The 72,089-nt window shown below is 32.4% G+C and overlaps 1 long non-coding RNA gene across 1 annotated transcript; it reads right to left on the bottom strand.

The window, feature by feature from the left end:
- Positions 1-31,995: 31,995 nt before the first annotated feature.
- LOC127700629 (uncharacterized) lies at positions 31,996-49,549 on the bottom strand. The gene is made up of 3 exons (XR_007981670.1): positions 49,483-49,549; positions 36,268-37,014; positions 31,996-34,201 (listed from the first exon to the last, which is right to left on the bottom strand). It is a non-coding gene; the product is annotated as an uncharacterized LOC127700629 (long non-coding RNA).
- Positions 49,550-72,089: the final 22,540 nt, after the last annotated feature.

The raw sequence follows: 72,089 nt of genomic DNA on the forward strand, positions 1-72,089 counted from the left end.
AGAAAGATAAGAAGTTAGCAATATCCTTTAATGTTACATTCCGCTATATAGATGATGTTCTCTCACTAAATAATACAAAATTTGGTGACTATGTTGAAGGAATCTATCACATCGAACTAGAGATAAAGGATACTACAGACACAGTTAAGTCTGCCTCATATCTTGACTTACATCTAGAAATTGACAATGAGGGTCGGTTGAAAACAAAATTTTACGACAAAAGAGATGATTTCAGCTTCCCAATTGTGAACTTTCCATTTCTATGTAGCAACATTCCAGCAGCGCCTGCATACGGAGTATATATCTCCCAATTGATACGATATTCCCGGGCTTGTATTTCCTATCATGATTTCCTTGATAGAGGATTGCTGCTCACAAGGAAGCTATTAAACCAAGAGTTCCAAATGGTGAAGTTGAAATCATCCCTTCGTAAATTTTACGGACGCCATCACAAGTTGGTTGACCGTTATGGAATAACCATTTCACAGATGATATCGGATATGTTCCTTATGTCGTAACTACAATACCCTTCCCTTTTCACGAATGTGACCTACCGAATTAGACTATTTACCAGATTTTTAATAACATAAGCAACATGACGGGTGCCACATGTGGAGCAGGATCTGCTTACCCTTCTGGGGCACCTGAGATCACCCCCAGTTTTTGGTGGGGTTCGTGTTGCTAAGTCTTTAGTTTTCTATGTTGGGTCATCTGTACTATTATTTGTCTGTTTGTCTTTTTATTTTTGGCCATGGCATTGTCAGTTTGTTTTCGATCTGTGAGTTTGACTGTCCCTCTGGTATCTTTGGTCCCTCTTTTGTAGGAGTTATGACTCTTTGAACTTAGGAATCTGGTAAGAATTTGTTTGCGCAGTGACAATGTGGGGAAGAGGGGTATGTGAGCTTGCTCACAAAGGTCCTTTAATTTTGGATCTTTTATCCATTGTTAAAAAACCGCAATAATATATATATGTAAAAATTTCCGAAAATATAGTAATGTGATATTATAAATGATCACTCTGGTAATCAGACGTACAAAAAAGTAACCCTTGATAAGGATGATGTGTTTTGCTCATTGTTGAAGGCTGTACAGTGACCTATAGTTGTTAATTTCTATGTCATTTAGTCTCTTGTGGAGAGTTGTCTCATTGACAAGCATACCACATCTTCTTTTTTATGCCCCGCGACAAAATGTCGGGGGGGCATATTAATTTACCCCTGTCCGTCCGTCGGTCCGTCTGGATTAGGATACTTGTTTGTCCGGCTATCTCCTCCTACAGTTTTGGAGGTACAACTTTAATATTTTGTAGGATGTTCATTCACATAATGAAGGTGTGCATGGCCACAGGATTTTGATTTCTTTTAAATATTCTGAAAATGACAGGTAGTTCGACTTAGTCATTTTTTTGGTACTAGCTGCATAAAGAGATCATGGTTTGTCCAGCCATCTCCTCCTAAAGTTACATCATCATACATAGTGTTAAATTTATAATTTCCTATGGTCAGGTGGTGGCATCATTTGTGTCTTACAGACAGCGTTACAATTTCAAGTTGTATGCCAACAAAACAATTTGTCAAATCTTAAATATGTGGAACTATACTCATGCATATGGCAGAGCAGGAAAGGGGGGGCATTGTCCATATCTAGTTTTATATATGATATCTTGGCAAACAACATGTCCTTCATGACGTCATTGAATATTTAAATGAGTAACAAATCTGAGGACTTACCTTGTTTGTATTGGATACCTAAACTTCACAAAGCTCTGTTCAAACAACGGTACATTGCTGGCTCATCTGCATGTTCTAAGGAATTGTTTGTTAGATTTTAGTTTTGTCCGCAGTGAAAGAGGGATTACAGAAATACTGTGACACTTTACTTGCATAGTGGCATTAACAAGATGTGGATTCTTAAAAACTCAAAAGAACTTCTGGAAAATTTAAAATCTCAGTCATTCTCTGAAATAAGTTTGATCAAAACCATTTGATTTTCCCACCCTTTACACCACCATACTACATGAAAAATTAAAAACCAGTCTTAAGAAATAATCGACAATGCTTTCCTTCATAAAAATGGTACCATATGCTACAAATTTATTGTTTTGGGATATAATTCTACAAATTTTGTTAAAAATTATTCCGAAAAAATAACACATGCTACACCGATGAACAAGTGATCAGTATGCTAGAGTTTCTCATTGTCGACATATTTTTTAAATTTGGAGGCAGAATTTTCTAGCAGGTTGGTTGCATTCCTATAGGAACCAACTGTGCACCACTCCTGGCCAACCTTTTTTTTATTTTCATACGAGACCAATTTCCTGCAGATACTTGTAAAAAACAAAAAAATTAAAGAAGCCAGATTATTTAATTTCACTTACAGGTATATTGATGATGTTCTTTCCATCTACAATCCAAATTTTTCTGATTGGGTCCTATTAATATATCCTCCTGCACTAGAGATTGAGGAAACCACATATACAGCTTCCTCCTCCTCATTTCTTAACATTTACTTCAGCTTGACAACAGCGGTCATCTCAGTACCAGATTCTATGACAAACAAGACAATTTCAATTTGAAATTATAACTTTTCCTCACCTAAGCAGCAATTTACCAACTTCACAGGCGTATGGAGTATACATTTCTCAACTCATACAATATACAAACGTCACCATTGAATGTATGAGCAAAAAATTAATGAGCCAGGGTTTTGTCAAAGAACATCTAGTTCTTTTCCTCAAAAACTTCATAGGGAAGTACCAAGACTTAATAGATAAATATTCAGTGTCTACTACAAAAATAGTACAATATGGTCTTGAGTTATAGATTCTGAAGTTGTGTATCAAAGGTGACTTTACAGTTGTCCCTTTATTTGTCCTTGTGCTATTATGTTTCTTTTGGTCTTATGACTTTTGACGTGACTGTATTAATGCATCCCGCTATCAGGTTTTTGACTGGATATTCCTGGTGCAGTTGGGTCCTGAGGAGCGATTTGGACACAAGAGGTTTTTTTTACAGTGTTGTTTCCATTTTGTTTTTCCTTGATTTATATTTAACTTAATTTGCACTCTATTGAGAAGGTGTGTGCTATATATGGTATGTACTATCAACTACAAACACTTTTATTGGTGCCTTTGTTAATATACCATCAACTACAAAAACTGTTTTGTTGGTGTCTTTGTCAAATTTACCGCAACACATTTTTTGTTGGCGTCTTTGTTAGATTTATTTGTATGAATTTTTTAGTCAGTTGTGATGTATGTTTTGGCTGCTGGATCGCAAAATAGCTAGCTATAAAACCAGGTTTAACCCATAATTTGTTTTAGACTGTACCAAGTCAGGAATATGACAGTTGATTTTCACTTGTTCCTTTGATTGATAACGTTTGATGTTGTCAGTTTTTATAGACTTCCCCTTGTTGAATTTACCTTGGAGTTCTGTATTTTCGTTATACTTTTTGAGAAGTTAATTAAAAGGGGTGTGTGATTCGCAGATATTCTGATTTCCCATCTTCACAGCATATTCCAACAGGACAAAAATGAATACTGGGTATATTTCTTGATTGATATCACCGACACCAGTGAAGGGGAGGAGTTCAAACAAGGCACAAACATCAAATAACTGTAGAACTATTTAATAACTCTGTCTTTTGTGAACAATTTATACCAGACACATTGGAACCTATCAGTGTATCCACAGAAAATGAATTAAAATATAAGTGAAATTTATTGCATATTCTAGAACGAAAAACAATTGCACAGAAAAAATGGGGAAAAAAATGCTTTCCATGTTTTGATGAGGGCTGGTTATGAGTAGACTAAGAAAATTTCTTCCATTACTGTAGAATGACAATCGAACACAAGTACATTTTCTTAATTTTCATGTTCTATCTACAGTCAAACTGGAAATGTGTTGCATTCAATACTGAACTGAGCAAATTAATTAACCTGTTAGAACTGGAAACTTCCTATCACATTAATGATTTAAAAGTTGGGCTTTCTGTGAAAATATCCATCGTTTAATACTCTGTGTACCATGCTTTCACGATAAAGGCAGACAACATTGTTTCGTTTTTACAGCTTTTGATTTTTTGAATTTGAATAAAACTGCTGTTGAGCAAACTCCTCTTTTTCATATTAAGATATTGACCATTTCATAAGCAAGTGAGGGCTGGGATGTTTTTGAGGAAAAAAACCTCTTATCTTTGGGAAATAATATTTAAACTGAAAGCAACAATTGAAAAACAAAATTATTGATAGTTTTACTTAAAGCAAAGTAAGAGTGTTTTCCTCAAAGCATATTGGATACTTGTATGACAGGTCTTAAATGTACAAGAAATGTCAGGAAAGATGTGATTTAGTCTTTTGTGAAAACGTTTAAATCTTCCGGTGAAAAAACCGACAAACCCAAATCTATAAGGGGTATTGGGTCTGTTCGCCTTGATTAAATGTTCGCCAAGGGTCCGTTCGCCCTGGGTTTGTTCACCCAACTTTAAAAAAAATTTAATATAGTGGTATTAAGGTTTAATAAACATATTCAGATATTTATATGATCAATATTAAAAGAAAATATATATTCTCGAAATTGATGAAAAAACATGGGAATATTTAAAAATTAATGGCTTGTTTTTGAGCATTAATGGACTTCATTCTTGCATTTGTTTTTATTTAGAATTAATTTGAATGACTGTTGATTGTAATTTAGAATTCTGATTAGGTATAATTATGATGTCTTTGAGCTCACTTATTTTTGTATCTATTGTCTTTGTTGGATAAAGTAACATTTTTTTAAAAAATAAATTAGTCAGCTTGGAAGGAGTGAAAACAATATACGAATTGTAAGATTTTTTTTTCACACACAGCTTGGCTTCTTTGATCTCAAGTTCGTTTTGACACCTTTCCTATATATGTGCTCCTTAAAATAATAGTGTCAAAAATTAAGGACATAACTGGAGTAAAAAGTAAAATAACAAAAATACCGAACTCCAAGGAAAATTCAAAACGGGAAGTCCCTTATCCAATAGCAAGATCAAAAGCTAAAACACATCAAACGAATGAAAAACAACTGTCATATTCCTGACTTGGTATAGGCAATTCCTTATGTAGAAAAATGGTGGATTAAACCTGGTTTTATAGCTAGCTAGGTGTGTGATGCGAAGAACGGACCCAGATTCCCTATAAAGGGTGATCTGTCTATGGCTACAGAAATATGTATAAATCTGGTCTCATATGTCTTACATTTGTCATATGATGTATAGATGTATGTGTGTATCATTCATACACTCATAGTTGCACCTAAATATTAAAAAAAAATCCATATTAAAATACAGCATAGGTAAAGGCTTGTAAGTAAAACTCATACTATAGTCTGAACTCTGAAAGATGACCATACCTGTCAACTGACCCGTGAATTTACCAGCTTACCCGATTTTTAATACCCGTTCTGGTCATCAAATACCCTGGGATTTCATTGCATGACTCCGTTTTCACCCGTATTCTAGTGCCATAGAATTCCTATGTCTAAAATGCTAAGTTTTCCTCTGTAAAAACGGCAAATTCAAAATTCTTCATGGACAGGAATGTCGATAATTTGCACTCAATTGAATGATTTACAGTTATGAAAACGTAATTATGACACTTTTGATTGAAAGGTGATAACAATTTGCTAATTATCTCGTTAATTGTACCCTAGAAGGTTGAATCCAGGCAAGCTTGACTTAAATTTTATGTCCCCATGTATAAAATTTGCGTTTTAAATATCAGTTATCCTATTAAAATCATTTTAAAACAATTTTAACCTCTTTATACATATCTTTCACAGGCGCTTTGGTACAGGATTTCGATATTTTGTTTTCATTGTTGCATTGAATATTCAATTTTCTATTTTTATACCACATACTTTAAGACTGCTAAGATTGTCTTACCTTATTTTGGATGATTTTATCCACTTTGTTAAATCCTAATTTAACTATCCATATTTGAAAACAACGTTGTTTAGTTATCTAATTCATGGTGTTCATTTTTATTGAAAGAAGAAAGTGGATGGTGTGAAGAAAACTATTAATTTCATAGCAAGTAAAATTTAGACAAACCTTTTCACATATTTCAGTAAATCAAAACAATTGCAATTTCATTTTTGCAAATTGCCCAGACTGAAGCATAAAGCCATACCTATAGGTGAAAGGCTAGATGATGGAGATAAATGTAATGCAATTTTGCTAGAAGGAACAAAGTTTTGTGCATCGTGCAGGACACCTGTTTTACAAAGTAGTAAGATTAAAAAGTTTTAATTTTGATACATCCATCAAGACTGATATATTATTGTATACTATTGTCCTTTAGTCTGCATGTTGTATGATAATAGATTCGTCATAGATACCAGGATTGAAATTAAGTACGCCAGACGCGCGTTTCGTCTACAATAGACTCATCAGATAACTTAGTTTACATGAAGCTATTTACCTTTAGGGTTTGACAATTTTCACCATAAATATACATTTAGTGATCAGATCTGATTTTCACTTTAGTTTTAACAGAGTTATGGGGCTTTATATATAAATAAACAATAAAACCCATTTTAATGTATGGCAGTGAAATTACAGGTATGTTTAAAACTAGCTCTGCAGCATGCCAGAAAGAAAGTGAATATGTATTACAGCACATTTATATGAATGATTTTTTTTTTTAGATAAATCCAATTTAAGATATATGAAGTATATTTTAGGTGTAAACAAAAAGTCTTCTAACCTAGCTGTGCTAGGAGAGCTTGGTAGATTCCCTTTATATTTTTCAGTTGTATTATCAATGATGAAATATTGGTTTAGAATAAAAAATATGAAAGATGGTTTACTGTACGATACCTATTTGTGTAACAGAAACATGTTTACTAATAATATTGAATGCTGGTATTCATCCATACATTACATTTTTAAAAAGCTGAATATTCATTATTTGGAGGTAAAGCTTAACTTTTTTATCAGGTCAGTTAAGCAAAAACTTTGTAATAGTTTTGTAAAATTTTGGAACACAAAAAGAACAGATACAACGAGTAGTAAATTAGATACTTATTTCAAGCTAAAAACTTGTTTTCCTAAAGAAATGTATCTATCTTTAAACAATTTTCAATTGAGAAGTGCCATGTGTAAAATCAGAATCAGTGCCCATGATCTCAAAATAGAAAGAGACAGGTATAAAACTTTATATATAGAAAGAGACCAAAGGCTTTGTAAGAAATGTACTCTAAATCTGGTTGAAGATGAACAACATTTTATTACTAGTTGTCCAGCATACAAAGATGATAGGGAGATATTTTTCAAGGAGATAAACAGTATTTTTCCTAATTTTTCAAATCTCTCAAATGAGGCAAAATTTGTTTGGTTATTTACTAATGAAAATTTGTCTGTACTTAAATATTTAGGGAACTATATTATTACATGTCTAGTTGTTAGACGAAATGTAAATTAATGTATGTAATAACAATGATAATTGTAATGATTTTATGGTTCTGGTCCTGCCTAGAATTAAATGTATGTGATTTATATAGAATGGAGATAATAACATGTCTGAACTTTTTAATGTTTCATTTCAATGTATATAAAAAAATGTTTTTCTGTTACTAATCATGATGTATTGTTTTATGTGTACATGTCATGCTGCCCATCAAGGGCCCTTGATTGGAATAATAAATATTCTTATTCTTATTCTTATTCTTATTCTTATATATATATATATAGATATTTTATAAACAAGTCTAAATTGAAAACAACGTTCAAACCTATGATTGCGTTGGATAAAAACCGCAATTTTTAACATTTTCCTGTTACAGGCATTTTCTTAATTTAGGCATTTTGTAAAATGACTGAAATATTTAGGCATTTTCTAAAATGCCTGTAAGATTTAGGCAATTTATATATTGACTAATATTTTCAGGCATTTTACATAATGCATAGAAAAAATTGAAAGGAATTTTACAAAATGCCTGAATTATTTTATAGAATGAAATGTACACAAAAACTGAGCCATTGAAAGTATAGAACAACACAACAGTTTTATCTATGATAATAACTGAATTTTAAGGCTTGCATTTAAAGAGATTTTATTTTCAAAAATAAATTCAACTGAATTAATTCAAATTTCCCACAAGTACAGAACTCGACAATTATTTGATATTTAAAAATAAAAAAAAATAAAATTGGATGGCAGGTTATGTTGCATATTTGTCCTGATTTTTTGGCAAGTATATCATATGGAGTTAAATCTAGTCTTAGCACTAACCACAATTAATGAAATTCGGACCATGACTTTTTCAGCTCTGTCAACATTTAAACGTTTGAAAAACATGGGGTTTCGCAAACTGCACACACATGGATATTTTCTTTTCGTGTGTTATAAAAAAGTTCGAAGTATTATTAGCGTGATTAGGTTGACCTACATCATATGGGTTATCAGAGCATTCACCAGACTGAATGTGGGTGCTGCGTGTATAGCAGAAGACGCTTACCCTTTGGACGCACCTTGATTTGTCTTTTCTCGGTTCATTGTTTTTTTTCTAGCATCAGTACACTAATGTCGCCTTAATTCGTCAGATTATAAAGACCTAAGAATATCCTTGAGGCAGTGACGATGAAGATACTCATATCTTTACTTTACAAACAAACACAACCTTGTATGGTGAAACCAATGCTTTAGAGGGAAATTTGTTTTAATAAAAGTTCCTATCCAACATACTTTCTTTTCAAGCGGCAGTCAAATTTCTTGTCCTTTATCCGATAAATCCATTGCAGATCTTACCTATTTGATTTATTATCAATTTCTTCTCCTCCTAAATAAGCATAAAATATTTGCCACTGAACGCAAACAAACAATAATCAGTCAATCAAACAACATCCTTCTTTTTCTCTTCTTCAAATTTCAGACTATTGTTTGGAATCTATCTGAAATATAAAGTAACGGTACAAACTTAAAGTAGTTTCATTAAAAAAAACCCTATGACATACATACAAACTTTCCCAGTTGGTATTTGGAGAATAAACTTAATTTTACTGTACCATTAGGTATTTTCCTTGCAAGATATTGTGTTTTTATACCACCGCATTAAATACCCCCGCTTTTTAAAGCGGGGGTACACTTTTTTTTACCTCTGTCTGTCCATCCGTCAGTCCGTCTGTCCGTCCCATGAATATTTTTCGTCGCATCTTTCTCAGGAACTACATTACAAGGATTTCTGAAATTCGGTTTCAGGGTTTATATTGGTCAGCTATACCGTGTGATGCGTTTTTAGATTCATCACTCAACAACTTCCTGTTTACCTTATACTTTTAGCGGGGTGGGGGTATCATTAGTGAGCAGTAGCACACATATTCACTTGTTGGTCATATTTCAATGGTTCTCTTTTTCTACAAATAACCTGAAACTGAATAGGCAATTTCTTGAATTTTGTTTAAAAATTCCAGTCATTTTAAAAAATGGCTAGGTATTTTTAGTCATTTTATATAATGCCTGTGATGGTTAGACATTTTGTAAATGGCCTGAAAATTCAGTCATTTTACAAAATGCCTAAATTAAGAAAATGCCTTTAAAATTTCTGACTAACTCAAGTTTGCTTTGACTGATTTGCTTTACATTTATAAAAATTGTTAGGATGTATGGAAATGAGCTCCGTAACAATTTTTGTCTCAGCTGCAACTATTCTCTGAAGTTGAGCACACAATTTCTGCCGACAGGAAGTTGTTAGGTTAGCCCAAATGTTATAATCTTGAATTACTATATAAAATCTTCATATTAATTCATTACAACCTGAACAAGAGCTTCTGTATGGTCAAAATACTGTACCTTCACGAATAAAAAATGAAATTGATGTTCAAAATTTTTCGTTTTGACAGACAATGTGAACTTATTTTGTTTACAATTCTACATGTACATGGTTTATTGTGGAATATACAGAATTCTAAATATCCTGTGACAAATTTTCTACTAGGTGAAACTTGCCACACCCCTAAGACTTTTATCTGAGTCTGAGGATGAAGAATGCACAAAACAAAATAAGAAGCAAAAGGAAATTGGAAATCCAGGGTGAGGGAAATGAAGATCTCACAAAAAAAACCTGAAAATCTCACTATGCAGGTGATCTATGATCAGGAATCTGAAAATAAAAAAACTACAAGAAATCCAGAGCTTGTCACAATCCAAGAAATTCAGATCAAGGGATCTGAAGATGTCCCTTAAATGATAATACTGGATATACCGAGTGGTCACGAGTAAAGGTGTCAGACTTCAAGGAAAAAAGAATGAGTTTTAAGAAGTTGTCACAATCCAAGAAATCCTGACTGAGAGCTATATAGAACTTTCAGAACTTTCAAAACGTCGTGATGATCAGTCTGAAGAGACAACACATGATGAAAGTAATAATATCAATAAAGATACATTTAAAGGTGTAAAACAACAATGACACTTAAAGAAGCCGAAGAAAAAAGATCTATTTGGTATTTGTGTATCAGGGGAAGCATATCCAGCAAAGGATATAACATTTTCTATACATTTTTCAAATCTATATTGAGTTGAGATTTTCAAATGTGACTGGATGTTTGAAAATTAGCAAACTTAGATTAAAAATCTAGTTGAACATCCTGCATCACAATATACAACAAAATTATAAAATATTCATTAACTACTGCAGGATCCTGAATCACAAAATAAAAAAGATTAAAAAACAAGAAATTTAAGTAAAAAAAAATGTATTAGGGAAGAGACCCTCTTAGATAATCAGCTTAAAAACGGCATGTCGTCACATGATAATAATAAACACAAAGAAAATTTTGATGAGGCTGTTCAAGAACTCATAAAAGCAATATAAAATTTTGTAGATTGCATTTTAGATTTTGAGCTTAGCAGAAGAGTTAACGAATGTCAAATTGTTTCACTAAATGAAAAGTTCTTTGTATATATAAATGGATTTCGGGAGGCATCACCAGCTTTTCAATGTGGAGGAAAAATAGGACCGACGTAGATAAAACCAAGAAATTTTATATTTAATGATTTTATCGTATGTATATACTGTGATTGATTATCTGCACTCTCATATCAATAAACTTTAAAACAATACATTTTGGAACACCAAACTGGAAACGATTGCTCAGTCTTTAGTTTTCGATGTTGGTTTTTGTGTACTATTGTTTGTCTGTTGGTCCTTTTCTTTTAGTCAGTTAATTTTCGACTTATGAGTTTGAATTTCCCTTTGGTATCTTTCGCTTCTCTTTAAGCAGAAAATCAATGTCAGTGCTGTCAAATCTTAAAAAAAAAAATAAAAAAATGTTCGGGTGATGCTATGGTTTTTTTGTTAACCATTTCCCAGTTGTCATTGTACACAACAAATTAGAAAACAACAATACCAAAGCTTTTGAGTTTCAGAAATTGAAAGTTGTTTAATGGGCACAACTGATAGATACACTGGAATGACCTTCATAAGAAATAAAATTCAGACAGAAATGACAATTGCTTGCAATCACTTTTTATGTCCCACCTATGGGCATTATGTTTTTCGGTTTGTGCGTCCGTTCGTTCGTTCGTTCGTCTGTCCGTCTGTCCAGCTTCAGGTTAAAGTTTTTGGTCAAGGTAGTACACATGTTCCCTATGATATGATCTTTCTAATTTTAATGCCAAATTAGACCCCAATTTCTTGGTCCACTGAACATAGAAAATGATAGTGCGAATGGGGCATCCGTGTACTATGGACACATTCTTGTTCCATCTGCTTTGAAATATTGTACGAAAAAAGACAGACCCTTACCGAAATTAATATTTGCTCAGCTTACATCTTAAAACCATTTTAGCAAATGGTTTTTGGAAGTGTAATTACTTAAAAAAGTTTAACTCGAAATATAAACAGCATTATTCAAAAGTATCTTTACAATCATTGCAAGAATGGAATGCTGATAATGAGAAAATCAAGTCAAAATCTACTATCAATAGACTTTTGGGTTCTGGGAGATTACTTTTATCTGAAAATTACCCAGATTGAACAAATCTGATGTTGAGAACATTTGAGAAGAACTGGAAATTTTATACTATATTATGTCTAGAGAAGAAGGCTTATAGTCTCCCCAACGACTTTTTTGTCAAACTTTTTATTGCCATAATAATAACGACTATATTAACATACCGCATGTATAAGTATCCCTCAAGAAGTCTATAATATAGATGTATGCCAGTGCTAAAAACCATGCAAGCAAAAAAAAAATTCCCTTATTGTTTAATCCAAGGTTCATGTGGGTTTGAATATGTTTATGGATTTCTTTTCCTTTTTTTTCTGTCGGTCTCAGTTGACGCATGAAGAAATTTATTTATCGGGAAAATATGGAATCCTTGGCGCAGTTTCTTATATGCCCGCTCAGATATATTTTGAAGTATTCTGGCTGACGGATCTGTTGCTTGCGTACTATAACAATAAATATCATATTTTACGGTGAATGTCATTCCATTTTTATCCCCCCTGCCATAGCGGAGGGGTCATTAAGTGTTATTCTTGACCGTCTGTATGTATGTCCGTCCCAAAATTAGTTTCCGTTCTCTAACTTTCGTTTGCCTCAAACGAATGTTATGAAACTTATACACAATGCCTATTACCACAAAAACAGATCAAGTTCCGAATTTGGGTTACGTCACTTTTACAATTCTTGAGTTATGTCCCTTTATAGCGTTATATACAAGCAAGGCATCATCTGTGTCCCATGGACACATTCTCCATTTATTTAATTTAAATTTTGTTCCTTTTTGATACCAGGTACCGCAGTTTGGTCTTCCAAATTTAGGTTTTGTTAATATTTTTAAAGGTTTTTTAAATTGTCGTTTATTCTTTATTACTGTAATATTTTTAGCTCACCTTTCCTAAAAGGAAAAGTGAGCTTTTGTCATCACTTGGCGTCCGTCGTCGTCGTCGCTCGTCCGGTGTAAACTATTTCAAAGATCTTCTCCTTTGAAACTACAGAATCAATTCCAGCCAAACTTAAGCTGGATTCTAAGGGTATCTAGAATAAAGCTTGTGATTTATTTTCTGTTACGTCAAAAATATGGCCGCCATGGCTAAAAATAGAACATAGGGGTAAAATGCAGTTTTTGGCTTATATCTCAAAAACCAAAGCATTTAGAGCAAATCTGACATGGGTAAAAATGTTCATTAGGTCAAGTTCTATCAGCCCTGAAATGTTCAGATGATTTTAACAACCCATTGTTGGGTTGCTGCCACTATAGGTTGCAATTCTGTAAATATAGACAATGCAATTTCCCATAGGAACTCCCTTTGCGGCTGAAACTGTGACACTTTTACTATGAAGTTTCGTGAAAAATAATATCCCAGAACGGAAAGTTTATATGCAGTACTATCTTATTCAAAGGTCAAAATTTAGGGCAGTGCGGCATATTTTCAACATTTATATGCCCTGAACTTCTAAGAGTTTAAACTTGTACTAAAATTCTATACTACCCTTACCTCTATATTTGGACCTCCTAAGAATTAAAATTTAGGCGCTACCATGTTTTTCTATACTGGTTACATTCCCAAGTGATGTCTCTATGAGATGAAACACAGAGATCATAAATGGGAACCAGTACGTTAACAAATTAACATATCTATGAATATTATATATCTCCCCAAAAGAGGCGTGGTTTGAGAAACAGCTGTATTTACAAAGTGCAACCTATACAAACATTTATTCAAATAGAAAACTCTCTAAAAACACTTTTTCTCACAACAATACTTATTTATCAGAATTATAGCCTTAAAGAAATCAGTGCATATACTCTAAGTTTACTTTTACAGTACATTTTATACCCCTACCCCTGTTTCAATTTTTTAAAGAATTTGAAAACAAGACTTCAATTATTGTCAGCTTACCCTATGTGCATGTTTTCTGACATGAACTGTCTAAAACCTGTTTGAAACTATTCTGATAACAAATTGAAAGCATTTTGTAATACTATAAGTGTATTGTTTAGTAGTTACTCATTCCAACTTTCAAGATTATACAAAGTATCCAATCCTGCCGGTGTCTCCAGTCCACATCTTATTGAATGCCTATTTGTCAATGAAAGTTCATAATTTCTGTCTCAAATGGTCAGTTAAGAATTCTTGTCTCAACAGTATCATCCCTAACTATATATCTAACATAAGTTAGTTAATATATGAACTAAAAGTGTCTAAACAAAGCCATATTTGCAAAAGTTGTATTTAAGAAGATATCAGTCTGGTGCATAAATTCAATAAAAGTTTGATAGAAATGACTGCTTACATCTTATTTTTGCATAACTTCCCAGCACAGTTATTGTTTTCTTTACAAAAGACCTTGAAAATAATAAAATCATAGCAATTACAAGTTAAATTATCTGTTTTATGACCCAGGGGTAGGCATTTTTTTCTGTTTTTTGTCCCTGGGGCCTCACATTTTCTAAATATTTACCCTGTTTCTAGCAATTTGGAATATTTAGTATATATTTAGGATAGAACACACTATTGTAAGTTTTATTGAGATCTTTTTGTAATTTTAGCTTGTACTTTTTAATGTCGTGGTCGCAAAAAAGCACATTTAGGTGTTACGGCTTACTTTTGGGTTATCGACAGGACAAAAACACCCCAACAAAAATATTTAGGAATGATCAATGAGTTGCAATGACTGGGAAGAGTAAATATAAGCACTTCTAAACAATTTGAATTACAAATAGGCATATATTATGAATTTATTTTGAATTCAGGGCTCTAAGTAAACCATGCATACTGTAAACTGTGAAATTATGCTGAGTCATCATAGTTAAGGCTCAGGATTTTCTCAATCTTCATGAAATATTTATAAAACTTCATATTTGAGTTAAATTCTTTAAAATCTCTGAGATAAACCAGATTTTGTGAAAATCTGTATGTTCTATTTTTTTAACCCTATATAGGTTGCAATTCTGTAAATATAGACAATGCAATTTCCCATAGGAACTCCCTTTGCGGCTGAAACTGTGACACTTTTACTATGAAGTTTCGTGAAAAATAATATCCCAGAACGGAAAGTTTATATGCAGTACTATCTTATTCAAAGGTCAATATATAGGGCTGTGCGGCATATTTTCAACATTTATATGCCCTGAACTTCTAAGAGTTTAAACTTGTACTAAAATTCTATACTACCCTTACCTCCATATTTGGACCTCCTAAGAATTAAAATTTAGGCGCTACCATGTTTTTCTATACTGGTTACATTCCCAAGTGATGTCTCTATGAGATGAAACACAGAGATCATAAATGGGAACCAGTACGTTAACAAATTAACATATCTATGAATATTATATATCTCCCCAAAAGAGGCGTGGTTTGAGAAACAGCTGTATTTACAAAGTGAAACCTATAGTGGTAATTTTAAGGAAATTTTTCATTTTTTGGTTATTATCTTGAATATTATTATAGATAAAGATAAAATGTAAACGGCAAAAATGTTCAGCAAAGTAAAATTTACAAATAATTTGAATGATCAAAACTGTCAATTGACCCCTTAAGGATTTATTGCCCTTTAAAGACAATTTTTCACAATTTGTTCATCTAGTTTGCTTACTTTGAAAAATCTTCTCCTTTGAAACTACTGAATCGATTTCAGCCAAACTTGAGCTGAATGAGTTTCAGAGTATTTGTATAAATTTTGTATTTTATTTCCTTGTACATCAAGAAACATGGCCACCATGGCTAAAATGGAACATAGGGATAAAACGCTTTGAAGAAAATATGACAGATACAAAGAACATTTAAATGTCATTTTTAAGCAACTCATTAATAAATAATCATTGATGAAAGATTTAAGCAAAATATTAAAGGTGAGCGATTCAGGCTCTTGAGAGCCTCTTGTTTAGTAAAGTGTTAATCTTGTAATTGTCTGAAGTATCGGTGAAATGTTCCGAATAAGTCCAAACAATTCCTGGGTTCTTTGGATTAAACGATAAACGACAAAAGATGATATATATGGTATTACACTGGTCTTATGTTTTTCTTTCTTTGTTTTCTCATTTCATGTCTTTCAATTGATCTTGCATTCTCTATTACTCTGCTAATTAATTTTTCGGGATAATGATGGCTTAAAATGAAACATTTCAGTTTGATTAAACGCACCTGTAAAGTCGTTTCATTCGATACAGGCGTGCATATTCTTCTGGCTAAATTGAAAGGTATACTGTTTTTGGTGTGCCGTAAATGGCATGATTTATACATTAAATGTTGTTTTGTGTCCGTATGATTGTAATATATATACCTGTTGATATTTCCCTGAATTGCAAAATTACTAGTACGTTTAAAAATGTAAGTTCTGTCTTTCTTTGAACTACAGTGAAACTTTTGTCTATGTGTAAGTTATTTAAGATGGAGTGAAACTTTTATAGTTCGTCATTGTTTTTATTTATCATTACGAAATATTTTCCAATTACTGTGGATTCATTCATTTTCGTGGGTACCAATTTTCATGGATTAAGAAAACTTACATGTTCGTGGATATTTGATTTCGTGGTTTTGCCGCAGTCTGCATACAAGCCTATAGAAAATTTGTTATTCGTTGAACATCTAATTTCGTGGTTCACCTGTACCCACGAAATCCACGAAAATTGGTATCCAACGAATAATAATGAATCCACAGTATCCCCTATGTTTTTTTAATCAGATCCGAATTCGTCTGATTATTTTCTATGTTTTTTTTTAAATCAGATCAAATTATTTTCTATGTATTTTCTGAAATTAAATTCGTCTGATTATCCTTTATGTATTTTTTTATTAGATCAAACCCGAATTCGTCTAATTATCCTTTTTATTTAAATCAGATCCAATTATCATTTACATGCATATATTTTTTTTTAAACAGATCCAGTTATCCTCTTTACACTTTTTAAAAATCAGATCCAATTATTCTCTATATATTTTTTAAAAACCGATCCGAATTTGTTTGATAATCCGCTGCGTTTTTTTCACATCAAATCTGATAATCCTCGTCTGTATTTTCTGAAATCAGATCCGAATTCGTCTGATTATCCCTTATGCATTTTGTTTTTAAATCAGACCAGAATTCATGTAATGATTCCCTATGTATTTATTTCAATCAGATCTAACTATCCTATGTGCATTTTTTTTAATCAGATCTAATTAATCTTTGTATTTTTTTAATCAGATGCGAATTCGTCTTATTATTCTCTATGTTTTTTTTTCAAATCAGAGCTAATTATCCTCTTATGTATTTTCTGTAATCAGATCCGAATTCGTCTGATTATCCCCTATGTATTTTTCATTAAATCAGACCCGAATTCTGATCCAATTATTCTATATGTATGATTTGAAATTAGATCCGAATTCGTCTGATTATCTACTATGTATTTTTTTTTATCAGATCCGAATTCGTCTGATTATGCTCTATGTTTTTTTTATAATCAGATCCAATTATCCTCTGTGTATTTTCTGAAATTAGATCCGAATTCGTCTGATTATCCTTTATGTTTGTTTTTATTAAATCAGACCCGAATTCGTCTGATTATCCTTTTAATTTATTTATCTAAATCAGATCCAATTATCATCTACATGTATGTATTATTTTTTAAATCAGATCCAGTTATCCTCTATGTACTTTTTAAAAATCATAACCAACTACTCTCTAAGTATTTTTTTAAAATCAGATCCGAATAAGTTTGATTATCTTCTTTGTGTTTTTTTTCCACATCAAATCTGATTATCCTCGTATGTATTTTCTGAAATCAGATCCGAATTCGTCTGATTATCCCTTTTGTATTTTGGGGAGATATATAATATTCATAGATATGTTAATTTGTTAACGTACTGGTTCCCAGATATGATCTCTGTGTTTCATCTCATAGAGACATAACTTGGGAATGTTACCAGTATAGAAAAACATGGTAGCGCCTAAAATTTAATTCTTAGGTCAAAAATTGAGGTAGGGCTAGTATAGAATTTTAGTATACGTTTAAACTCTTAGAAATTCAGGGCATATAAATGTTGAAAAAATGCCGCACAGCCCTATATATTGACCTTTGAATAAAACAGTAGTGCATATCAACTTTCCGTTCTGGGATATAACTTTTCACGAAACTTCACAGTGAAAGTGGCACAGTTTTAGCCGCAAAGGGAGTTCCTATGGGAAATTGCATTGTCTATATTTACAGAATTGCAACCTATATAGGGTGAAAAAAGAGAACATAGAATTTCACCAAATCTGGTTTATCTCAGAGATTTAAATGAAATTAACTCAACTACAAAGTTTTATGAATATTTCATGAAGATTTTGAAAATCCTGGGCCTTAACTATGATGACGCAGCATAAATTCACAGATTACAGTATGCATAGTTTACTTAAAGGCCTGAATTCAAAATAAATTCTTAATGTATGCATATTTGTAATTTGAATTGTTTAGAAGTGCTTATATTTACTCTTCGCAGTAACTGAAACTCATAGATCCTTCCTGAATATTGTTTTTGGGGTGTTTTTGTTCTGTCCATAACTCAAAAGTAAGCCGTAACACCTGAATGTGCTTTTTTGTGACCGCGGCATAAAAAAAATACAAGCTAGAAATACAAAAATACCTCAATAAAACTATCAATAGTGTGTTCTATCCTAAATATATATGTACTTAATATTCCATATTCACAGAAAAAGCAGAATAATTTAGCAAATGTGAGGCCCTATTGGCAAAAAAACCCCTAGAAAAATGCCTACCCCCCTAGGTCACAAAACAGATAATTTAACCTGTAAATGCTATGATTTTATTATTTTAAAGTCTTTAGTATAGAAAACAATAACTGTGCTTTGAAATTATGCAAAAAACAGATGTTAGCAGTCAGTTCTATAAAATTTTTAGTGAAGTCATACATTAGACTGGTTACTTCATACATACAACTTTTGAAAATATGGCTTTATTTAAAAACATCTAGTTCATATATTAGCTTAATTTTGTTAGATATATGGTTAGAGATGATATTGTTGTGACAATATTTCTACACTGACCATTTGAGGTAGAAATTGTTAACTTTAATTGACAAATAGGCATACAGTAAGATGTGGACTGGAGACTAAGTCAGGATTGGATACTTTATATAATCTTGAATGTTGGAATGATTAACTACTAAACTTTACATTTATAGTATTCTGAAATGCTTTTAATTTATTATAAGAATAGTTTCAAACAAGTTCTAGACATTTCATGTCAGATCAAACATGCACATAGGGTAAGTTGACAATAATTAAAGTCTTGTTTTCAAATTCTTTAAAAATATGAAACAGAGGTGGGGGTATAAAATGTACTGTAAAAGAAAAGTTAGAGTATATGCAGTGATTTCTTTAAGGCTAAAATTCTGATAAATAAGTATTGTTGTGAGAAAAAGTGTTTTTCAAGAGTTTTCTATTTGAATAAATGTTTGTATAGGTTGCACTTTGTAAATACAGCTGTTTCACAAGCCACGCCTCTTTTGGGGAGATATATAATATTCATAGATATGTTAATTTGTTAACGTACTGGTTCCCAGATATGATCTCTGTGTTTCATCTCATAGAGACATAACTTGGGAATGTTACCAGTATAGAAAAACATGGTACATGTAGCGCCAAAAATTTAATTCTTAGGAGGTCCAAAAATGGAGGTAGGGCTAGTATTGAATTTTAGTATAAGTTTAAACTCTTAGAAGTTCAGGGCATATAAATGATGAAAATATGAAGCACAGCCCTATATTTTGACATTTGAATAAAATAGTAGTGCATATTAACTTTCCGTTCTGGGATATAATTTTTCACGAAACTTCACAGTAAAAGTGGCACAGTTTTAGCCGCAAAAGGAGTTCCTATGGGAAATTGCATTGTCTATACTTACAGAATTGCAACCTTAACTATCCTTTGTGTATTTTTTTTTAAATCAGATCCAATTATTTCCTTTGTATGTTTTTAAATCAGATCGAATCATCCTTTGTATTCTTTTTTTAATAAGATGCGAATACGTCCGATTATTTTCTTTTTTTTTTTTAAATCAGATCATATTATCCTCTTAAGTATTTTCTGTAATCAGATCCGAATTCGTCTGATTATCCTCTTTGTAATAATTTAAATCAGATCCAATTATCCTCTTTGTATTTGAAAAAAAACAGATCCAATTATCCTCTTTGTATTTAAAAAAAAACAGATCCAATTATCCTCTATGTATATATATGCTCAGGCAGATGTTAACTACTAGATTGAAGGAGCGATTGGAAACAAAACAAAATTATTAGAGAAGGAGAATGCCTGAGATATCGTTTTTTCTATAGTGTAACGAAGTGAATATATTATTTTGGTAATTTCACCAATAAATCTATCTGTATAAATCCTGTGTGGTCATCATTGATTAGAGTTAAAAGAACAGTTTTATTCTCTCTGTAACTTAACTGCGTAACTGGATGCATATAAACAGTGTTTTAAAGACATCAATATTTCATGTATAGCTTTGGTTTGTCTTATTGAAGATTGCAAGTAATAATACCTAGTTTTGTGTAATAGACATTTCATCTTGATTATAATCAGAGTCTATAGATCTATGAAGAACATTACCTTTATCTATCCCCCATAAAACAAATAAGAAATCATGTGTGTAGCCATCATAGCCTGGGCTTTTCTTTTAATTGCATTCTTTTGATGTGTTTGTGCTTTTGATTTTGCCATTTGATTAGGGACTTTCCGTTTTGAATTTTCCTCGGAGTTCAGTATTTTTGTGATTTTACTTTTTGCATCAGTCAATTCTAGGAATGTAATTTCTCCATCTATGGACTTTCTCTTACTATTTGATAGTTTAAGTGTATAACTGTAGGGTATACATTTATTCAAATTGATACATTTTGTTGGATCAGTTTTTGGAATCTTGATTTTTATAGTCATTGTTTGCCTCGTTTAGAATTTGTTTGTGATTTTCAATAATAATTTCTTAAATGTCAACTAATTTATTTATACTTTTTCGTCTCTAAATTCATACAAAATTCCGATAGTTTCTCCCCTTCCTCTACCCATTGTGATTTAGACCTGATATACTGAACTCTCAATTCATTTTTTCGATCTGTTCCGCAATTTCATCTGTTTTTGATATTTGTTCTAATTCATTGATATCATTTTTACCAGGTATGCCTTTTACTCTCGAAATATTATTCTCTAAGGCATCAATTAAATTTCAAAATTTCTTTTAAATCTAGAAATTTTGATTATTAATAGTTATGTGTTTGAAAATATCAATGGGTTGGATTTGTACTAAATTATCAAACTTGTCAATTGCTTCACGAACCTTGTCATAAAATTCATAGATATCTCGTGTGGACCACACTATGTAATCAAAGTCACATTGATATCTTCAATTTGAATTTCTAATCCAATGAATTTCCTAATTTGATTCTGTTGACATTGTAAAATTTTATATTTGAAATAATTAATTAAAAAAAAGAATGGCTACCTCTGTTTGGTTCGAGGATAAAAAAAATAAAGACACATTTTCAGCACCATTAATATGTGATAAATTTTCCGTCTATTGTGTGTATCTTGAGGATAGTATATGTTACAATTACTCATCATAGATACCAGGCTTAAAATTTTGTACGCCAGACGTTCGTTTCGTCTACAAAAGACTCATTTAGTGTTAGTTAGGTTAGTATATTGTGTTCTTTTGTTTGTCTTTTTAAACTATTACCTTTATTGTTTAGTCCATTTTTGGTAATATCCCTTTGGCGTGGCTCGGTACCTATACATCCCGCCATTGTGTTATTATGCTATGGTCAATTTTTGTATTCTTGTCATTTTTGCTTATGTGCTTTGTCTGTTTTTTGTATTTTGTTTTTCTTTGTTGACATATTTGTTTGTTTTTATAATGATTAAGATTATAACACAATATGGTTCATTCCTCCTATTCCCACTTTTTATAAATCTGGTAAGAAAAGTTAAAATTTCATGTTGGAATAGGGGGAAAACTTGTGCAAACAAAGGATTATACTGTTAAAACATTGTTTAATCAACTTTTAATTGACAAGTGTTTTTTAGGACAGGTAATATGTTATTTTTGTATGTGTATGAATTCTGTGTTTTTAATTAAGATAAATATGAAAGAAATGGAAACAGATATGAGTAAATTATTTTATTTCTTTTATAACACAAATTCAACAGAAGATTCAAGCAAGCATTATAATATAAAGCAAACAATACAACAGCATTAAAACAAATCACACATTGTAGCACACACATTAGAAATTCACTGTATATAAGTCTATTAAAGTTTATTAATTTATTCAACGTGAAGAAGGTGACTGCATCACAAAACTGTACTGTTGTGACTTCCTGGTTGCGGTGTCTAACCTTAAGCTCTTCTAATCTGTTGTTGATTTCGACATACTTTCGATTTTGGGCCACTCTCTTCCCACCGGCTGCATACTGGATCATGGTCAGGGCGTTGAAAGCTTCCCCATGTTTCAGTAATTTTATGAGTTTAAAGATGTTTGGATGTGGGTACTGGACATGGTTCTTCAGCTTGCTGTGCCATCCCTCCAGATGATTTGTAGTCCTCGGTCCCTGTGTAGTGTAATGGTTCCAAAGGTGACTGTTCTGTTCGACCCAGTATGTTGTTACATAGTCTGTTAAGGGAGTGCAGTTGATGTTAGTATCAATCTGATCTATGTCTGTTAGGGCATTAAACCACACATCTTCGACTTTAAAAGTTGTTTTTGCACGCGACATTAAAGATTCAGAGTAAAGATTTATCTGTCCGGGTAGGAAAACATGTTTTCCTGGCGGCTGTTACCTTTTTATCCTGCACGTTAACAGTACGGCTCAACGTGTCAATCTTGTACAAAGCACGAAGCATATCCATACCGATTTATCATGTTCCCGTCCAGAATTTGCATCACAAAAAAAGAATAAATAAACATAACCATTTTTTTTTATTTAATCACACACTAATTGAGTCATTCAGAAAAATAGATAATCATTTCAACATTGTTAGAAGAATAATGATTCACGAATAGTATACGTTCTTTATCTTTGTACTTTGTTTGGTCTTAAAACATTCTTCATTCGAGCGACACTGATGTGTCTTTTGTAGCAAAACACGCGTTAGGCTACAAAATTATAAGCCTCGTATATTTAATGAGTTTGTCTTTCCCAAATACTTTTTGTCTTCTGTTTCTCATCTACGTCATTGAGTCCATTTAGTTCAAGAATACGTAGCTGGAGCATAAAAAATCTCAATCTCTTTCTATTTTCTGCCTTATGTATTCCAATTTTTGAATATCTTCCATAATGTTTCAACTCCCTCAGGCAAATTTTACCTTTAAAGGGCAAAAACTTCAATAAGGGGTCATCAGACGATTCCAACCATGTTGACTTATTTGTAGAACTTACCTTACTGATCATTTTTGCTATTAAAGTTTCTCTCTATCTAATATAATTTTCAAGATAATAGGCAAAACATTTAAAGTTGGTAAAATTTGTTATTTTAGGGCAATAACTCAATTTTTTAATGTCCTTTTTGGTAATATAGCTCTTCAACAGTTTCGGTTTTTGTACATCCTCGGCTTTTAAATATTCGTCTATGACCGTTCCTGATGACGTCAAACCCATAAAAACGCTTCGGAGGCATGAAATTTATAACGTGTTGTTTTCATTTTCTATAATTTGAAGGTGAGATTTTCAAAAGATGCCCCCTTTTAAGAAGTTTCTTGTGATTTGTTCATGAGTATAAAATGACCGCTGATGGATGTCAAATTTTGTTTCTGTTTTCAGGTTTGTTGGCTTCGTTATTCACAATTCTTCTCACAATTGAAATATATACCCCTACCCGTTTGCAAAATTGGCAAAATGCATAAAAATGTTTTTTTCAATTGTTAACACACACCAAAAATATGATCAACAGTTGAATGTTTGATGTATTCTAATAAAAATTGCAAATATTTGTTTGTATTTTTCAGGTTGGTAGCACGATTTATAGTCAGAATATGAGGAAAATGGGAAATAGATTTTCAGATTTCCAGATTGTCAAGTTTTCACCTTCTTTTGCCTATGATGACCAATCTGCTTTTACTGAAACAATAAGGTTGATTTCAATTAAAAGAAAAAAATATTTGAGCTTTCATATAAACACCAGACATTGGTTGTTTTAATAGAAATATACTACATATATTGAAAATATTACCCATAAACCCCCCAAAAAAGTCGACTGTAAACTGTGAATATTCATAAATGAACAAGATCAAATGGTTTTATCTTAAAAGGATAAAATTACAAAACTTTAGAAGGTTTGGAAAATCTGTTCTACAGAAATATTACCTTTTTCCAAAACTGAAGCTACAGAAATGGCATTATTCGAGCTAGACGCTTGACTATATATTTGTTGTATAAAAAGTAAAAAACAAAAAATTACCAAACTCCAGGGAAAATTCAAAACGGAAAGTCCCTTATCAGATTGCAAAATCAAAAGTTCAAATACATCAAATGAATGGAAAACAACTGTCATATTCCTGACTTTGCACAGGCATTTCCTTATGTAGAATATGTTATTACTACTGATTTTTATCAGATTTTTGATTTGTTGAATAATTAAAGGTGTTCAGTGCTTGAAATTCATAGTTTTCAGTTGAAATATGTTAGGGTAGAGGTAATATTCTCAATATTAAAAGGTTTATCCAATTGAAATAACCCAGTTCTGGTGTTCATCAGAAAGCTTAAACAGTGTTCAATAGAATGGTAACCTTCAAATTCAGAATTAAAAAAGTATTCTGGTAAAAATGCAAAATAAGGTAAAAAATTGGAAAATCTGAAAATCTGAAAATTTCCCATCTTTCTCGTTTTCTTACTACAGACTTCGCTTTAACCAGGCCAAATGCAGTCAAATATATTCAGTTTAACAATAACTATCAACAAAATATAAAAGTTTAAAATATTCAGCCGACCGACAACTACAATAGGTGTACATACTTTACGTATTTAGGAATAACGATTACACGTTTATTTTAGCACTTATGCTGAAACCCTGATAAAAGTTAGAAATTTAATATCCCGGATTTTCCTTTTATACTGGAATATGTATTGTACACGTGACTACCATAAATCGTCATACGTGTCATGACTAACACGGTGCAAAGTTGCACGCTTTTACCTTAAAGTGATCAATTATGCCAATATAATGGACTTAATGCTGGACTATGAATAGTTCTTGAAAGATAAATGGAATGTGGACTTCCTCACCTATTGTTAAATTACACAAACATTTACATATATGAACACTTTTCACAATAAGATTAAAACACACGAAATCTTTCTTACCTTAACCTTAAAACGCTTAAATTGTTTTGCTAGGAATAATTTGAAAATAGTTTTAAAATGTAAGTATTTCTCTCACAAACTATATGAGCTTACAACCTAAAATGTAAATACTGTCTTAATAATTCTTGTATAACTATACACAGATGATGCTCCGCTGTACACATGAATATAGTTCCACAAATATTGGATTTAGCTAAACGGTATGATGTAGTACAACTTGAAAATGGTTGAAAGACATATTTGATGCAAAACACCCTTTAAGCAAAGCTAGGGTTGATCTCAGTTGCACACGAATGGTACACAAATCTTGCTCCATATGGGGCAACCGTCAAGTTACTCATGATGAGTACACATTCGATTATAAGTTTCATACAGTGATGTCACAATAAAAGTAAATAGAGACGAAATTGTTTTATGCGTCAATCTGCCTAAGAACCAGGCAGTGGTGAAAACATGACAAACAAAAACCTGCCCAGCTTTACATTAATTTAAGTTCAGAATGTAAATTGGTGCATGAATATAACATTCGTTTCCTTTCCCTGTTCTGGTAATTCAAGATATAATTTGGTAACAATTAGAATAAAATATAACAGAAATACCAAGGTGAATTCAAAGAAGACTGACAAAATCAAACATATCCGTGGTTGATCTATGACATTGATATTTTATAATGTGAACCAACTAGTGATGGCGTTAAGCTGCAAAAATGTTGCATACAAATGGAAAGTTCAAAATTGGGAAGCTGAAATCATCCTTGTTTTTGCAAAGTTTTGTTCTCACCCAAACCACATTGTCAATTATGCTAGTCAAGATATGAGGTATACTTAACTGTTGTATCCTTTGTTTTAAGCACGATTGGGTTGGTGCATTCACAATAGTTACCAAATTATTCAGTGAGAGGACATCAGCTATATAAAGAAACATGAAGTTAAAGGCAAATGTAGCAGATTTTCAAGTATAAAAATCACAAAAATAATTCATTAACAAATTATCGAATTGTAAATATGCGGGTGTTAACGCAATTATCGCTGATTTCAGCTGTGTTTAAATAATGCAAATACAAATGAACGTAACCATCAATAAGTATGCACTATTTTCATTGTTTTTTATGCGTCGCGTGAGACGTAAGGATGCTAATTCGTAGTTGGTGGTTTAACTTTTTGTATAAAACTTCACATTGCAGAAGGGGGAAGACCTAGATAATCCATATCTTGTTTACGAATGCCTTATGTTCTGAATTTTCTGTCTGTTTTCTCACTTAACAAGAGTAACATACCAATTGCAATTAGTGTAAATCCTATATCTAACTATAATATTCCCTGCTGATATGACCCCAACCTATAATTACAGTATAAGCAGTTGTTTATGACCATATATCTACCAATAACTTTGTATGGTGATATGAACATACTTATATATACTGTATAAACTGTCGTATAAGACCCTATCTATACCTGTAACTTCACCTGCTGATGTGGCTCCTACTAATAGTTACTGTATGTTTTGTTACAGACCCTATTTCTACCTATAATATCAATTGCAGATTTGATCCCTAGTGTATGATCAACTGTTATCGTATACAAATTGTGTACCTGTTGATGTTGATTTGGTCCTTACACCTATATAAACTGTAAAGACTTATGTCCAATAATTATCCTCTTACGGTTACTTATCTTTTAAATGTAGTTCCTTTCAAATGTTATAAATAAACTTGTAAAATGCACTTTTTCAACTTGTAATATCACCTGCCTATATGAGATTATAAACGAGATTAAAGAAAGAGACGTTTCAATTTTGCAAGGTTTATATCTCACAATACCGACAAAAACAATTCAATAGAATAATGCAATATAATTATTCATACAAATAAATCTTTGAATGTTCTGTCTCCATTCATATTCTATTCGTTAAAAGAATTTTCTTACATCAGGGTACAATAGAATAAAAGAACGGTAAGGCACCAATCATTCATCTGCTTTGTTTTTGCATGCTTTTGTTTAATCAAACACTTTAAAAAAAACAAAATTTTGGAGCTCAATGTTGAATTTATTTATTTGTTTTTTCCTTTTTTTTTATATGGAAACAAACTATATTTTGCACATCACAAATATTTTTTTTGCAAGAAATTCATCCAAAGAACAGCTTGTAATGAAAGGTGTTTTTACATCTTAAACTCCCTCAGGCATATGTGAACCTCCGCTCAGTAGTCAGTACTTAGGTACAGACATAAATCATAACAAACCTTTATGAAATTGTCCGTTCATAAATTTTGAGTTTATAAAGAAACTAAGGTTTTGACTCCCTCATGACCTTTTGAGTCATATAGCTCTTCAACTGTTCCGGTTCTTATACATCCCTTGCTTTTGATTATCCGGCTTTGAGCGTTCCTGATGAAGGTAAATCCAGAAAATCGCTACGGACGAATGACATTAATAACGTGTTATTTTAATTTTTTTAATTTTATATTTACACAATGATGTCATTAAATATAATCATTAACTATGCTTTATCCTACATAGTTTCCTTCAAGGTTTTTGAAATATTATTGAATCATTTCGCATTTACCATACCCCATCACCGGAAGAGGTTTATGGTTAAAAGAAATAAAATAGGTGATTGGTATAATAAATCTTATTTGAATACAAGTAGTGAAAGTAAACAAAATTAAACACTATCAATTTATTTAAAGAAAAGCTTGATAACTTTTCAATTTAAGTATAAAAGACATATTTCACTTTGCTAATACCACATTGTTTTCAATTTATTCTTATTGATTATGAACTACAAATTGGACAAGTTTTTCAGAAGAGTATTCATTTTTCAGCCTAAGTAGACTTTTTACCTTCTTCTATCAAAACAAATATTCTTAGCTTCTAGCTATTATTGCTTCTGATTCATGCAATTAACCAAACGTAACAATAATTTCCAATTTTAAGAAGATTAATATGCAAAAGGAAGCGATTACAAGTAATCTACATAGGTGCAATATTGTAAAAATAAGGACATGTGGTATGATTGCAAATGATACAACTTTCCACCAAAGACCGAAGGCCGTACACTACTACTACTAGGGGTTGTTTAGCGACCTCGACTACCCATGAAGACGTAAACGATAGCTACTACAGGTCATCGTATGGCCTTCCACAATGTCCAAAAAGACGTCAAAAACAATCAGTGAAAAACATGATCTTGTGCAATTCCAACATTTTAGTATCGACAGAATGTAGTACCGTAAATGTTCATATTATATGTTTAGCAATACTAAGTAGGTAAGTTTTAATTGATTGATAATTCTTTATTTTTTCCAATACTTATGAAATATATTACTATTGAATTATTGTCTTTCCGTAATCTAATTCATCGACAGCTTTTCCGTATGAAATAACCTTAACCATGACACCTCACCTAAGAATTTCAGCAGCCGCACATGGGAAACCACAAGATGAAAGAAAAGGTAAATAAACGTGGTAGGTACATAGTATTAATTTATTCTGAATAGTTTTTTACGCACCAACCTGTTGAACAACTGGTATGACAAGTTTAATCAACTCATGGGAACTCATGAAAAATAGGGAAAAAATATATAAACATCACTCTTTCATCTCACTTCACACGTGTTCCATGATTTTCTGTTGATTGTTTATCAAGGTCGCGATCAGTAAATTCGGCACGAGAATGGATCAAACAATCCAGAGACAGCAGATGCACGACAATAATTGTTTCCACCTTTTCTGTAATATTAGACAGTACACGGTTCAGCATCAACATGAAGCACAGCTGTCATACGAATAACCTGTTCATATTGTGGATTCAGTTCAGATCTCAGTACACGGTTCAGCATCAACTTGAAGAATAGCTGTCATACGAATAACCTGTTCATATTGTGGATTCAGTTCAGATTTATAATTGTTACCAGCAAAACTTCCGGAATATAAATTGCACTATTAGTATTACTCTAGTCTTCCAGTTTACCTAAAAGATTATTGTCATTACAACTTGCCACTGTACCGTAATTCAATGTACTTTTAGTCCTTAATTCATTATTCCCAAAACTTTCTTTTATACTTAAATCATTTTCTGATTTGCATTGACCTGTTAATGTTATTGATACTAGTCCTTAAACTAAGATTTGTTTGCAAAGCTTAAGTTTTGATTGGCATTTTCAATAGTGAGGACACAAACAGTAGTATCAGCTGGAATTTGGGCTAGAAAGTAGACTCCGGGAGCACTTTTGTTTATTTTGGACTCCGGGGAAACACTGTTGTTTATTTTTTCCTTTTGGTCCTAGATGTTTTTTTTTCAAATGAACACTTTGTATGTTATCCCAGAAAACGTCAAACATTGTCTTTTTTATCTTTGTTTTGATATTTTCAACAATCACCAGGACCAGTTATGACCAAAGCGCCAACATTCTCTCGCAGGATAACCGTACCCACCTTGTACTTTTTTTTACCAGTAAATGTTCTCATAACTCGTAGTAAAAATAAATTAAACGAATGAAATCATATATCAATCTAGATAAAAGCCAAAAAAATCACATTGTTGATTGGGGGAATAAGAGTCTGATGCTTGAATTTTTTAAATGATAACATACGAGTTTTATCATATTCCTGAAGTTGACTAGTCTTAATGGCTATTCATTCTAAATGGACGGGTATTTTGAAAGTACAATAAGCCCCTTTACCCTCATTTTCCTTACAATTAATGTTTCCAAGGGGCATAACTCTTTTTAAAAATAATTGATCGACACTGATTTTCGAACTCGTCCAAGACATTGCAGATATAAACCTATGATATAAGTTTCATAAATATCTGGCAAGAATTGTACACACGAGAGCGCTAACGATGCAATTTTCAATATAGATAATGTTTATAAGGCTAATAACTCTTTTAAAAATAAATAGTCGGCACTGATTTTCGAACTCCTCCAAGACATTGCTAATATAAACCTAAGATATAAGTTTCATAAAAATCTGGCAAGAATTGTACACGTGAGAGCGGTAACGATGTAATTTTCCATATAAATAATGTTCCAAGGCGCATAACTCTTTTAAAAATTATTGATCGGCACTGATTTTCAACTTTACCAAGACATTGCCAATATAAACCTATGATGTAATTTTCATAAAAATCTGCCAAGAATTGTATATGTGAGAGCGGTAAAGATGTAATTTTCTGTATAATTAATGTTCCAAGGGGCATAACTCTTTTAAAAATAATTGATCGGCACTAATTTTCAAACTCGTCCAATACATTGCTGATATATACCTTAGATATAAGATTCATATAAACCTGGCAAGAATTGTACACGTAAGAGCGCTAACAAAACCGGACGGATGGATGGACGGACAGACGCCCGGTATTTCTATGTCCCCCGAAACGCGTTGCGCGTGGGACAAAGAAAGATCATACTTCTCAATATCAGCATACTGAAAACTTGATAACTGATACAAATAAAGGCTATTATGTGTATGGTTTTCATCATTAAATACAATGATAGAATATTTTAAACAAACCACTCAATTTTCTGTATTCTTCCTTTATACAATTTCAGACATTTGTAAGCATATTGTCTAAAGCTTTACTTACATTTCAATACAGTGTAAATCTATCTTCGTTAGTACTAATTTAAGATAAATTTTGTAAATGATGAAGCCTATTCATATAAATTAATGCTGACTTCTTTATCAAAATAATACAAAATGAATCAAACCAACAAAAACACAACATCTCCCTCCCCCTTTCCCCGAAAAAAAAGAATATAAAAAATTTTAAATAAAAGAAACACAAAATAAATGTTGATATCCTTTCACATTATCATTATGTAAATTATTTATCTTGAAAAATGCTTCACAACCTCAAAACATCAATTTTTCCTATTTCATTTACTTTAAGAGATATGTCTTAAATGCATTTTATGGACTCAGCAATTAATTTGATTTGGACTAAAGAAAGAGGCTGAAAATAGATTGAAATTCTGTAAAGGTTCATGACATTTACATTCTTAGAAAAATCTGAGCCATGTCAGTTAATACTTATCATTTCTTTACTTCTTTTCAGTTCTAACAATATTTTTAACTCTTGATCTGGGTAATTATATTCCATTAAAACATGTACATAAAGGCGGCAGTAGTATACCGCTGTTCAATAGTCATAAATCGAGTAAGCGAAAACAAAAATTCGGGTTACAAACTAAAACCGAGGGAGACACATCAACTATATGAGGAAATCAACGGAACAACAGAAACACTGAACTGGTACAGGACATTTTAAGAAAAAATGGTGGGTTGAACCTGGTTGTATGGCTAGCCAAACCTCCCGCTTATATGGCAATGTTAAAAATACCGCTAAAATGACAACACTACGTGACAGGAATACAGTACATATAAACGCAAGAACACTCAGCACAGAGAAATACATAAATAAATAATATAATAGTACATTACATAATTCATAGAAAGCACCTTGTAAATGGAGTTATATGTGGTTGACCTATAAACTATACTCTTGGTTCTTCTATTTGAAAATTAAAACCTTCCCTCTATAAACAAACTCATAATATATATCAGGATTAAAATTGTGTACGCCAGATGCGCGTTTCGTCATCAAAAGATCCATCAGTGACTCTCGAATCAAAACAATTTAAAAGGCCAACTAAAGTAAAGTATGAAGTATAACTGGTATGCTTTAATGGAACTCCAATAATTAATTTGTAGAAGCATATCAGATTAACTTATATTCATTTGACATAAAGCAACATATATTTTGTCAAAATTTCTAAAGTTTTCTTTGCAAAATGTCCTCATATTATTAAAGTAGCCAAGGACCACATTCTTGGTGTTCCATGGTGTAGTAGAGACATGATGTCCTCATAATCTTTAGAAATACAAAAACAATCAATATACATTTAACAATAAAAAAAAAATAACTCTAGCTAACTATTAGACAAATAATTAGTAAGCAGAATAAAACACAAAAAAATATAGACTTACGTTATAGATATAACAACCAAATGTCACTCAACCAAAAAATCAAACAGCTCAAGAAAAAAACAATTCCACTCTTTCCTTCAATACAACATAAACACACCCATCCCCAAAAAACCAAACACCTCGTTCGCAAACAACTCCGTATTTTGTCTAATATTTTAACAAAGAAGGATTATTTTGTCAATTAGGAAGTGGGCAAATATTTGTAGGTGTGTATTCCTTTTAAGAATTTAAAACTGTAGCTTATACCATGAAGTAGAACCGTTCGCAACAATAAAAAATAAGTTTCAAAGATTATTACTTAGAATTCAGTAGATATAGCCTTTTTGTGCTGAGGCGGCGTAAAGCAAACACCAATAAATCAATCATCTTATTAAGTTCTTGTAAAATTACATTTAAAGTATATCTTATTTTGTTCAATATATACTGTTTAATCATGTTAAAAAAATTGCATGAAATTTCAAATTTATAACCAAAATTATTTAAATGTTTCAAGTTAGAATTTCAAAAATTTCAACATATCCAAATTGAAAACAAATGAGTTTTTTTAACTACCATAACAATCTCTTTTGCATGTATGTAAGATGTAAAAATATGCTAAATCCAAGAATACATATTAAGATAAATTGTCAACTCTAGTTATATGAGTTAATTTCTAGAATGGTATCAAAATTAAAAAAAAAATCAAGGGATAGTTCTTAAACAATTTAGAAACTAATAGGTTTTATCTGTTCAAGATTTATTATATATATTATAATGTTAGTTTTCTGTCTATTTTCCCTTCTCTTTCACACCAAGATATCAATGTGGGATATATAAATATATATGCAAAGTTTGAAATTATAAAATCTTATAGTTTTAGCATTTCATGGACAATAACTCCAAAACTGATGGACAGATTTTTGTAAAATTTACAAATTTGTTTGTTCTCCTATTGCTTTGATTTTCGATGTATCATCAAAAACTTTAGTTTCACCCTATGTTCTATTTTAAGCCACAGTGTTCATCATTAACCTGAACAAAAATCACACTTTATAGTAGATATCCTATAAATGAAGCAGACAAACTTTGATTTCAATCCATTATGCAGTTTCATAGGAAACGAATTTGAAAGAAAAGTTTACAAATGATGGCAAAAGTTCAAATGGCCCTGTGTGCCGTGTGAACTGAAATACACACAGGGAGGCAATATTTTATATATGAATTTTGGAAAATTCAAAATAATAGTAATAAAATGTTTAAAGACTCATACATATACAGTACAGACTAATGGATGAGCTGCAAACTATGGTTTGCACTCATCTCCAAAACAATTACACAATTGGCTTCTTAATCTAAATCCAGATCTTAAGTACTGTAGGAATATCATATTCGAATATTAAATACAGAACTAGATTTATGAACATTAATGATTTCTACTTTACCAACATATTGTTAGCTTGTCAAATACGATCTTCTCCCATGTATGACCAATTTCTTAAAACTTTTTAAAAACACACTATCTTCCTCTTTTTGAGATTTGTGCTCCAAATATCTATTGTACATCAAAGGAATCACAGGAGCGAACACTGGATTATAATAGACATCCTTCAATATTGGTATTAACCTGCTGCTTTTTTCCTCAAATGTAATAGATTCAAGCAAAAGCATTTGGCTCACGTATTTTGACAGATCATCCTGCTCAAATATTTTTGTCATGAACACAAATACGAATCTACTGGTTCTAAACAGAAGTGGTGCTGATTCAAGTATACCTTTTCCTATATTCAACTGTTCGAATATTTTAAAATTTAGTTGTAATTCTGGAAATTCTGTCTCCATATTTTGAATGAATTCTGATACTAGTTGTTTGTCATCTTCAGCATGAAGAATTACAGCATCAGAGATATCTGTGAAAAAAGTTGAAAGTGTCAAAATCTTTCCGTCTCTCTTTTTATTTTTTTATTGTATAAGAACCTTTTACTAATTTAAATCCCTATCAATGAACATGTATAACTTATACAATGTACCGAATACTTTTGATATCTTAATGTTTATTGTTTTAATATTGTGAAGATTGAATGAACATTTTAAGTCATCTAAAGTTTCTTTCTGTCTTAGTAGGGTTGAAGTCAAAATTTTTAATATGAAAATATGGAGATGTGGTATGATTACCAATAAGACCACTTTCCACACTACAACAAAATGACGTGTTCAAATGAAGTGGGTGTAAGCAGTTAGAGGCCACTGTACGACCTTCAACAATGAGTAAAATCCATACAGTTAAGTCAGCTGTAAAAAGCACCAACAAGACTTGCATTAATTGGAACAGTCATATGAAGAATCCTGCGAGGTTAAACTTGTTTTTAAGCGATCACTCCTCCCCTAACTTTGAACAGTGGTGTTACTGCACAATCCAAGAATTAAATGTAAAAATCAGGAATAATTTGCTTAACTCAAAATATCGGTCGTGGTTTAAAAACAACTAAAATTAAAACAGTAGACACAAAAAATGAAAATAAGAGAACACTTGCAGTTAATGAAAGCTATTGCAAGTCCTATTTCAACTAATAAATAAATCATGTTCCCGAAGACTAAGGTATCAATCGGTCCACATTCAACGGATAAGTGTGTAAATGCCTTTAACAGTCTGAGACACGCCCGACCTCGTGCAATGCCAACATATAAGTAAACATTATCGACAGAATGTAGGATAATAAATTCTCATAACTGTGCATATATAACAATTTATATTTAGTTTTCATTTTTCTGAAACAAAATCAATGTAAGTACTGATTAAGTCAGTTTTGTCTTTTCTGATTTTAAAACAATTTAAAAGCAAATAAAATGAAAGAAAATGTCACTGACTGGGTTCTAATTAAAATGTCACAGACTGGGTTCTAATTAAAATGTCACAGACTGGGTTCTAATTAAAATGTCACAGACTGGGTTCTAATTAAAATGTCACAGACTGGGTTCTAAAATGTCACAGACTGGGTTCTAATTAAAATGTCACTGACTGGGTTCTAATTAAAATGTCACTGACTGGGTTCTAATTAAAATGTCACTGACTTGGTTCTAATTAAAATGTCACAGACTGGGTTCTAATTAAAATGTCACTGACTGGGTTCTAATTAAAATGTCACAGACTTGGTTCTAATTTAAATGTCACAGACTGGGTTCTAATTAAAATGTTACAGACTGGGTTCTAATTAGAATGTCACAGACTGGGTTCTAATTAAAATGTCACTGACTGGGTTCTAATTAAAATGTCACAGACTGGGTTCTAATTAAAATGTCACTGACTGGGTTCTAAATAATTAAATATAAAAATAAGATAAGATCATTTTCAATTCAAATAATTTGGAGAGAGTAGATTTACTGACGATTTCATTTGATAATGATGTATTAATGTTTCTCCCCCTTTTTTGTATGTATACAGGCAAATAATATGTTGTTAGACCAAACTTTATTAGTAAGTGTTGTTATAAAATTAACCTGCTAATCTAGTAAGATAGACCACTAATTAAACTATAACGCCACTTAATGTTATGATTCTACTAATCATATTATTGTAATTTCCTATCAAAATAAATTATTGATCTTATAATATATTTTGATGATTGATATTGGAATATTGCATTTACATTTTTTGTCAATGTGTTTTGTTTGGTGTGATTAATTTTGATATGTCTAATTTTGGCACTTTCCAAAATAACCTAAAATGTGACCATAACCAAAATGTTCTAATGAACGGTGTGTAGATTCTCATCTAACTTTAAAAAGTGCATATTTTCTCTAGTACAGAAATAATCAGGTTATCATAAACATTTTTTTTTACTTTGAAAACCATAAATGTGACCAAAAAGTAACAGAGCAAATGGTAAATGAAAACACATAGGGGAAACAAAAATCAAGAAACAATTCTTTTCTTGCCTAATAACCAATTTTACATATCTATATATTTATTCATTACCTTTTCCATCATCTAGATCCAATACTGTAATTCTTGCGACAGTACAAGATTCACCATCTGTTTCAGGTACAGATGTCATACGACTAACCTGGTGAAATTCTGGATTCATTTCAAATCTAGAATTCATAACCTGCAAAACCTCATGAGTATCAATATCATTATTAGTATTACTGTGGTCGTCCAGCTTAGCAAAAAGATTGTCACTATAACTTGCCGTTTTATCGTTCTCTGATGTACTTTCAGACTTTTCGTTATTCACAAAACTTTCTGTTACAGTTGGAACATTTTCTGATTGACCTTTACCTTGTGTTTGCATAGCTAACGTTTTGATTGGTATTTTCAACATTGAGATCACAAACAGTAGTACCAGTTTGAGGCAGGAATGTGTCAGATGTTATTGTAGGAGGCTAGGGACTAGGTTCTGATATATTCTGTGATGAGATAAGAAGTTGCTGTTGTGACCTCAGGTTGTCTGATTGATTTGTATGTATAGCTAGATTTTCTGGCTGAACTGCTTCCGACTGAGTTATAGAATGAGCTGGAGATTCGGATTGATTATTGTGTGACCGAGGAGATTTGGGAATATTCCGAGTTGATTTAGTTTACTATTGTTGACAATAACGTGTTTTTCATCCCGAATACTTATTACTGAAAATCCCGAAGACATGGAATGAAACTCAGATAAGAACAAGTCTTCGTCAAAAGCATCTGGTCTTGTGATACCAATGGCATGTCCAATTTCACTCACTGAAATGATATTTTGTAACATTTATAAAAACATATTTGCAAATGTATACGAATGAAAGAAAGTCACTTGCAAGAAAGTCTTGCGTTTTTATTAATATATTAAATTGTTTTGAGTCTTTTTTTCTGTATAGATTTTTATGATGCAATTTCCTCCCCATCACTTAAAAAGTAGACACATGGTAGATAGAAAGTCTTTTGATATGGTTTTATGTATGTTCCAATTTAGGATTTTTTTGTCATTGGTGTAAATTGTCTCATGACTGAACTAAAAATAAGATTATAAATTACCTCAAGTGATATCAGCTCATATATTTCCTTTTTTTAATCAGAATTAAATAATTTGATTACAATTTTGCATGTAATCGTGTGGCCTATATTTATCTAAAATAAACTATTATATTACATGATCATATCTTTGAAAAGATATCAATAACTTATAATAAAAAAATCTTTATTTAACTCCTTGTGACAACTATCCTAATGTCAACTGTTTGCAAATTTTTTTCTTCATGGCATTCATGCAACAATTGATGCTGTTGGAATAATGGCTTAAATTTGTGTGGTCCGTCCTATTTCTGATCACCAAAACTTAGAATTTTTATTTTCCTTTCTACAAGGTCAGTTTCAAATTTCGACATTTCTTGTCAGAAAAATATCATTTCAAAAACTCTTTCACCCACAAAAATATGAATAAATAGATAGATAGATAAAAAAATGCAAGAAAAATATCAAATGACGAAAAAATAAGCATGTACATTTCCATTCTCAATTTTACAATATGAAATAATGGAGCGTTTATTTGCAAAGTATATTAAAAATTAATTGTTATAAACAAAACAATGAAAAATAACTGTAATCGATCGTATAATTGGTAAGGGAAACGTATTCATACGTGATTTTGTGTCAGTGAAATGTAAGCGGAAATCTGGAGAACTACGTGATAAATAAAAAGACGTAATTTCTATTATTTTTTCATCAAGTCAAAATTATTTAATAAGGACGGATATTCAGTGTATGATTTTAAAAGTCATGGGTTACTTTGTTTAAACTTAAGCGAAGTATTTAACAAAATGCATAGGTTGGCAATAACTGTTACCATTATGTGCGTACGTTGAGTTATATGTTGTATTAAATAGAGATTTCCAATAAAATGACATTACTCGATATAACCAACCTATCTGACCGTATCTCGGCCTATTGCATTGAAGGATGACGGAGGGGAGCATAGACTGCATGCATTTTTGGCTCGTTGAATACACATACTTTGTTGGAATAGATGCTATTCAAAAATTAGCACAATCTGCTATTTTAATTCTTTACATATTTTTTTATTAAATTTGGGACGATTTAATTGACAACAAACTTTCAAGGGAATAATTAATTCAGTTACCGGTAATCAAATGCACCGATCATTACTTCGTCATTTCACTTGACCCATATATGTATCTCTCAAAGGGTGAATTCTTAAAGCTACTAAATCAAAATTAAGTTTGAAAAAATAAAAATAATAGAATCTGAAGCGAGATGATATTCTCATTTTTGATTTATACGTTATAAAATTAAAACATGAGTTTCAAACACGCCGGAATGTAAAAGGTGTACACGACTTGCTTCTTCTATTTTTAAGCATATTAATAATAGTTCTATAATTTATTTCAAGATACTTTTGTCAGAGGTAGAAATTAAGATCACTGTTGCATCTTTCTGTTAGAACTTTGTCACCTTTCCGTAGAATTTTATCAAATGGAATTTATGAGGACGCCTCTTCAAGACAAAATATGAATACACTTTACTGAATCAGTTAATGTTTTTACTTTTTGTTTTTCTGAAATGTTTGGCGCTTAAGTTATGCAAATATGTATGAAAAACGGACACGTACGGAAATTTGATTTAAGTTTTGTTACGTAAGATGATCATTTTAGTTTTATGACCAACTTATGATAGCGAGGGGATATTATATTTACTTGTGTGCATCCGTCCGTTCTTCCGTTCCGTTCAAAATATAAAACTTTTAAAATTACATACCAAATCAGAGTTTGACCCGGATTAAGTGGTACACTGAACATGGAAATATGAGCATGTGAAGGGGCACTGTGTCTTAAGGCCACATATTCTTGTTGTAAATGTTTTGATTAATACATATACATGTATATGTATCTTCCATACTCATACTCTTTGGTCTTATGGTAGTTTGCTCGATTTGACAGTTATCCCTCAAGGGTGACCGGGGAATAGAAATATGGTACCTATTGGTCTTGTTCCGACTGACAGTTAAACCATTGCCAAAGTGGGGCGTCATTTTAGCTGTGCGGGATGTACAAGTACGCAGTCACGTCCGGTCATAGTGGTGACGTTAAATTCAATGTCTCATGTAGAGAGAATGCGACGCTCTCTGCGCACGTTAAATATGCATGAAATATTTGCCACTGGACGTTAAGCAACCAACTATCAATCAATCAACAGAAGCTTAACTTGAATTTTATTTCTGGTGAAGCAAATGATTTGAGTCTTGGCAGTCAAAGCCTCAACTTGGTTAAAAGACGTAAATGCCAGTTGGGAGTGGACGGTTAATTGAAAATTTTAATTGCAAAATAGTTTTCAGCATTTCAAATACAAGAAAAATCATGATTTTAATCACGTTTGATTGATTAATTAATTGATTGTTTTTGCCGGACATTAAAAGACGAAAACTGCATGCATATTCAGGACAAGTAAAACAAAATAATACCATAGATATGTATACTAGGTCGACCATGATACAGATGTAACAGCATAAATTTCAATCGTACCTGGAAAAAGAGAGCATGTTACAAAGGGGCAGACATTTTGTCTTGCAACAGGCTCACTATGGATCCCTGGTTCTGTTCCGTTTAGAACTAAATAAATGTACGCATTTACATTAGATTTGATTAGACGTTCCCACTGCTACTGGACATGGCTGTGTATTTATACAATCTTGTATAGAGTACATACTGGTACATCCCGCAACGCTAAAGAAACACCATAAAGGGGGAGGGGGTTGGGGGTTGGGGGTTGATGGTAGATGACCATACTCTTGATAGATCACACGCTAGCGCAAAGATCTTGTCTATAAAAAAAATCCAGATTTGTGGAATTTTATCATGAAATAATAATATTTCGAATGCACATTAATCAATATATTTCAATGAAACTATTGATTAAAGGTTTAATTCTCAGTATTCAATTAAAAACAGGTCCTGATCAAAACAAAAATAATTGACAAAATTATATGTATGACCTCCTCTAAAATGCTTTTGTACGGATTTGGGGATATCAAAGTTTAAGTTCCACTATGTCTTTTAACATTATACGTTTAGCTTTTGTCAAAATGCATGGAATATAATAACTAAGATCAAAGATTGGTCGGTCCGGAGTCAGAATCATGTGTCCGGGTAGGGCGACATGTCTTCCTGCGTTATAATACAAAATCTGGTTCATATTCATCTTCTCGTCCTAAATATGCATATGTAAAATACATATGAAACGAACGCTTATATACATGGCCCTGCATCCTATAAATACTGATATTTTAGCGTTGCGCAAAATCGTCATATTCTACACTGCATTAGGATTAAACGTCGAAAGAGAGCTGTTTTGACTGCATAGCGCATCCAAAAGGAGGATTTAGGGGGAGGGGGCATGTTCCACTTCTAACGTTGCCTAGATCCCCCCTTTTTCAAAATCCTGGATCCGCATCTGGCAACGAAATCTTATTATCTTATGTTGTTCTATGTTTCTTACCTAACACATTTCAGTTAATGATTTATGCAGTAAAACGAATTCGGTGACCCCCCCATTAATTGTTTATCAATAAAATGGATAAAATACTATAAGTTAATTTACTTCAAGGGATATTAAAAAAAAATGCCTGGAAATGTCTCCGATAGCATTCTCGTTAAACAAAACAACACATAACAATCCTTAATCGAGCACACCTTCTTAAATACAATCTATATAGGTAGTTTTTTATCAATACATTTTATAATAAATTAAAAATACTTTTGTTTAGAAATTAAATGGAAGCGATAGTTTTATCTCAATTTTCAACTTTTAAAAAGATAGATTCTGACAAACACTGGTTTCGATATTTCTGAAATTGTCAGAAAAATATCCTGCTAAATGTTTTCCTCGCAACAAATATAATAAAAAGATAGTTAAAGAAAAAAAGAAAGAAAGAAAGAAAGAAAAACATCGGATAACGTAAAAAACAGGCATAATGGGGCGTTCGTCTGCAAAGTACATTGAAAAATAATTGTCATTATCAAAAACCATGAAAGATAACTCAAATCGATCGTATGATAGGTATGGGATACGTATTTTTATACGTGATCTTATGTCAGTGAAAATAAAGGCGGGAATCTGGAGAACCACGTGATAAATAAAAATGCAAGATTTCTATCATTTTTAGTCATGATAAAATTATTTTATATGGACGAAAATTCCAGTGTGTGATTTTAAAAGTCTTGGAATACTTGGTTTAAACTTGAGCGACGTATTTAATCAAATTCAATGATTGGCAATAACCAGTCCCATTAGGTCCGTACGTCGAGTTACGTACGTATGTCATTTTATTGGAAATCTCTAATAGAGATATCCAATAAAATGACATTAATCGACATAACCGACCTATCTGAACTTATCTCGGCCTGATGTATTGAAGCAAAATTAAGGGGAGGAATGACTGCATGAATTGTTTGCTCGTTTTACATATGTTGGAATAGATTTTATTTTAGAATTAATCATATTTTAAATCTTTACTCATTTGGTTGTTAAAAGCTGGATGATTTGTATGAAAAACAGCCTTTCAATGGAATAATTAATCCAGTTGCTTGTAATCAAATGCACCGATCATTACTTGGGCATTTTACTTGACCCATATATTTAGTTCTTCTCAAAGAGTGAATTTTTAAAACGACCAAATCTATACACATGAACCAGATCAGTTCTTTATTTCCTGTCTTTGGTTATAATGATAAATGAATTCTATGAAGAGTCTTCATGGTTACTTAAACGTCATTGCTCCCAAATTGCTGTTTTTAATATTCGACGTTAAAATTAGACAAATAATTCTGAAAAACAGACATGTATGGAATATTTAATTGCATTTTTTTTTATCATTTTAGTTTTATGCCGAACCTGTGATAATAGGGGATATAATATTTTTTGGTATGTACATCGTCCGTTCGTCCGTCCCGTGTCAGATTTAAAACTTTAAAAATATATTTACTAAATCGGGATTTTGACCCGGATTAGTTGCTCACTGAACATAGAAATGTAATACTGCGAGGGGGTATGGTGTCATATGAACACTTAACACATGACATATGACAAATATCTATGTTCATACGGTGCTATAATCTGGATAATGCACAGCTAATGTGTGCATTAACTTTGCGCAGTTCTAAAGTACTCTTGACTTACAATGATTACATACAATATGAACAATTACCAATTTTGCACAAACTTCATTGTTTCGAAATATGAAATAAAATTAAGGTTGTAAAAGTGTTAAGGACGGGAGAAAAACTCCGTCCTAAAACTGGGAACACTTTATTTGGAGTTTTTTTTTTCAATTCTAAATTAGTGTCCTCAAGTCTAATTTCTGGGTAAAAGATGTAAATTTATAAAAAACCAAAATATTAGAATTTGATTTGGTAAGTGCTGTGTTCAATGGAATTTATGACGACTTTTTAAATATTTAGTCCCGCTCAGTGACTATCTCTGCACATGCCTGAACAGCAAAAATTATATAATATGGAAATAATAGACTTCATTTAAATTCGGCTTGTATTCAAAATTGTTCAAAAATGTAAAAGGGGGTGGGGGGAGGGGGGGACTAAGGGGGGGGGGGGGGGGGGGGGGTTAAAAATTACGATTATTATGATTTTTTCAATTTACTTTGTTCAATAAATTTGTCATACCTCTCTTCATTTTATTTTCTCCACCATATCCACCATATTCTTAATAGAAGAAAAATAGGTCACTTATACGCAATAACCCTTCCAATTGTGATTTGTCATTGATCGATTTTGTAGTACAACAAACGGAACTAAACATGAATGAATAAAAGTGGGTATACGTCGATAAGACAGCATACGAACGGCAATTAAAATTACCTAAAGGAAAAATAGACAGCAATATACAGTATTCTACAATGAATTTAACAAAAACAGTCAAAGGTCTGCCTTTAAAACCGAATTATTCAAATCACGTAAACTTTAAGGAGAAAGCCGGCAAATCAGAAAAGGTAATGAGCTAAAAATTGTAAACCTTTTACGTAGTAAATGCGTATTCCCCCTATGAATATACAGAAGAACTCTCCTAGAATTTCAGAATGCATTATCAACCAAGGCAATCATTAAATCATTATTCCATACGGTATATCAAAATTTGTTGAGTTAGATTGCTGACAAATAAAAATACATTGTATAAAAAAAATAATATAACATCTACACAGGCTTAAAACACATGTCTTACATGTGTATGTCTATCTCTAGATTCGCCTTATGTGACAAGGTAACACAACACTACGACTATTGAAGTTATATTTTTTTATAGCGGATGTAGTCGGGTGGTCTAGAGCGCTGTACCGGAGGCTAAGCGGTTGGTGCTGTAGGTGTGAGTTCAAATCCCGTTAAGGAACAAAAATTTGTCAGCATAAAAATCTAATTCTAACACTGTTAGGTTTAATTTTCAGACTTATATATATCTATTGTTGTTCGATTCTTGAATTGATGAGGTTAAGCAAGCTCTAAATGAAAACAACAGTTAATAAAAGCCAAATTATCACCTAATAACGTATAATAATAATTCGTGAATGTAAGCATCGAACGGAATATAACAAAATTCAAACGAAAAGACCAATGGCCTGATTTGTGAAAAACGCATTCAACAAAAATAAATATATAAGACAGCAAATGAAGATTTAGGAGAAATTGCGATGCACTTTTTTAAACATAAGTTTTGAAAAACATCTTTCATTGATTTAAACCAAAATTGAAATATTAATAGTTTTGATACGTATTCAAAATTGTTTCCCTAATGACAATAAAAAAAATAAATAAAGGGGCATTAACCACGAGATATTGATTTTGTTCAATCATTTATGAAAGCGAAATAGTGAAATACTAATTCGCTTTTAGCAGCCAGTTTGGTTCAATTTTGTCAAAATAAGCTAAGAAACATCGCTGATGAGTTATTCACTTGCAAGTGAATAATTCGACCTCAATGAATCAATATTCATGTGACCTTCAATTTAACTCCTTAGCTAGAGTTGGGTTACGCATGAATTAGGCGTGTTCAGTTATTAAAAGGAAAAGAATGTCAACATTGAAAGTGAAACAAGGGTAAACCATTTGATTGACTGATTCGATCTACAAAAACTCATTCTTATACAGGTAAAAACGATGATTACTGTAAATTCAGAAATTATTGCGTGCATTTATTATTGCGATTTTGTCATTTTAGACTAAAATGCGATTTTAATTTTTTTTTTTGCGATATTGAGAAAAATCCTGTTTAATTCATATAAAAAATTTCAAAATGCGAGTTTTACTTATTGCGATTATAACCCTAACGCATTTTTCGCAATAATAAAAACATCGCAATAATTTCTGAATTTACGGTAACATACATCTTTAACCTATAATATGAAATCAAACAGACATAGAACAAAATCCAATTGCAGCAGTTCGCTATCTATTTATATCTATATTTATGTTTATATCGGCTTATATGACCGTCGGCAGTCTTCAGAGGTCACCTCGATGGTTAATTAGATGGCGTCTAGACTAAAATACACACGAAATGATAATACATATTATCGAGCCCATGCATTGTAAATTGTTTATTTTTGACTTTTTATAATTGAGATATACGTTTTAGTATGTTATAAATCAACTATGAGAATTTGAGTCAAACCGGTGAACATGAATTTGACAGCGAATAACCCTTTAAATGAGGAAATCATGTTTTGTAAAATCTTAATTTTTGTTAAAAATAAAATCACAAATCTTATGAAACATATTTCTGTGGTAGGTTTGCGACAAAAATTGAAATAAAGTAATATTATGATTTTTTAAATGGATGATAGTGTTTGCTTTTCGGCGAATCTCGTTTTTTGCTAAACATGCTAAAGATGATAGATTTTGAAAAACATCTTTTTGTGAAAATACAACTTGATATATAAATATAATTTCATATTTTAGATTGAGTCCTTGTGTTAATAACTATAAGCGGGCCATCATTTTTGAAATAGTAACAAACATAGATATAAAACAATCTTAGTCAGCTCGGTTGTAGCGAACCTTGAAACTTACTAAGATCTGATTTTTTTGTTTGTTTCAAAATTTATTTACCCTATCAAATGAGTTGCTTTGGCTATTTGATTCTGCGCATTTTTACAAAAATGTGCAAGCGGGTCCCTTCCGCATCGTCAGTTCTCTAGGTTGTTTTTGCCATGACAATGCATTTTCAGTATTATAATGTGACCTTTTCTGGACAAAAGTGACATATAAAGATGAAAGGAAAGACATAATTTACTCTACTACAACAGTTTAAATTAATATATGAATTATGGTCTTCTCACGGGCATTCCTAGGCCAGGGAAAGTTTCACATGACAAACGATGGGGTCTACCACAGCTAGAAGATTTCATTTACTAGGGTTATCCACAACACCCCTAAAAACTTGTTGTGTCTGAGCTGAAAGTTGATGAAACAGGGTTATGTCAATGAACGTCTCGTCCTTTTTCTAAAAAAGTTCATAGAAAGAAGCTTAAGATACCAAGACCTTGTTGATAAATATTCCGTATCAACTTCACAAATAATGCATGATGGTCTTGAAGTATAGATTCTAGGTACTGACGTTGTTTATTACGTGTTATAGTGTTCTTTTATTTGTCTTTGTAAATTATTAACCTTCACTGTTTAGTCAATTCTTGGTAATATCCTTTTGGCGTGGCTTGGTACTTATACATCCCGCCATTGTGTTATTGTGCTATGGTAATTTTTTGTATTCTTGTCTTTCATTTTTCCTTTATGCTTTGTCTATATGCCATTTTGTTTTTCTTTGTTGACATATTTGCTTGTTTTTAAAGTGATTAAGATTATAACACAATGTTGACTGCTGTACCCCTATTTTTGACATTTGTATCTATTATATCTGTTTCTTTTGTTCACACATTGTTGTCAATATAATGGAATTTTATGCGACTGTCATACAAGTGAGAGGTTTAGCTAGCTATTAGACCAGGTTTAATCCACCATTTTCTACATCAGGAAATGCCTGTACCAAGTCAAGAATATGACAGTTATTTTCCACTCATTTGATGTCTTCGAACTTTTGGAGTTCGGTATTTTTGTTATTTTACTTTTTCGAATACGCAAAGTGTTTAAAAGGTTAATAGCGTGACGTACAACTGCAACACAATCACAGTCATGGATTCTATAAATCGTGCTGGCGTAGTGTATATAGCCCCTATCAAATCAATGCCAATCCCACAGGTATTTACAAATATATACATTCTGTATATTTACTTAGTATCTATTATTTATCGAGAGAGAATATACTATTTGCGGTATGTAACTGTCACCAGTATGGTATTTTCACCCTTTTTAAGGGTCACTCCCTTATGGGATAGAATATAACTACTGTGAACTTCAAAAACTTTTTTAATGGACGTCTTTGTCAATCTACTATCGATTACAAATCCTTTTTGTTGGCTTCTTTGTCAAATCTACTATTAACTACAACCCTTTTTAGTCTTTCTTAGATTTATTTGTATGTTTGTTTGAATTCTTTAGTCAATTGTGATGAATGATTACATAGTTTTGGCACCTGGATCTCAATTACTGTCACACTAGCCTATTATTATCATCGTAAATTATAATTTTAACATAATAAGTATAAAACCTGTCAAAGTTATAATTTCTTATAACTATATTTAATATTTTTAAGAATGTAACATAAACGGACCCCTTTGGAAATATGCCGTTTGGCTTTCATGGGCAATCCTGATGAGGTATTATCAATTGTTTTAAGATTTTAGGATTTAAGTATCTACTGATTTTTATAGTTTGTTCTTATGCTGTAACACCGCTGTCCCAGTTAGGGGAGGGATGGCGCTCACAAACATGTTTAACCTCGCCACATTATTAATGTGCATGTCCCAAGTCAGGAGCCTGTAGTTCAGTGGTTGTCGTTGGTTCATGTGTGTTATATTTGTTTTTCGTAATTTGTTTTGTTATACATTAGGCCGTTAAATTTTTCAATTGAATTGTTTCATATTTTACATGTCGGGGCCTTTTCTCATCTATGAAGGCCGTACTTTTGCCTATAATTGCTTACATCCACTTCATTTGAACTTGACAATCATACCACATCTCCTTGTTTTTATAACCTTATTAATCAGAAAACCAAACATTGAAAATTTCTTTTTAATTGAAAGTGACTGGACCATTACCTGATATTTATGAATAAAATGTTTACAAAACTTTGAATTGTTTTAAAAACTAAGGATGTCGTGTCCTAGGAATAGACTTTTTTTAGCTGTATTTGTCAAAACCTTTCGCATTTGGCCTCGCGCCTTATTAAGTTCATGCAAAGTTCGTCGCAGGCGAGACAAAAACTGATAAAATTTCATAGACTCCAAAAGGAGCGAGGCCGGGTACGTCGACAGGGTAAGCATGCATCACTCGCCATGCAATTTCACATTCAGTCAAAAGGTCACAATCGGGGTAATAAGTAAGGAACCCAAAACAAATAACATAATAACATTTCGATAAATAATAATACAAGCAAGACGGTACGCTATTTTTCGCCATTTTCTTGGTTTTTATCAATTCAGCCCAGAAGATCACAACCTTGTGAAACGCCAACATATATGTGTCGACAAGATGTAGATCATAAGTGTTCATTATTCATTCTTATGTATTTTGAATATATAGAATACACGATTGGCAAGCAAATGATACCTGAAAATGTGATAAATTTAAGACAAGAAGTAAAACAAAAGTTACAACTGATTAGGTAAAGTGTAAGCATTTTCTTCTTAAAGATGCATTCTCACAAATCGATTTTATAAAATCAACGAAAAGATGACATAGTTCTATCTGACAAACGCCTAATACCACATACCCTTATTTTTATATCAATGATCCGAATTTTTTCCCTATATTAAAGTCTTGTAGTCTTGAAATAAATAATATGAATATGCTTGAAAATAAGTAAATCGTATGCATCTTTCACATTCTGGCGTGCTTGCAATGCCTTTTGAACTTATAACAACAATTATTTTTTACTGTTCTGTACTAAATTTTAAATCGAAGTTTTTAAAATTCATCCATTGAGAAGACTTAATTATATGGGTCAAATGAAATGACAAAGTTATGGCCGGTGTGTTTGTTTACACGTACCTAGATTAAATTTTTTCTTTAAACAACTCATCAATAATATCAGGATTACAATTTTGTATGCCAGACGCGCGTTTCGTCCACAAAAGACTCATCAGTGACGCTCGAATCCAAAAATGTTAAAGACCAAATAAAGATGAAGTTGATGAGCATTAAGGGCCAAAAATGCGAAAGATTTTGTCAAATGCAGCTAAGGAAATCTATTCTTGGGACAGAAAATTCTTAGTTTTTCGAACAATTTAAAGTTTTGTAAACATTAAATTCATAAATATGACAATATCAATTCATGTCAACACAGAAGTACTGACTACTGAGCTGGAGATTCCTTCGGGGAGGAAACATCCACCAGAGTGGCCTTGACCCTGTGGTTGTAAAAAACTCATCAAAGATACAAGGCTTAACAGGTTATTGTCAATAAAACTAAGAAATTTTAAAACTATTGGTTGTATTGTTTTCTCATCAGAGAGCTGTCCCCCTCTAATTTATACCTCACCATCTTGTTTTTATAAAGATATGTACTGTAAATACATACCATATCAAATATCGTTGAAATTCGAAAAATTCATGCAATCCTTACTACACTAATCTTAAACCCCTATACACTTATTTCATTTACCTTGAAACTGCACAGATAAGAATGAATACTTTATTCTCATAAACAAATGTTACAGAGAACAGATAACGTTCATCGTTTAACAGTCAGCAAATCTTTTCACAAATCTTACGAGTATCGTAAGAGAAGTCTTAAGTCATTTTCACTAAAGCAATCGTAAGATTTAGTTTACACGTAAGATTATTCGTAAGATTTAATCTTAAGTTGAACTCATACGACTAAAATTATGCATAGCAACATAGCATACACCTGCGCATACACCATTTCTGGCAAGCCGCCATATGTGAAACTACATGACACAAGCACCTGACAAAAGATACAATTGCAGACAAACCGATGCGTCTAGGAAAATTTTACGGCATGGCTAGACCTAGATATATAAAAGTTATATATAGTTTATGTTCCAGAAAATTAAAAACTTACCTGGATTTTTATGTGCATTATTTCCAGTCTGCAGAAGATAGCAAAATTAACAAACACTTAAGTTTCATTTGATACGGTCATCTCAGTTACACAGTTTAAATCACCTATTGTTTGCAGATATCTTTTGTCTATTTAAATCAATACAACTCACAACATTTATTATGTATTATAGATACAATGAATAAGCGTTGATTCTTGAAAAAGAAACCATGAGCCCGGAGGGCGAACGGTTTGTTTTTCATTAATCAACGTTTATCTATTGTATCTATAACTTAAAATATTGTGTTTTAACCTTTTTTTATTCGAGCTCACTGATGAGTCTTTTGTAGAAGAAACGCGCGTCTGGCGCAATTACAAAATATTTCAATCCTGGTATCTATGGTGAGTTTATTTACAACCGCTGGGTCGATGCCACTGTTGGTGGCGTTTTTATTCCCCAAGGGTATCACCAGCCAAGTAGTCAGCACTCCTGTGTTGACATGAATTATCACTGATATGGTCATAACTATAAATTAACTGTTAATAAAATTTTACATTTTTGAAATACTAAAGCTTTTCTACCTCAGTAATAGATTACTTAGCTGTATTTGTCAAAACGGTTAGGAATTTTTAGTCCTCAATGCTCTTCAACTTCGTACTTTATTTGGCCTTTTTAACCTTTTTTTTGATTCGAGCGTCACTGATGAGTCTATTGTAGACGAAACGCGCGTCTGGCGCAAATACAAAATTTCAATCCTGGTACCTATGATGAGTTTATTTGTAAGTGAGTTTGAATTACCATGTTATCATGTTCAACGATGCCTTAATAAATTTAAGTTCACAATTAATTGGTTAGAGAAATACAAATATAACATAACACGTCTGTCTTTAAATTAGCAGGCATCTGAATATCATCCGTAATTTACAAAATAAGACATATTCGAACTTATTTCTAAGTATATATAATAATTATGCTACCAAATTTCTAGCAAGAAGCCTAATTCTAGGCACATCACGATTTACTCGCATAGGGATTTGGGACGACACATTTGTAAAGATATGTAGTAAACAGATCAAAGCATACTATATTTATAAAATAAAAATGGACAAATTGAATGTAATCATTTACTTTTTAAATATGTGAAATAGCCAATAATAATCCAAAAGAAACAAGAAAACCCGCTATTATTACAAAAATATCCACAATAACATACAAATAAGAAAAACGGAAAAACTAAAGAATAGGGATAACGAAGAGAATACCGGGATTCAAACCTAAACAGACAAGTCTCTACCTTTAACTTGACTCTTTAACTCATTGATCTGAACCATGTTAACCTCGCGGCTACAAACTTATACTATACGATTGTCTATTATGTATACATAAAGGTACAATCCCTGTGTGTTCCTTGTACCGATGTGTATGATATGTTCATTTATATATATAAAATAGACATTTGAATTGCGACCCATTGGTAGTCGAGAAATTTCGTCGATGTGTTGATGTCAGTCACACATAATAGATTACAAGAGGGGTTCGATTCCCAGTGAAGGCATATAAAAATTACAAAAATTTAAGGTAAGTTTTAAAATTAATTCCATTAGTGAACAGAAATCAGTAAATTAGCCAATTCAAACTTAATGAAATTAGGCACACAAATGAAACAATTGAATATAATTTGGTGAGTTTATTTAAGCGACAGGTTTCGAAAGCGTTGATTCTAGAATAATAATCTACGGTTAATGAATAGGCTGACGACACTTCAATAGTTTAAATGAGGGGAGCTTCTCAACCCTGTTTCCCAACTAAATTTGTTTTAGCACCTTCTGCAGGATTGAACAAAAAAATTGATAGCAAAATCCAGTTAAGTTTTTAAAATTCTAGTACTTAAAATACATTCAAATTTTATATATCTAGGTTCAGCCATTCTCTATAACTTTTCCAGATGCACGGGTTTGTTTGTACCCAGAGTCTAATTTGTGGTGTAAATACGGCCATATTTGCTTAAAAGTTATGCTGAACCTTAATCAATGAATTAATATAATCACGTCTGCTTGAGATTTCTCTTTCGGTCACTAATGACTCTAATAACAGATGTTAAGCAACCATAACACAGAGGTCGGTACACTTACCCCTTTGACCTGAACCTAAGAATAATCATCATGTCGTATGCAGTACGTATTTTTTACATTGTGCAAAGAATATCAGAAAACCTCTTCAAACTGCAACTTCTCACCTCAAATTTGTCATTATAAAGTTGTATCATTTTTGTTTGAATTTCAAGGATCCGATAATAGCCTAGGTGGTCGTGTGGTCTAGCGCGTCGGATACAGTGCAGGCGATTTGGTGTCACGATATCTCAGTAGCATGAGTTCGAATCCCGGCGAGGGAAGAACAAAAAATCTGCGAAAGCAAATTTACAGATCTAACATTGTTGGGCTGATGTTTAGACGAGTTGTATATATATAGAAGAACACAAAATTTGCAAAAGCAAATTAACAGATCTAACATTGTTGGGCTCCTCTTCTGAAGGTTTACAATTACAGTTTTGTCTTGTCTTAGTAACATACATATACCCTTTTGAGTAGTCGAATTCAAAGGTTGTGTCATTTTCAAAATCTCATATATGGAATACCAATTGGCCCTCTTCATTACCAAAGGACTTTTAATACACACATTTACTACTTCCATCAGTTGAGAATGGAAAAGGCTGATATCGGTTGTATCTGCATTGTGCTTTGTTAAAAAACGGTTTGAATATAAGTTTGCTGTCTGAATTTGATATAAAAGAAATTGGAAGATCAGAAACTGCAATTTAAAACGTTTAACCTTTTCAACAATAAAAATAATAATCACCTATTATGATTTTTTTGCTTTTGATATGTGCAAGGAATTCACTATCTGTTTGTCGGTTATACAAACAATATATATTAAAACAAAATCAATAATTCAACTAAATGCGTACCAACAACGTTCAAAATTAAGCATAGAATTATTCTAAGAATTATGCTTTTTAATTAACACAGATTGACGACTTTAAACTATGAGTTTTGAAACACGTGATGTATCAGTTTATCTGATGTCTACTTTCCATTTCTCTGTAGTAATAAACCCTCTGCTCCGATCGTTTAGCGTTTAAATATGCGTATGTTAATACGTTACGCGCGAACATGTTCACATTACATGGATTTCATTTACAGTGTATGTATCTAACACAAAGAATCCATAAATGATAATGTAAGCATAAAACATGGAGAAATTAATAGGGGAGAACTACACTGTCAACACTAAGAACTATATTTCTAGACAACGAAAATCAAAAGGCGACAATTGTGTTCTCGGATCAATAAGAGGTGAAAAAATTGACCAATTTTGAAAAAAAAACAAAAATTCCAAGTTTTTATATACAATTAAACAGTTATCTTACTTTCATGGCAATCTGAAAACAACGAAAATATTTCCATTTTATATTTGAATTATGGGTATTCAATTTGACGTTACAAAACATCAACTTAAGTTTCGGCAAATCATGACTTAAAATACTAAAATTATAAAGAAAAAAAACTTTTAATTGCCAGGAAGCAGAAAAGTATTGGAAGTTGCAATTTCCTGATTTGTGGCATTATGGTTATCGTAAAGTCAAATCTATAAACGCTAGTGCCTGGAAATATAATTTTTTACACGAAAAGATTCATATATGAAAATGTAATATATCCTCCCTTCAGAAAGTAAAGAAGTATTTTTCTGTAAATAATCCAATTGTGTATATGTGATAGAATTTAAATTGAATACAAGGAACAAAATCATTCCGCGTGAGTATGGAATGGTCTTGTAATCACGTCAGCCATGTCCTTGTCACTAAACGTATCATTCATTAAATTAAAAAAAAACAATTATTCAGAGAACAATTGAAAGGACTTTCCTGCTCACATGTTGATAATTAAAGTTTAAAAGAACTTTTATACAGATATGCTATTTTTTTTAATGAAAGAAACAGAAACCTTCGTTAACAAAAAAGATGTCAGAAGAAAACTTATATTACACAAAACTACTTCCGGTCAACAAAATGCTACTTTCGTTGTCATATGATATCTCTCATTTCACTGATTTGAAAAATGAACTCATTATAGATAATAGGCTTATTTTTTTGTACGCCAGACGTGCGTTTCGTCTAAAAAAAGACTCATCAGTGACACTCAAATAAAGTTCATAGGCCCAATAAAGTGCGAAGCTACATAGCATTGAGGACCCAAAATTCCATAATGTTTGACCAAAACTAAGGTAATCTATTCTTGGGGTAGAATATATGTTTTTTTTATATACTTTTGCTTGAAATACGGTAGGTAATTGGATGCTTTCGTTGAATGAAATGCCACTTCCGTTGTCATAAATTAGGTTTCATGACACTGATTTGAAAAAAAATGTATGGTCTCTTTACACGTTTGCTTGAACTCAGGAAAATAGTTTGTTACTTCTTGTTTACAAAATGTCCCTTCCGGTACATATGATAGCTTGATTCACACTGATTCTTAAAATATATGGTTTCTAGGTACTTAAACATAAGATAAATGTCAAAAAAGTTACTTCCGGTTTACTCTCCGTCACTTCTGGTTGACTTTGACATGGATCTCATATCAAAAGACCCCAGGTCCATAACAGGTTGTTTTGAATATTTAAAGTGCTCCACGAAACCTCTTTCTAAATTATTAACATCTATTTTATCAGCAATCAAAGCCGGGCTCCAAAGTTATTGTGAAACTGCCTATTTTAGAGGTGGCGTGAATCAGATGTGGATACTAAAAAAATCCAAAGATCTTTTAGAGTACATACAATCTAAGACTCTTTCATCTTGCAATAGTATTAAAACATTTGACTTTTCTACACTTTACACAAGTATTCCCCATTCCAAACTAAAAGACAAATTGAAAGAGTTGGTATTACTTTGTTTCATTAAAAAGAATGGCGAACGTAGATACAAGTATCTTGTCTTGGAGAGGGATAAATCCTACTTTGTAAAGAATCACTCTGATTCAAACAAAAAATTCTCTGAAACTGACATTATCAAGATGCTTGATTTCTTGATTGACAACATATTTGTTACGTTTGGAGGACGTGTTTTTTAACAGACTGTCGGAATTCCAATGGGAACCAATTGTGCCCCTCTTCTTGCCGACTTGTTTCTTTATTATTATGAGGCTGACTTCATACAGGAACTTCTTTGGAAGAAAGATAAGAAAGAAGTTAACAATATCCTTTAACTCTACGTTCCGCTATATAGATGATGTTCTATCACTAAATAATACAAAATTTGGTGATTATGTTGAACGAATTTATCCCATCGAACTAGAGATAAAGGATACTACAGATACAGTTAAGTCTGCCTCATATCTTGACTTACATCTAGAAATTGACAATGAGGGTCGGTTGAAAACAAAACTTTACGACAAAAGAGATGATTTCAGCTTTCCAATTGTGAACTTTCCATTTCTATGTAGCAACATTCCAGCAGCGCCTGCATACGGAGTATATATCTCCCAATTGATACGATATTCCCGGGCTTGTGTTTCCTATCATGATTTCCTTGATAGAGGATTGCTGCTCACAAGGAAGCTATTAAACCAAAAGTTCCAAATGGGGAAGTTGAAATCATCCCTTCGTAAATTTTACGGACGCCATCACGAGTTGGTCGACTGTTATGGAATAACCGTTTCACAGATGATATCGGATATGTTCCTTATGTCGTAACTACAATACCCTCCCTTTTCACGAATGTGACTTACCGAATTAGACTATTTACCGGATGTGTATCAACATAAGCAACACGACGGGTGCCACATGTAGAGCAGGATCTGCTTACCCTTCCGGAGCACCTGAGATCACCCCCAGTTTTTGGTGGGGTTCGTGTTGCTTAGTCTTTGGTTTTCTATGTTGTGTCATCTGTACTATTATTTGTCTGTTTTTTTTTTTTGGCCATGGCGTTGTCAATTTTTTTTCGATCTATGAGTTTGACTGTCCCTCTGGTATCTTTCGTCCCTCCTTTAAGGGGAGACAACCAAAAAAACCAAAAAAGTCACAATATGATTAAAAAAAACCAATGTAAATAGTCTAATTAGGTTGCATATTTCAAATATACTGTGAAAAATTATATAAGCTATTTCTTTATATATTGTAATTCCACAAACAGACAATCTGTTTTAGCAATGAATTTGTAAATGATAATAAACAGTTTTTTTCAGATAAATATATCCTGCTATTCGTATGTGATTATGTAATAAAATAAGACACAATATTGACAATTTGTACTGAACATTTATAATTTATAATTGTTTTATTGTTAATTGTAAATTGTGATCATTGATTTATGAAATAAAAATAATTCAAGAAAAAGTACCCCAAAAAACCAGAGCTCTTCAACTTAAATGTATTGGCGAAGCGTTATGTCACAACTTACATTTTGCCAAAAAACTTTTGTCGATAACTTTAACAGTTTCTGAGGAGATGCGATAACAAGCAGAATTCAACATTTAGAACATGACATTGACCTTTGGAATTTACCTCAATTTCCTGTTTATTGACCTAATATCAAAGGCTTCTAGGTTTTTATGACTTATGTTTTTTGGGTTACCCCAAAATACCAATCATGTCATACAAAAAGAGGAACTAATGTTTTTAGCATTTAACCAGACCGCTTTTGTCTAAATTTAACAGATCATCCCGAGGTAGTAACGAACATTGTAGAGAAAACATTTAAGCGATAACTTTTACGCTTTCTACGCAGAATCTATAAAAAAACCCAAAAAAACAGTATAATAGAGATAACTCCCAAAAAGCTTTTGGTCAAAAAGTTTCAGTTTCGCAATAATTGTTCGATATCATATACCAAATGTCTTACCGACATGTTGCGAAACAAAAGCGATAATTCAGAGACGAAATTGGCGGAAGCAAAAAAAAAAATGATTAAAACAAAATCAAATTGTCTTTGACAAAAATTGACAATTGGAACATATCAGTGGTCATCTGTGACACAGATATCCAATAACGGTCAACCAACTTGTGATGGCGTGCTAAAAAGTCTTAAAAAGATACCACTTAAACATGAGCAAAGAAACACAAATATCAAACCAGAAAAACTGTCAAATTGAAAGTCAGTTTGCCATGTTTTCATTAAAAATGATGCCATTCAACCCTATCACAATTTTTAATACTAGTATATATCTATTGACGACGTAAATGAAATAAATATGTTATAAATTTCGTGCGTTTGAAGCGTTTTCTAAAATTAAGTTCATCTTGAGCGATCAAACCTAAATGTTTGAAAGCAGCAGGGATGCGTCTGTACGCCGCAACGTTAGGAACTTTATGATAAAAAAGTATCTAAACAATATAGATAAATTTATCTACGGTCATTGCATAAGGGAGTTGGAACCTTATTTTCGTATTAATTTCTTAATAATAAACGATGAATTTTAAATTAGAACATGTTATAATTTAAATGATCATGAAAGTATAGAAGCACTGACTACTGAGTTGATGCTTCCCTTGGTGAGTTACAGTCAATTAGCAACGGTATCGGCCCAGTGCTAGTAAATGAAATAAACATTTATTAAATTTAGTGCGTCCGAAGCACTTTCTGTATCTACCTTAATCATGTACGCTCTAACCTAAACATTTGAATGCCATGGATGTGTAAATACGCTGCAACGTTTGGAGCTTTATGGCCAAAAAGAACATTAACAAAATATCCAAATTCATCTAACCAAAGGACAATAAACTTATAAACGAGGAATGTTTAAGCAAATTACATTACACGCGTTATGCCTATGTGTATACAAACAAAGTGATGAGATATGATTGACAACTATTCAGTGACCACTACAGACCAAATGACGTGATTTAAAAGTTCAGTTCAAATACCATATTTCTTTTAATCAACATAATTTACCTTATTGAATTTTCCTAGTAAACAAGAATAATGTTCATCTAAATTTGATTTACCATTATTAAAACTACTAAATTTATATTGATAACAACATTATGTAATGCTGACCATGCCTTGTGACTCTAAACAGAAATTTGTTGATCGGTAGAAATAAAATAATTCATAAAATTGATAATAAAAAATCTCGCTCCTTCAGTTACTCAGTCTTTAGTTTTCTATGTTGTATTTTGTGTAATGTTGTTTGTCTGATTGTCTGTTGGTCTTAATCTTTTTTAGCCATGGCGTTGTCAGTTTATTTCGACTTACGAGTTTGAATGTCCCTTTGGTATCTTTCGCTTCTCTTTCATGCCATAAAAAATTATACCTTCATTACTTACTTTTCAGGGTTTATTCATATACATTTAATTTTGGTTTTGACTTGTTTTACTAAGGTAAAAACCAAAAATTGATTTTTCAATGCCTCTACAAAACAAACTCATCTATCAAATTAATAGAGATGTTTCCAGTCGTTTGTTTATTAAAGGGTTTAAAGTTCATAGACTTTAAGTTAGTTACCAAGTTTAAGATTTTATATATAAAGCTTATTAAAATTTTAAGATATGAAATCTAAAATCAATGCTTTAATTTGTAAACATGTGATATTTTTATTTTCTAAACACTTTACCTTATGTTCCTTACCGTGATTGCATCACACTGACCACTGATATCACAATTAGATCCAATAAATTGTTGACACAGAGCTATGTCTCGCCTATGGTTGGCAATCCCAATCATATTTTTTTATTCCACCCTTCTTAGAATCAATGACATTTATATTTTCCATAGAATTATTTACTTTTACCTAGCATTCCTTTATTTTCTAGCATGATTTGAATATTGCCTGGCATTATTTGTACTCTACCTAGCATTTTTATTTTTCAACTTAGAATTAATTACAATTTTATCTAGATAATTAATTCATTTTACGAAAGTAACATGTCTTGACATAGTATATTACACTTGGTCTATATATTGTATTTGGCATGGTTCAATATTTAGAATAATGTTGTTTAAAGCATTGACTACGCTAAAATAGTACCCAATGATAGGTTGAAAACATAATACGCGACTCGAAGGGAAGTGCGCTTTTTTTACAACTGGGGCTACTTTTCTGCATAGTCAATGCTAAACGAAACATGATTTCTATTTTTTACTGGCAATTTTAAAATACACCAGTAAAAATGATCTCAAATTATTCACCATTTAGCATAAACCGAAGAAAAATGTTTGAAATTTGTTAATAGACTTCAATCGTTGTTTATCTTTATTCATGCAGACGACAATGGTTAAAGTTTTACTTCAAATTGTCAAGCAAGTATTCCTTCTATTATGACGCACTTCGAAGATGCAGACACGTATTGCGCTAATCTCCGCTTACTCACATGAGTAAACCTTTGATTGTGGATCGAACGCATACTTTCAACAGATGCGATGATCATTCCGTTAAACTCAGCCTACTTTCATAAGCATGCAATTGATTGACAGATCGAAGGAATACTCTTAACACAGCTGGATTGATACTTTTTCACGAAATAACTGATTTTAATTCTATGCAAAAAAAAAAGAATTTTTGATTATCGAAGAATATTCTTACTCAAAGTAGAACAATGATTATTAATATTTTAACCCTTAAATATTCCAATTCTTCAAAGATTATACAAATATGCCCTGCGAACGACATAAATTCACGGAACTTGTCCCCCTACTCTTTGAACCATAAAATAATAGTAATATAATTATGTTCAACCAAAATAATTCAAACCAAAAAAGGACTTTATTGTAACTTTTGATGAGAATTTTCCAGACAACGAAATTTATCATTAAGGCACATAAACGAGACGCATCTGTTTACAACCTCAGCAATGGATTAATTCGTCATTCAAGATTCCAGTGTTTTTGAAAACAACTTGAAGGGTATTATATATTAATATTGCTTTCTTCATTTGCCGATATCACTGACATTAATGGAATAAAATTAGTAGGGTAAACTTCAATGAAACAGGAACCCGTGGACAAAACAACAAATCATCTAAAAGTAACAAACGGTCTACAATACATAATTGTATATACAGTATGTTAAACGCTACATCGCCTCGAGTTTAAAAGTTGTAACTACAATTAGGTTGAAAAACACATCGAATCGAATTGAGGACTGTTTGGCCGATATAAGTTCCTGGATGTGTGTAAACATGCTTAAACTGAACGAGGACAAAACGGAACTGATGCTGTTTGCTCCGAAAAACCGAGTGAAAGATTTGAAGGATTGCAATCTCACCTTTAAAGGAATCATCATTACAAGTTCTGAGTGTATTAAAAATCAGGGTGTTCATTTTGATAAGACTCTGTCAATGCACCAACAAGTCAGTTCAGTTTCGAGATCATGTTTTTATCAAATACGAAATATAGGCCGCATACGTCCGTACATCAACGAGGATGCATGTAAAACTCTGGTCAATTCGTTAATCATTTCTAGATTGGATTATGGCAACGCTTTACTCTATGGACTACCAGCTTACATGATTCAGAGACTACAAAGGGTTCAAAACACTGCTGCGCGAGTGGTTACAAGAAAAAAGAAATACGAACACATTACTTCGACACTTGAGTCTCTTCACTGGCTGCCTGTGCAATACAGGGTGCAATACAAAATATTATTATATGTATTCAAGTCCGTGAAACATGAAGCGCCATTATATCTTAGTGAACTTGTAAATTTATACAGGCCATCAAGATCATTAAGGTCTGAAAACAACTTAACACTCGTAACTCCTATTGTGCGAACCAAAACCTACGGCAATAGAAGATTTGATCAAGCAGCGGCCATCCTTTGGAATGCATTACCAAAAAAACTTCAAAATGCAAAGTCGGTACCTGTATTCAAAAAGAACTTAAAAACTCACTTTTTTCGACAAGCATTTTTAATCCCTTAAATTCGTTTCTGTGATACATTGTGCCATAGACGTTAGACTGCTTTTGATTTATCGAACCTTTCTTTTAACTGGAGATATGTTTCATTTATAATATGTACATTGTATGTTTTTAGTAGCACACATATTTTTCTTTTCAGTAATTATATTTTTACATGGTAATATTCCTTTTTCATCTTTTGAATACGTTTTCAAATTTTTAACTTATATTTGATAATTTTTAATAGCAATCTTATTTTAGACTTTTTTAGCTATTTATTTTACCAACTTTATTCAGTATAATTTTATTTTGATTCATTGATATATATATTCCACTTTTTTGTAAAAATTTCCACATTATTAATCCTTTTATCTAGAAAAGTTTTAACACTTAAATATTTATTTTGTGTGTTCATGTTTTATATTTTTATCACTGTCTGTGTGTATATTTCGTTTAACATGTGATGTAAAGCGCTTTGAGTAATATTGTTTTAGATTAAGCGCTATAGAAAAATTGTAATAATAAATAATAATAATAGGTTATGAAATTATGCTATCTATGCCAAATTAAGCAAATGAAAAAATTAGGGGTTTAACCAAAGACAATAAATGACAAGGTTTTACCATAGGCTAGACACACGAACATGTGGCGGGGTTAAAGATTTTCGTTATAGTAAACTACTGATTTGATAATATTATTCTTACTGTCTTTATGTACGAATGTTTTAAGGGTAAACTCACGCTGGAGAATATTGAGTATGCCTCTTAACAAATGTATCTGTAACACTATTGACACAGTAAGATTATTTTATTTAAAAAGTCATAAAAAATATCAAAAGTAAAGTTGAACATCATATTTTATCTAAGTTTTACAAATGATTGATTTTCTTATAACAATGAACAAGGCCTATAATTTATTTTCAGGTGTACCTAATAAGCAAACAAAACATATAGCATTTGAACATAAAAGCAAAATAGACATCCACGGTATAAATACATATGACGGATATATTATCTTCAACGGAAATCAAATTTGAAATCAGATACTCTTTAGACTTGCATCATCCTTGACTCAAATGGACACATGAAGTATCGTATACATCTACTACTTCCCAGGTGTAAACTTTACTAAAGGAACCATAATTAAGCAAACTGGCATTCAAGACATAGTAAAACATTTCAAAATGACAATTTCATTTCTGTATTTTGTGTAGAAAAAGATGGGTTGATGCCACTGCTAGTGGAGGTTAACTCCCCGAGGATATCACTAGTGTCGACATGAATAATCATCGATATGGTCATAATAAGAAATAAACTGTTTACAATCTTTGAATTTTTTCGAAAACTAAGGATTTTCTACTTCAGGAATAGATTACCTAAGCTTTATTTGGCAAACCCTTTGAAAATTTTGGGTCCTTGATGCTCTTCAGCTTCGTACTTTATTTGGCCTTTTTTCTATTTTCTTTTTTGTTTCGAGCTTCATTGATAAGTCTTTTGTAGACGAAACGCGCAGCTGGCGTACACAATTTTAATCCTGGTATCTATGATAAGTTTATTCACAATCCTCATAAAGAGTGACTATAAGCACATGCAATACAAATACACTACATGCAATATATTGTGGTGCTGAACACCAATATATAGTACTGAACCAGTCCATGTTTTATATGTACTTCATCATGAACCGTTTTCGTAATAAACATTATTACACACATTCTTTTTCTCATCACTCCAACCACATGTATTGATTATATATTCATTGTATTGATTGTTTATAAATGCTGTATTTTGTGTATGATTGCTGTAACACCCAAAATCAACCCCGGTGAGTTACCATATATTCAAAAATAAGAACATGTGGTATGATTGCCAATAAGATAACTCTCCAGAAGAGACCAAATGACACAGAAATTAACAACTATAGATCATCGTACGGCCTCCAACAATGAGTAAAACCCATACCGGATAGTCAGCTATAAAAGGCCCCGTAATGACAAATGCAAAAGAATTCAAACGAGAAAACTAACGGCCTGATATATGTACAAAACAATGAACGAAAAACAAATATGATACTGTAGATTCAATATTACTCGTTGGATACCAATTTTCGTGGATTTCGTGGGTACAAGTGAACAACGAAATCAAATGTTAAACGAATGACACATTTTCTATATGGTTGTATGCAGATTTTGGCAAAACCACGAAATTAAATATCCACGAACATGTGAGTTTCTTAACCCACGAAAATTGGTACCTAAGAAAATAAATGAATCCACAGTATACAGCAACAAACGACAATCAATGAATTACAGGCTCCTGACTTGGGACATATATTGTGATTTCACGCCCACGACATTGGCGTCGACGAAAGCTCGAATCTGTTGACTTTAAAATTACCGTTTCTGCACGGTACGTTTCACACTATTTGCTTTAAATTTTCTGCTAATGTCAGCGGAGGCTATATTATAAATATAAACCTCCATCAAATTTAGAAAAAAATCAGTACTTTTTCAGGCTGTACTGCACATTAGATTCACTGTTTAAAATTTAATTCTTGCCTAGTTTCTCGTTTCAGTGAGTCACCATTTGAATCACCATTAGCTGCATCTTGTCCAAATTGAGCAGGACGGAAGTGTAGTTTCTGCGCCTGTATTGTGTAGAAATATAGTACTGACCAGGTGGATACTTTCACAACACGGTGCCAACGTTTGAAATACAGTTCGGCAAACGTGGACGATTCAAATACACCGACCTTCGACGAAAAATACAGTACCGTTCAGAAAGCATGAAATTATTCAAGACACGTGTCCACGGTTAAACTACATTACAGTTTGAGTGGACAACTTCCAAACACCGATAATCGGCGAAAACTTTTAAATTAAGATAACGAAAGAGATATATTCAAAAATGGCAAAGTCTATGAAACTTATGGAGGCCACTATGGAACAACTTCAATCTATTGATGGTATAGACAATGAAATGGTCATACAGATACTGGAGGCTAGAGATTGTAACCACTTCATAGACATGAATGGTGTGTTCGGTATTACTGGTGTGCCAAGATCAGCATTGCAGAAACATTTTGTAGAACCTGGTATATCATTCTTGTACCAAAAGCTGCACAATGAGATAGCTGAGTTAAGACAGGAGCTCAAGCAGGAAGAAATTTCTACTCTCAAATCAGGCCTTCAACAGGTAGATAAACTAGAGGCTCTGAAGAGCCTGTGTCGCTCACCTGTATTTACTGATGCTTTAATAAATTAGATATCAGATATTATAATGATATCTAAGATGATAACAAAAAACTGCAAAATTTCTGTAAAATTACTAACTCAGGGGCAGCAACCCCACAACGGATTGTCGGATTCGTCTGAAAATTTCAGGGCAGATAAATCTAAATCTGATGAACATTTTTGCCACCGTCAGATTTGCTCTAAATGCTTTAGTTTCAGAGATATAAACCAAAAACTGCATTTTACCCCTATGTTCTAGTTTTAACCATGTCGGCCATGATGGTTGGAAGGTGGGGTCATCGGACAAATTTTTTAAACTAGCTACCCTAATAATGATTATGGCCAAGTATGGTTAAATTTGTCTCAGTAGTTTCAGAGATGAAGATTTTTGTAAAAGATTTCAAAAATTTACAAAAAATTGTAGATCTTACTTTGCTGAACATTATTGCTGTTTACAGTTTATCTCTATCTATAATAATATTCAAGTTAATAACCAAAAAATGCACATTTTCCTTAAAATTACCAATTCAGGGACAGCAACCCAACAACGGTTTGTCAGATTTGTCTGAAAATTTCCAGGCAGATAGATCTTGACCTGATAATCAGTTTTAACCTATGTCAGATTTACTCTAAATGCTTTGGTTTCAGAGATATAAGCCAAAATCTACATTTTACCCCCATGTTCTATTTTAGCAATGGCCGCCATCTTGGTTGGTTGGCGGGGTCATCGGACACATCTTTTAAACTAGATACCCTAATCATGATTGTATCCAAGTTTGGTTTAATTTGGTCCAGCGGTTTCAGAGGAGAAATTTTTTTGTAAAAGCTAACGACGACGACGACGACGACGACGACGACGACGGACGCCGGACGCCAAGTGATGAGAAAAGCTCACTTGGCCCTTCGGGCCAGGTGAGCTAAAAGCGGAAATAGACCACAAGAAAGAGACAGTTGAAGACTCGTGCATCTGGCTGAGATTGAATTTGAAACTAAACCTAAGTTGTTTAACAACCCAGCTAATTCCATAACATATCCGGACTATCCCAAGGTGGATGGCATCAGTAAACCAACCGGAATTTCCAAGTTGGATGAGTCATACACCATGAACACAAACGTTCAAGAAGACCTATATGCCTCGGCAGCACCCACCTTAAAATTAAGTACTGAACCTGAAGCGTTTAAACAAAAAAACAGAAAGCCAACACTGAATATTCTGTTGGCCAAGGGCCCTTGGCTCCGCCTATTGTTATTCCTTACATTGAGCCAGATCAGTCAAATATGAAAGTACCGTCGGACGCGACTTTCACACACCACGAACAGTTGGATAGCCTTCTAAAGTTGGACAGGGCATTTGGTTTCGCCTGTATCCTCAAATGTTGAAGCTCATTACATAACTGGAACACATGAAACAAAACCAAATTACTTTGTCTCACAGGGTCACACTGGACTGGGGATTTTGGCCCCGTCGTCAGCTAATAACCCTATCTGAGTTGAAGGTTCTTCTGCACCCAAAACGTCACCAATTTGGTCTTGCAGTGTTCTGCTATCGGGAGTCCAACACAATGTTGGATCAACTGTACCGGCAGCTCAAGCTTTTTACTCGGGGTATAAGACGGACACTCCAAATATACCTACAATGTCATTACAGTGGACGACTCCAGTTGTTATGCCTTCCCATATGCAGTCTGCAAGTATTTTGCATATATCGATTTGCAAAAATACAGGAAAAATCGCTTCAGCAAGGAGGAAGCATCTGCAGCAAGAAGCCCGCTGCAATACATCATGCAGATAGACGGAGAGACTTAAGAGGAGTTTGCAGAGCAAGTTCATTTGCTTACAAAGGATATGACTTTGTATTTCAGAAGAAACGATGACATCATTGACCAAATTGATACCCAGAGATACACAGATGTTATGATTACTCTGTCTCCGGCGACATCAGAGCAACTATGTCATATCACCAACCCCAAAAACGTCACAATCGAAATTCCAAATTCCTCAGAGTTGTTAGGACTGTAGGTAGACGTTTTGTAACACTTGCAGCTGTAAATGATATGCTAGTCAGGACTACCATTGACACTGCTGCTATAACTTTAGTACGCAGTTACTGGATTTCAAATACTCCAGAGAACTGTGAGTGTGTACTTTTAAAGGGAATTAGACCTCTACCAGTTAGTGGTAACTTCGTCACAAACATTGCCAATTCTGTAAAAGTTATCAAAGGTACCATGCTTATAATTTAATACGCCAGACGCGCGTTTCGTCTATACAAGACTCATCAGTGACGCTCAGATCAAAATAGTTATAAAGCCAAACAAGTAAAAAGTTGAAGAGCATTAAGGACCCAAAATTCCAAAATGTTGTGCCAAATACGGCTAAGGTAATCTATGCATGGGATAAGAAAATCCTTAGTATTTCGTAAAATTCATATTTTTTTAAACAGGAAATTTATAAAAATGACCATATAATTGATATGCATGTCAACACCGAAGTGCTGACTACTGGGCTGGTGATACCCTCGGGGACGAAACGTCTACCAGCAGTGGCATCGACCCAGTGGTGTTAATAGTTATCAAAGGTACCATGCTTATAATTTAATACGCCAGACGCGCGTTTCGTGTAAGACACTTCACTATGCATTTAGATGTGTGTGTAATATATATGGCCAATAAAATCATCATTGGACTGGATTTTCTGATTGCATGCAGCTCTGTAATATACTTGTTGCGTACGACTGCTGTTTTAAATGGAATATCAATTCCTTCACAACTAGAAGGAGGAAGCGTTCGGTCTCTGTTAGAAGTTATTCTGACTCCATCTGTAAGAGTACCTCTAAATTCAAGTATGCTTATAACAGTGGAAGCCAAATCACCACCGAAGGACGACTACATGATCGTTCTAGTAGGTAGCCATTTGCATTTCTTAATAGCAAACGTCATGAACACTGGACCACAATGCGTTGTAAAGATACTAGAAGTCATATTTAGATAGGGTCCTCTTTGGGCTACGCTTGACCAGTACATGAAATTATCGATGAAGAGCTCATCCACCAAGGAGACGTTTAACATCAGACAAGTGCATCTGTCAAAAGCGAACACTAATGATCAGGAAGATAAGCCGTTTGATATGCTGTAACCAGGTTTTATGCAGGATTTATATGATTGTTCCATTACTAGTTATTCTGACGGCACGGAGCTTTCTGATATGAGGGTAATTGATAAGGTCAGGTATGAGGACACGACAAAAGAAACATCTGATGCCCGTGAAGTCCATGACGAGGGAGTACACCAACAATACATTCTCCATCAGAGGTCTTTCAGGACCGCAGGTCCCACACTTGCATCTGATTTAACAACAAATAAAAGTAAACCAATAATACTTTAAGTAGTCGACCACACCAGCTTGTGCTTGAAACTTATGCACTCTTCTTATCTCCTTGTGCATGCTATCCAGTTAACCATCCATGGGATATTTCAGAGATCACTACTGAAGTTAGTCGTTTGGGGAACATTCCGTTGCCTGTGCTAATGTGTACAGTTAATGACAATACCTTACAATTCCATTAGATCCCAAAATCAAAGATTTACACCAGTATATTTTTTTCCGGTTCTAACCCTACATCTTGTTAACCGGGTAGTAAAATGATGTTACTTTGTCGAGCTATGTATCAATTCGCATCGGATTATGTTTTCAGAGAGGAATGGACATATTTTATTCTTTTGACCGTTTATTTTGCGTATTTCATGAACTTTTAAAAATCAATTGTGTTACAAAACGTATATGAATATAGAACTTTTATAATATGGAATTTAGTGTGAACTTTTATGCAACTGTATGTGTAAATATGAGACATCGTTTATTCCGATATGTTTGACTTTCTGCTTGGTAAATCCCCTGACAAACCCAAGAAACGACTTGAAATTACAAAGTTATTCTGATACTTGAGTGGTGGTCTGATAATGAAACGAAATATCCACGTTTATCTATGATCGATCGCAAAATGTGTTTTAGCAGTACCAGCAACGCCCGTTCCTTCGGAGAGGATTTTTTTCCATGTGCAGTACTTGTTGTAACAAAACTTAGAAACAGACTTTCATCTGAAGTTATGGATCAGATCATATTTCTGAACAAGAACAAAATCACAGTGCCCTACAGTGAAGCCCTCACAACTGATTAGAAACATTTGTAACGGTATTTGTACACATATCAACACTTTCATGGATCAAAAGCCGTAAACTTACCCTCGATTGTTTATCAAGAGTTCGTTGTAAACGTGATTGGTATGTGATGTACATTTATTATGATAAATGTTTATTTGAAACTTTATTATTCTTTAATTTATAATTAAATATCGTTTTGTACAAGTAATTTGAAGTCCAAAATTTTGTTGACAAATTATGGGACAAGTCGTAATATCAAAATTACTAACTCCACGGGAACAGATGATACAGATTGTTTATCAAGTCGGACTTCATTAACATATTGATGGTTTTATTGGCATATTTTTGATTTGGTACATGATTACACAAACAATAATTGCTATCAGTTTTTTTTTAGAAACGGTGGTCAGTTATTCATTGTTCAATTGACACAAAAAACGAGGAGCGATACACATAAGCCAGGATCAAGTTATAGTTTGTAGTCAGACAGTTTGAGTTCTGTAATAATACGTATATCTTTCATTCAGATGTTAAGCGATGTCATTATATTATAATTTGGTTTATGAAAGATTTTAACAAAAATACTGCATCCAAACAAAAATCAATACTTTTGATCAAACGTTAAAGATTTATCTGGGTACTCGAGTACTCGCGAATATGATGACCGAGCACTCGAGTATTAAATTTCAGATCGTTTGACATTATACTATAAACTTTTCATAATCACTGCAAGGTCTGCATGTCCGTTAGCCAGGGTTTATCAGACTTTTGGGTTAATGGTTTATGTTTAGTTTTTGTGGTTTGGTCAGTTTCTCAGATACACTACCAATATATTAACTATTTGTGGTGTATAGAATGATTGTAAAGTATACATGTCTGTCTGGCAATGTTCATCTTTACTCGAAATCACTTTCTACCTATCATATCACTTGCTGATATGGCCACTACCTACAGTTACTGTATAAACTGTTGTTATAGATCTATGCCTTATTTCTTCTTATAACACCACCTGCTGATATGACCCCTATACAACAGTTTAAACAGTTACTAATAGACATTTGCGAAAACTATTCGATACCGACGCTTACACCTATGCCTATGCCTACATGTTATCTTTTTGAAAGGGTCGTCTCAATGTGTCAACGAAATTATTTTTTTCCGTTTTGGCAAATTTCATTTTTTGTGATTTTGGCCAATTAATATAATCTTTTATTTTGGCCAAATTTTGGAGGTTTTTTTTGTTGTAATTTTGCATTTTTTACTTTTTTAAAATTTACACAACAACCATTTTTTTTTTGAAATGTATAATTTCTTGGACTATTATTATTATAATAGTCCCAGATATTTTCTACTTGAGTCACTGAAACGTCCATTACAAATTCCAAGACCTGTTGATTTACACAAATTTAATGTACGCGCTTGCTTCAAAAGAAATAAGATTTTATTTAGGAGAACAGCTGACATCAACGATTAGCCAAGCCTGCACAGATATCACTAATGGCAGATAATTTGTTCATTGGATATCTCCATTGTTCTGGATGCTTTCTAGCAATTCAATTCGCCAACTGTATATTCTACTGCAACACTGTATTCTGTTTGATAGTTGCAAACGGAGACAATTAAAATACAAATACATGGAATATCACAAAATCATTACTTAAAATAATCCATCCTAAAGAGAGCGTTCGGTGTTTCTAGCTCCGAATCCGAATAAAAAATTATATAAGAAAAATAACAGACTATATCAACCATGTTTTACAAGGTCATTCATTCAGTATGTTTCGACATTTTGATACGGTCCTTCTATTTTTGTAGTCATTGTATGTACCGGTGTCGGTGTAAGTGTCTGTGTAGACGACTTTTCGAAAATGTCTAATTATTCTTTAACGCACCTGCTTATAAGGCTCTTATCAATAGTAATTAAATAAACTGTTGTTATAACCCCATTTCTATCTATAACACCATCTGCTGATATGAGCCTTATATTACCTATATTTAAGGTAAAAACTGTTGTAAGTGACCCTGTCTCTGCCTATAACATCACCAGTCAATATGACCCATATCTATAGTTACTAAATAACTTTTGTTCGCACATTATTTCTACATATAAGATCAATAGGAAAGAGTAAACAGGACAATTTCTGAATAAACATGTATCTATTTACACAAAAAAAGACCCATATATAGTTAGTGGTTAGATTGTTGTTACCTATTGTTCTACCTATAACATCACCTGCAGATATGGCCCTTTTCTAAATTTACGGTATAAACTGTGGTATAAGACCCTATGTCTAAATATAACATCGCCTGCTGATGACGCTCCTACCTATAATTATTGCAAGTGTTGTTACAGAACCTATTTCTACCTATAACATCAATAGCAGATTTGGCCCTACCACTAGTTTTTGGATAAACTGTTATTATACACATATTATCTACCTGCTGATGTTTATTTGGCCCTTCCACCTATATTTACTGTTATCACTAATGTCTAATAATTACCTTCTAACGGTAAAATTTATCTTGCAAATGTAGCTCCTTTCGAATGTTATTGTATAAACTGTCGTAAAAGGCTCTTTCCTAACTTGTAACATCACTTCCCTTCATGGAATTATGTATGATATTAAGGGATGCATTAACTTTATAGCTCACAATACTGACAAAAACAATTAAATAGAATTATGCAATATAATTATTAATACAAATAAAAAATTGTACTTTTTGTCTCCATTCAGATTTTATTCGTTTAAAATAATTCTTCCCACACAAGGGTACAATTTCCAATCGATCAAGGATGGTCAGGCTCCAATCATTCATCTTTTCTGTTTTGCATGGGTTTTTTCCTTTAATCAAACACTTAAAACAAAACTATTTCTAAATCTTAATGTTGAATTTATTTGTTTCCCTTTTTTCCTTTTTTTTTCATACCCTATCTGCTATCACCGGTAGGAGTATACGATTAATGTAAATAACATAGGTGATTGGAAAAATATATCTTAACTGTATTTACGGAAAGTGGAAGCAAACAGATAATACAGTCTTTTAACTAAATTTAACAGTATCAATTTCTTTTATAAACTTCTCAATTTAAGTACAAATGACACACATTTCACTTTACTTGTTTTCAATTTATTCATTTTGAATATGAACTACAAATTAGGGAATTCATTTTTGTTTTATTAAGCATTTAAAATAGACTTTACTTTCTACTATCTTGAACATTTAACTTTATCTTCTAGCTGTTATTGTTCCTGGTTCACATAATTGACAAAACGTGATAATAATTTTCGATTTAAAGAAGATAAATGTGCAAAAGGAAACGATTCTAATTAATCGCCATGGAGATTCCGTATATCGTCAAGTTATCGGAATTTCAATTGAGACCAACTGTGCACCACTGATTGCGGACCTGTTTCTGTATTGTTACGAGTTACAATTTATGACTAAAATCAGCAAAGACCTATCTTTCAATCAGTTTAATTGAGGTCTGGAGCTGGAATATCAGTAATGCTAGTAGTCCTTTGTTAATTTATGTATCATTGTCATTTTGCTTAGTTTATTTTGTTACCTTTTCTAAAATCGGACTCGGACTTCTTTTGAAGTGAGTTTTACTGTGCGTATTACTGTGTGTTTGTTTATTCTACATTGGCTAGAGGTATAGCGGGAGGGTTGAGATCACACAAAACATGTTTAACCCCGCCGCATTTTTGAGCCTGTCCCAAGTCAGGGGCCTCTGGCTTTTGTTAGTCTTGTATGGTTTTTTTAATTTTGGTTCATTTATATGATTCGGAGTTAAGTGTGAAGTCCATTTTCGCTGAACAAGTACACATTTTTGTTTAGGGGCCAGCTGAAGCCTGCCTCCGGGTGCCAGATTTTCTCGCTGTATTGAAGACCCATTGATGGCCTTGGGTTGTTTTCTGGCCTTTGGTCGGGTTGTTGTCTTTTTGACACATTCCCCGTTTCCATTCTCAATTTTATAGCAATACTTACTAGTTAAGTTTTAATTGATCAAACTTGTGTACATGGCTTATCTGTTGACAGAAAATCCTTTTATTTTTTCAAATTCTTATGAAATATATTGCTATAGTATTACTGTCTTTCCTTAATCTAATTCGCCGACAGCTTTTCCGTATGCAGTGCTCCTAACCATGACATCTCTCGTAAGAATTTCGGCAACCGCACAGCAAGTGCAAGGGAAACCACGTGATGAAAGAAAAGGTAAACAAACGTGGTAGGTATATAGTATTAATTAATTCTGGATAGGTCTTTTTTATACATCAACCTATTTAACAACTGGTATTACAAAGTTTAATCAACGAATGGGAACTCATGAAAAATAGAAAAAAAAAC

The sequence above is a fragment of the Mytilus californianus genome, unplaced genomic scaffold, assembly GCF_021869535.1.
Source record: "Mytilus californianus isolate M0D057914Y unplaced genomic scaffold, xbMytCali1.0.p SCAF_5, whole genome shotgun sequence".
In the NCBI taxonomy this organism is placed as follows: Eukaryota; Metazoa; Mollusca; class Bivalvia; order Mytilida; family Mytilidae; genus Mytilus; species Mytilus californianus.